The sequence below is a fragment of the Diadema antillarum genome, unplaced genomic scaffold (assembly GCF_040938485.1).
Source record: "Diadema antillarum isolate AM-2024a unplaced genomic scaffold, OU_Dant_1.0 seq00000900_RagTag, whole genome shotgun sequence".
Classification (NCBI taxonomy): Eukaryota; Metazoa; Echinodermata; class Echinoidea; order Diadematoida; family Diadematidae; genus Diadema; species Diadema antillarum.
The window spans coordinates 1,325,063-1,382,542 of record NW_027271760.1 but is presented as its reverse complement, the minus strand read 5'-3'; the positions used below and the strand labels follow the sequence as shown (position 1 = coordinate 1,382,542).

The following is a 57,480-nucleotide window of genomic DNA, read 5'->3' as shown; positions in this document are numbered from 1 at the left end:
TACGATATTTATTTGTATTTCTGTATCTTTACCATTAGTGTCTTCTGTATGTTGTTCTATAACTTAATCATTACGTCATTTCAAGGCATTACTAAAGCATCATTCATTTTATATTTATTATGCGTGTATGCTGGATCTCGAGACGACAAACACGTAAGATGTCAAGAATATATGGAGTATAGGTCATTGGGAACAATCTTTCGCTCGTAGTATGCGTTTTTTAAATGTGTACATAAGTTATATGCTGCTTTATACGTAGATACAAAGGATACTGGACCTAGTTCAAACGCGGGACATGTATATTTTTGATAAATTAAAATAAATTGTGCTTTGTACATAAGTATTACAACACCTGAGTTACGTTCGATGTGATTTGGTTTCTTTTATATTTAAAGTCCAGGTCGGTAAATATATATATATATATATATATATATATATATATATATATATATATATATATATATATTGAAAGAAATTGGACTGAGGCGGGACGTTGCCAATTTCAGTCCAATTTCTTTCAATATATATGCAACCAACAATGCGGCACCGCGCACGTTCGGGACCCAGGGAACTATCTCTCACATTATATATATATATATATATATATATATATATATATATATATATATATATATATAGTTATTAAGGAAACTCCGTGAAAAGACGTTGTTTTGACGAATTTTCGCTCATAGGGCTTTGGGGCTTTGTCAAAATACCGTCTTTTCACGGAGTTTCCTTATGAACCAATATCTTCTTAGACTCGGAACAGAAACCTTTTGCTGTTTAATACAGTGTAATTATAAATATAAAGGTCAAACCTTCGCGGTCGCAAAGGAGTCTATGTATCTCTTTCATATTCCCTCCACTGTAACTACTCTACAACAAGGGAGAGGCTAAAGTACAGGGCCTATATAGGACAGTGCCAGTGGTGCATGTAGTAGTCTTGGCACAGACTCCTTTACGACTGACAAGGGTTTGTGCCTGCAAACTCGGGTCACCTCATGATATAAATGAAAGTCTGACAAATTACCTATCATGAGAATCGGGAACAGTCTACTGAGCACTTCACCAGGCACTGCGCCCTCTATAAAGGACATTTTCTTTTTTGATACTAGAAATAACTTGATTAGAAAAAAAGAGAGAAACCATTAACATGCACTCCAATAAAAATTGGATCAAAATCGCATGTGAAATAAGGAAGTTCCGACATTTTTTTTTTTTTTTTTTTTTTTTTTTTTTTGCAAAGCAGTTCTCAAACATGCAGTCGAAATGAATGGGCAAATGAGTGACCTGACGATGTCATTACCTTCACACAATTTTCTACTGATTGTGTACAAAAACAGATGAAAATTGCTTTTTACTGCTATGAAACTATAAATCATATTTTTCATTGCTCAATATCTTCATAATAATTATCAGTTAGATATACTAGGATTTGAAACTGGGGCATAATACATTTGTAATTGTATTTGCACATACAAAGAAAACCCCAAAACAAAAACTGGTAATTTCAAGATTTTATGTACAGCTGAAACTATATGGCAATTTGTAAAGCAACGACATCATCAACTCACTCATTTGCATATTCATATTAATTGTAAAAGAATTTATAAATTAGCAATTTCATGATTTCTGTCTCTAATTCTTATCGGACTTTCATCTAATCTTCACTGTTCTGTATGAAAAATTTTACTCTTTCTTTTCAGAGTAACTATTAATTAATTTGACCGGAATTATCCTCTGAGTCTTTAAATTTTTTTCACGGTCAAGCTTTATCAGACAACCCAACCCTGGCTTGTACACTGTGAAGAGTTGTAGGACATCCCCACCCCCTTCGCTTTTTGCTTAAAGCATATACACATTTAATAACAATACTAACCCTAAAAAGACTGGGCTATTTTGGTAGCTCGAAAGACTGGGGGGGGGGGGGGCTCAAGGCCCCCCCCCCCCCCCCAAGATCTCGGCCATGGATCGTGCGATCGCCGCGGAACTTTGCACAATGGTAGTGTGCGATGTTATCTACAAGATTGTGTTTTTAAATTTTAGAAAATAGTCTTCTTTGATTTTATTTTGATTAATTATGATAATTTATGCGAGAAATCACAATCTTTCATCCAAATCAGTAAATAAAGCTCCAAAAGTGCTCATTTTAGGTATAATTATTCTTTGTGGCATTCTTAGCAAATGTACTTGAAAAAAAATTCGGTATCAAAATTAATTTCTTATTTATTTTGTTTCATGAATTTCTTATGTATTTCATTGTTTTTTCGACCTTTTGTTTTTGTTGTGTTTTGTAACAAAATGTGTGACAGACACTTTTTGAAGCATAATACTCCTAAAACAAACCAGTTTTAGCAATTGAGAGTAAAAATAAGCATATTTATATGAACCATGTGAAAAAACTCAATTTGCATTGACTTTGTACACAAAATCACATTTTTAAGCCATTTTTGGCCTCACGTGCATGTACAAAAAGTCATGTAACTTTAGAACCGTACCCCGAGGCGTCACAAATTTGGTGTCAAAATGTGCGGGAAACTCAAAAGAAAAAAGTCATGGGGCATCGCAGCGAGAGCATTTGCGTGTTGCAGAGTAATCGTGCGAAATGTCGAGGGGGGGCCTCCGAGGCCCCCCCCCCCCGTGCAGTTAGGGTTAAGAAAAAGAAATCAAAATCTACCTCTGGTGCTAGTTTTTTCTGCTTCTTTTTGCAGTTCAACATAGTTTTGTTCTACATTCATGTCTTTTATTTTAAATATCAAATGTGTATTGCGAGTGGTGAGAAACAATCTGGCAACTGCAATGTTTACAAAATCTCTCCAGATAAAGACTAGCAAGGATATTATGATTTCCTGGGCAATAAGATGAGTGAAACAATCTGACTACTCTACACACACATACACATAAACACGCACACACACAAACACACACACATCGATAGACTACTAGTACATGCAAAATGAAAACCCACAAGTGACTTGGTTCTGATTTCATCTTTCAGCTATATTTTAGAGCATGACTTTGCCACGTCTCATGCAATTAGTGAAGGCCACATGATGAAAACAAAAGAACATGATTGGTTCTTCTTCTTTTCGTCTCTCTCTTCCTTTTCTTTGTTTTGCTTCCCTGGCGACAGTGGCTTGCAGCTCGCTACAGCTACTGCACATAAAATACGCTTCACTATAAAAAATGAACAAAAAAAAATAAAGGCGCAATGTTAAAAAGAAACTGAAGTCAGACAGAAGGGATTCACACAACACTAAGTCTGATCTAAGGCATTGCCTACACTCGTAACTCCAGGATCTATGACTGAGCTAAACCAATCTAGCACACCATTCTTTAATGTTGTACAACTGTGATATCTAACACAGTTAGTACACTTTCTACCGCAAACTTTTGTTTCCCAACCACCAACACGATCATCATTTCATGTACCTTCAGACTTTTTTTGACATCCCCTCCTCCTTTCCTGAGGTATAATCTAGTCAAGCAAATAATAATGATTAGTAGGCACGTTTGAAGACCAGAAACATAGAATATCTTGTCCAGAAGAAAATCTGTTTCCTTCAGAATTCCCTGCTTGGTTCAAAGATTCTCAGACTTGTGTCAAAGCTCTGTACAGGACAGGGGAAATTTTCTCTCGGAATTCATAACAAGTTTGGACCTCAAAGGATTTCATCTCTTGCTGTGTGACAGTACACTGAATGCAGCCAGCACAGAACATAGAAAGTATACAAACACAAAGAGAGGTGGTGTCCAAAGTATACATCAGTTTGGTCTTCACATCCAACAATAATTATACACAAGCATTCAAATGAACCCCTCAACTAGAGTGTGTCACTGGGGGTGCGTTCGAGCGCTCTAAAGCGAACCAAAGCGAACTGAACCAAAGCGTACCGTACCGAACTGTGCCAGATTTGGAGCGTTCGAGCGCTCTGTGGAGAAAGCATACCTCACGAGTTATATTTAGAAAAGGTAACGCTTGTTTGCAGCAAGAATGTCATCCACCTGGTGCTTGAACTACTTACAGCTATCCTGAACAAAGAGAATGATGTCTTTGCATTGTGACGTATGCGCATGATACACGCATGCTTTACAGCGAACTTTTGGTATGCCTTTGGAGCACATCGGGAAGTGGTCCACTTTTGGCTCGGTACAGTACGGTACGGTACACTTTAGGAGCGTTCGAGCGCTCCTCTGGCGCGGGTACGGTACGGTACGGTACAGTTCGCTTTAGGAGAGCGCTGGAACACACCCACTGCTGCATCAAACTGGGCAGGAGGAAGGGTTTCGTTTTGTGACGCTTCTTTTACCAGGTTTTACCCTTTTTCTTTTTCCCAATAAATAATTTTCAATAAGTTGGAGAGATATCAGGAGTGACGTGCACAAATTGGGAGCGCTTGGCTTGTAGTCATCCCAAAGAAATCCATGAAAGGATAAAATTGACATATTTGAAGACTGGGCCTCATACTCCACAAGTTTCCTGCAATAAATGCATAGAACATCATGACTGTGGAGTGCAGAAGTTCATCGTAATCAAAGTAAGATTGGGTTGAATACCAGGCGTATGTGAGTATTATGTCTGAGAAATTCTCATCTCTCATAGAGCACTATTGAGATCAGTCCTTGCAGTGATTGATACAGCACTGCCATCTCTTTTCAATTCATTAAAAAAAGCAGTTGAAATATTTGTTGGCCAACGTCATCACTTGGGGAAACAAAAACAATTGTGAATGGTTGTGTATTCACAAATACATCACCATCAGATAATTTATATTTGACAATGGCCAAGATTAACATCGCATCTGCTCAGCAAAAAGGCATGAATTATGCATCTCTTTTTGCATACCACACAGTCAAAACTCCTGATTTGGCTATAAGGAAGGAAATGAACCACTTTTACTTAGATCCCTCATGCTTGCAACAAAGCCCACAACAAAACAAAACACATCAACAAAATAATTTATGACAAAAATAAACACAGACTAATGAGAATTGTCCACAAAAACCAGCTTGATAGGGTGTTCTTCTTGGAGCAAATTAAATAGCTAACTACTTCTATACATATTCTTGTCCCATACATCACTTTAGGGTGCCAAGTTAATAGTGACACATCAACTCTACAGATGAATAATTTCATTTCAATGTAAATCATACACATTACAAATCTATACACACTTGAAATATTCACTATGACTCTACTTTCATACCTACATACTTCTATGCATATGTACAAAACCTATCGCACCAAACCAGTCAATGCGATAGAAAAAATATCTTTTTTTGTTTTGTTTGACTATAAGCAACAACAAGAAAAGCATAACTCACCCTTCCACCATAACACAATACCATACAGTTAATCTGTACACAAGTTTTCTGAGACACATTAGTTTGACGGCTGTACAATCTGACCACTTAAAATCATCAGATATCAATATCAAGCAATTATGAGAAAATGCAAAGATACACCATGTCACAGCTAACGAGGGTGATGCATTGTTGGATGTTTATATACAAAATGCAAAATTACACGATATCTACAGATGACTTATGATCATTCACAACCCTAACTGAATTCACATTGAAGAGTTCATGTGGTCCCAATACTAGTGTTCCCAAAAGTTATTTACAAATATCATACTTACAATTTTAAGGGAACACCAGCACTGGCCCACAGGGCCAAGAAAACAATCAGTCTATATCCCATTGTCCCATATACTGAAAATCTTGTCATCATGACGTAGCTTCCTAGCTAACTCGAAGAGGCCGAGTGTTCCCGTATTGCTTCCTTGTTTATGCGGAGCTCACTACTGGACACAAAAGAGTGATGATGGAAAAAGGTTGTATGTACAAAAAGATTTCACTCTACACAACAAACACAAGAATATGTATATACATAAGCATATTATTTACAGGTAACTTATGAACTAAATAAACCGACATGGCCCTCACTACTTCACAAATAGAGAGCAGTCATTTGAAAATATCCTCTTTTTTTCCCCCAAAGAATCTGTACAAATGCTTCAGATATTAATTGATAGTCCAGAGCATATTTACATTACGTTTTTTTTTTCTTTCTAGTAGAAGAAAATAACCCAGATTTGACTAAGGTGTGATATCTGGACTGACACAAGACTATGGCTCAATGTCTAGATCTCACAGAAAAAAACACCCCAAGAACAAAAGCAAAACAAAAAAATCATTAAGAATATGCACTTTCATGAACATTTTCAATCAGCTTGTAAATTGATTCATAGCAAACATAATCTTTCTTGGTTTCATGTGTGTATTTTTTGAAACATGAGACATATTTAACAATGTGCAAGCAGCAACACTCCTTATAATGGACAATATATTTACAATGCTCTCACACAGATTCTTTTATTACTTTTTTTTTAAGGTCTATGAAATGTACCCTGAGAGTTTTGTACATGATTCAATGTTTTCAAAAGATTTATCAAATATTTGTGTAACAATCAAAATAAAAAATCCAAATAAATGCTCATGTAAGTTCTAAAAATTGGCAACTGCATCAACCTTTTCTTTTTGCCCGCTAATCTATTACAGTATATGCAAAGGTAACCAACACTCTCACATCATTGAATGTGGCAGCCCCACTTATTACATATCTGTGGGGAGGGAGGTTCTATGCACAAAATGGGCTTGACATTGTTTTCATCATCCGCTCAAATCATGAAATTTGACATTGTGCTCAATTTATGGTCACAGTGAGATACTCTTGACTGAACGATAAAACTCCTTGCTTCCATGTGGCTGGAAGACACCTTGAGCAAACACGCAGCAGGAAATCTGGGTATGACACTCAATCCTTCTCCCCCAGAGTTATGGGGAGCTGGAGTCACACTGTGAGCTACAAATTTCTGGTGCCAGCTGATGCCGTAAGTGGGAAACCTGGCAAAATTTTTGATGGGACCAGTTTGGTGGAGACTGCTACCTTTGTAAGCAAAGAAGTACAATTTCACTGCAACCACATGGACAGGAATGTCAAAGGATAATGCAAGATTTCACTGTTTGGTCGATCAGACGTGGATGCGCCCTTTTCTTGATATCAATTAAACAAATTACCCGACCTCCTTTTTTTCCTTCTTTTTTTTTTTTTGTCTTGTAACCAATAATTTGATTCTTATTTACACAATGTACAGAGAGGTACTTGAAAAAAAAAATGTACAGTACTTAAATACAAGTTTGCTGAAAACATCCTTGTGACTAAATGTGCTTAAACCACCAGCAAAATTTGTGCCCACAGAAGTGACTAAATAGTATTCACAAAATAATATCACTCATATGTACTAGTATATACTATATTACAAATGGAGAATATATATATATTGGACTAGAAATACCTATTGTTGAAACGGTAGCTCATATATTCGACACAAACACTACAAAATCTACACGCTATCCTAATGTTTTTGTTTCTTTGTGGGTTTTTTTCCTTTTTTTGGCACATTTTTCTTTTTATGAACATACAAAGAGAGTAATAGATTTGCAGTAAAATTTCTGCTTCAGTGTAATACTAACACAATCAGGAATATATGAATAGCCACAATAACAAATGTACTTCTTAACTGAGCAATATCATGCAACACATTGTAGAGATACCAAACTTGTTGGTGGTGCATGTGATATACCAAATATGGAAAACTACACAACACAACTCAATATATTCCAAGCTTTGACACATCACTATAATCAACACTGTCAACATTTCCGACAGACACAAAGACCACTATCTTGTCACTGTTTCACTGAAAACATGTGAGAAACACTTCGAAAACCATTCCTCTCATATGACACTAGAACACAGGGACTTGGAAATAGAAACACAGCAAAACAAGTCAGACCGGAACACAGCTGGACCAGTATGTACAAATTTCTACATGATTTGATGATGTGGAACCGTTGAATTCAATCATAGGAACCGCTGCTGCATGAGCCAGGAGATTTAATCCTCATGTCAGCAAGAGGAAGCTGCAGGGTGGGTCATTAATACATCTACAAGAATCACACAACAATTTACTGAAAACATCCCTCCTTAACATTCAGTTCTGCGCACCGTAATAGCCAAACTCTAAAGAAAATATGGAATGCCAGATTTTTACTCTGTATGCAAAATGACAATAAAAAATGTATGTACAATCGAATGTACTTCGTGTATTTTTTTCTTCTATTTTTCTCATCCAAGAATGGACTATAGCTAAAAAAAAAAAAAAAAAATCAAATCAACCACACATTGTTTTTGGAATGCTAAACCAGAAAAAAACTCCGCATTGGTTTTACTTTCACAGGCAGGATCTTGCAATTCAGAAACATATTGCAGCGGATAGTGCATTTTGTCTGGAGGTAATTTTGTGCTGTTAATGTTCAGTTTTCATTTTCATGTTAGTCTACTGCTTTTGATGATGTTTGTGTGTGCAGTTGAGAGGGGGGTGGGGGAGTAGCCAAGAATACTGTTATTGATTCTGGTCTTGCAGAGCAGCAATGGTGAATAACGTCAGCTCACTGAAAGCCTCTTGACTCATAAATATGTGTCTATGCTTTTGTAGGAGTTTTCTTTCCTCTTTTATTTGAGTACATGTTTGTGGAGTCTGCAAGGTGTTGCCTGTACGGCATATGATGGCATGCTGTGGTCTAACTTGCACAACTGATGTATGGTCAGCCCTGTAAAAATCCTCCAATGTATGATGTGGAATACTTTGCTGATATCAAAGTAAAAGGAAGAGTATGCCATCTGTACACAAGAGCACTGACAAAGCTGAGGTTGACAACCCTGTGACCAAAAGAAATTTGGGGTTATATACGACGACTGATAACTAATTCTTGGTTTGCTATCTCATGTGACTTTTTTCTCTTGTGGGCTCTTCAGAAAATGGAGTAAAATCCGTCCTTGGTCTGCCTGTTGCCAAGGTCCTTGATGAGGCTCAAGGGATCTGGAGATGCAGTCTTGGTTCTCTCATCCTTAGGTCGTGTCTTGGACTTGGGCTGGGCCCTGAGTGCGCTGGCATAGGACATGCAAGGTTTGCCCTCTTCCTTGAAGTTGGTAGGGCTCGTGCTGGAGATACCAAACAGGTTGCCAGTGCTGCCCTGGCTGTAAGGGGAAGATGGACTTGGAAGGCTCTCTTGGCTGGATAAGCTTGGGGTGGTGGGGCTGAAGTTCTGCATACCTGGTGACTGCCGATAGTTGTTGTAGTTTTCCTGGTGTTGGGGAGAAGGCGTGCTTGCATAGCTGTTGGATGCTGCCGGCCATCTCTGATGGCCTACAGAAGAGCGCATGCCAAGTGGACTGGCTGGGCCATCGTCCTTGCTGACTGGTCGGAAGGTATGATCTTGGGATGCCCCAGCATGATGACCGTAGCTCACTTGGCTTGTAGGAGGGGCAAGGTGGTTTGGGTCTCCCCTTGGTGATGAGACTGGACTGGTTCCATTGAATGGAAAGCTGCTCTTCTGTGGCTTGCCTAAGAAGGTGGAGTTGCAATTGCCAAATGGACTTGGTAGCTCAAGAGGACTAGCTTCAGGACTGCCATCTAGGAAGTTGGCAGGAGTACGCGGACTCAAGTCACTAATCTGCGGAGAAAAGTCCATCTTATGTGCAGCCTCATGATCACGGTATGGCGGCATGTGGGAGTCAACTAACACATCAGGTGGCATCGAGTCAAGTGGACTGTACGGTGTCCTCCGAGTCTGCTCTTCGTAATGGTAGGCTGGTCTCTGATCGATGATTGCAGGGTCCCTCATCCTAGGCTGATGCCCTGGGAAATCCAGGGTATCCCTTGGGCTGCGAGGTCCTTTTGCAATAGGCCAGGGGTCTCTATCCTTTGGGGCACTCTCAGTTGCATTCCAGTGGTTCACACTCTTGTTAAAAACATGCTGTTGTGAACTAGTGGCTACTGGCTCAGCTACCTCAGTGTGCGACGAGTGCCTTTGTGGCCCTTGCTGATGCTGCATGGGCACTTTGCTCTGTGGGAGGATGTCACTCCTGGGACGCATGGGACCTATTTTTGGTGACTGAGATCTCTTGACACTGGCTAAGAAGTTGTCTGCATAATGTTGTCCTCTGGTCCTCAGCAGATAATTGTACTCCTCGTTGATCTGCATTTCCTCTATTTTGGCGACAACTTCTTGTCTCTCATGGCCGCCACTCCCCCTGCTGGCTGCCTGCTGTCCCACCATGGGGCTCCCTGTGCGCTGGTCTCTTGCAGGCGACGCTGGCATCTGCTGCGTAGATGCTGTTTGCTGAGGAACACCTCCTGGTGCCGGTCCATCCTTGGCAGTATTTCCCTGAGTCTTGTCCTGATTGGCCTGATGTGCTGGTGATCCTGAAGGCATGTGGGTGGGCTTCATGCCTGGTGGGATCCCAAAGCCACCATGATGCATGTACTGATAAGGCACTGCAGGGTCAATGATGGGATAGTGAGGGTGGAACGTGGGAAAGTAGGCATTGGGGTGCATCATCCTAAGAGGGAAAGGCATTGGCATTATGGGGACGTACACGAGGCGCTGTCCTGTGTAGGGATCTATTCCTGGCACGGGACTCGCAGACCTCACCAAACTTGCACCTGCAATCGGGCTCGGAACCGTGCGTACTCCACCAAAGAAGGGCACCTGGCCACCAGGAACCTGAGGAGTTGGGGTGTTACTTGGAGACAGCATGCTGCGATGGAGACTCTGGTTTATGGCAGCCACACCATGAGGTGGTGTACCCTGTATGAAGGGTGCCCCCATCATCTGGTTGCGAAGTGCTCGAGGGATGAACTCTTTTGCCAGTGGGTTGAGGACATAGGTCTTCTTCATCTCCACATTGGAAAGCTGGGCCTGGATGGAGGCAAAGGTACAGCCATGGAGGCTGCCATTTTCACTGCATGCTGAGATGAACTTCTCCCAAAGTTTTCTGTATTTACAAAACAAAAGAATCCAAAACAAACATTACTATCAACAACATTTCTCATCTCAATATTCTTTGTACAAAATATACAATAAAGGAGAAGTAATCCTTCTAAGAAACATGTATATCATGATACTTCACTGGATGTTTCTCAGCATGTCCCCATGCAGCCGTATGGGTAAACTGATTCATAGCAGGTTTATAATAATGATAACATAATAATAAATAGTCTTTTATAACACATTTCTAATCAAACTGATCAATGTGCCACACATGGTAAAACTGTCTAGATGACGAGGTAAAGAAGAACATGGGTACTTTTTGAAATTCTTTTTGAAAACTGTCACTGAGGTTGATGAGCCAAATTCCTCTGGCAAGGTATTACATACTTTGCTATCATCTCAGTGGGTACAAAGAATGTCAGTGTACCTTTCATAAGGATAATACCCTTACATCTCACTCAGACCCAGTCCAAATTAAACATCTGCAAGAAATATGTCTTTGATTGTTCCATGACATTTGCTCCTGCGGCAATTACTCCCATGAAGTATCTGCACACTAAAGCAAACATAAACATAAACTCTACCCACAAACATAACCCTAACCTTATCCTAATCCAAACATCAAAGTACACCTACCCCTAGGTCCTTGGAGAAAATAAGACCAGAGCAATTGTCGCAGGAGCATATGTCGTGTCACTGTCCTTGATAATAGATAACAGATGTATTCCATGCAGTAAATTCTTTGATCCTTTGGGTGTTTTTGGTATAGCTTATATTCTATATCAAACAATTTCTTATATATCAATGGTAAACACTACGGAACAACATAATTTTGACCTATATAGCCCAATCAATAGAAGTGAATGGGAGGGGGACATTCACTATTTTCCCTACCATGTAAATCATCATCTACATAGAGTGTCTTTTGGCATTGTTTTAGAGGAGGTGTGCCTCAGGCTGCATGGTGGTTTGACCTGTGATACACTGTGGAGAACTAACCTGCACTTGCCGATGGAACAGACTGAGATGGGATCGCCAACGACAGCTACCAGAGACTGAGCCCTGGTGATGGCAGTGTTCAGAAGCTTGTCATTAGACAGGAACCCATAGTCCGGCTCATCCTCGCTGGAGGACTGTGGAGGAGGTTCCTTGGACTTGCCTGATGACTTCTTGGGAGACCTGACGATCTGTTTACAGGTGTGATGGGTTCGGACTGTGCTGATGAAGAGTGCCCGGAACTGCTTACCTGTGGAAGGATTACCAATTCGAAGTTCATATCATTCCTTACTCAGTTTATATGATTGTTGGACTGCAGTCATTAAGATGGTTATCATCACTACTTAGTATCATGATCTCCTGATCATACCCTTAGTCCCATTCATAAGGCATCAGGTTGCCTCATCATTGCTTTTCCCTGTAGTTCTTCTGTCTGTTATCAAACCCAGATCTACCTATTTCATGTTCTCATTTACACAATCCTTTCATCTGATCTATTTGTGGCCTTTTCATCCTCTTCTCCTTCTTTCCTGTACTTCATGGTCTATCTAACCAACCTGCTCCCATCAACTTGTTTCACATAACAAGTCATCAAAGCCTGTTACTCTTATCTTTTCCCTTGTATCAATCGCACCAACTGCAATTAATAGGCGCAGCCAGACTGGCAAAAGATCAAGAAGTTTACAATTACGATCTTTAAGATCTCGAAGTTCTGCCAGTGTAACTGCAAACTTCCTGTGAAAATTCCCGCCAAACTTCTCCCGAAACTTCCAACTCTAACTGGGGATATTTCTCCCACCCCTGCCGAACTTCTTGATCTTTACCAGTGTGCCTGCAAGAAACCGAAACTTCGCAATCTTTGTCAGTTGACCAGTCAACCACCTGTTTGCAAGCGGTACCTCTGATGTATAGGTGTGCATTGTTACATCAAAATCATCAGCCATCATATCGTGCGCTATTTCTTCTTTCGTGCACACGTGCACCAGTGGCCCAAACTTCTCAATCCACAGATCAAGAACTTGCCAGTGTGACCAGACATCAAAAGATTGTGAAGACTTCGCGATCTTAAACTTCTCAATCTTTTGCCAGTCTGACGCACCTATTGAGTATCCTGACAGTATACCTCTGCCATTTTCATTATCTCACCTTGGACATTCATGACTCTCTCCACAGAGACAGTGAAGAGCTTCCTCTTGCGTAGCTCGTGCCTGATACGGAAGACCTGGTCTGCGTACGGCGTGACAACACCAATGCTATTCTCATCGCAGGTTCCCCATTCTCCGGGCCACCCTTTCTGAAGTTCCTCTACACGGTCACAAAGCTCAAACACCTGTTGGAGGCATGACAGAAAGAAAAGAGAAGAAAACAAAACAAACATTGTCAAACTGCACATCACTGTGTTGCTTTGAAATTTCAGGCATTACTCTATCCACTCCATTCTTGGAGCAGTAAGTACACAGCAACCACAAATAGCCAACTGTTATCTTAGTTCATGGAATCAACGCATTGAACCAAAAACCACAACACCTTAGCTTTTCATCCAGATACAGCAGCAAGACATGTTATTTTTTGAAGGAAGGAGAAGAAGGAAAGCTGCTGAACATTCCATATCCAGCGTACAATCCATGTAGTAGTGTCAACTTGAATTCCGACAGAAGGCCAATATTAATGCTGCAGTATTGTTTCTACAATGACTTTGATGACTAGTTTTGGAGTCTGGCAAAAATACCCATTACCCAAGGAGAAATCTGAATGTCAAAAATATCTAAAAGTTTGGTAACATGGAAGAGACAGGTAGAAGAAGGGTTTGAGAGGGTTGGCTCGAGAAAGAAGGATGCTCCAATTTGGGGGAGATGGTGACAAGGTGAGAGAGCTATTGACATGAGAGCTGTGAGGTAATTCCAGCCTGGATAAAAACTGGTAAGATGATGGTGATTACCTCGGAATTGTTGTAGAAGGAAATGCTGTTCTTCTCCTGCACATCCTCTCCTCTGGCCGTGAAGAAGGTCAGAGGATGCCACTTGGGGTGGCTCGGCTGCTTGCCCGAGGCCAGGAGCTTGCCCTCGTAGAAGAGGTCAGAGGTGAAGTCAACGATGGCATCGTGAGAGCGGTAGTTGGCGCAGAGGAGGATCTTGCAGGAGTGGCTGACGGGGTAGTGGTCATAGAGACGCTCCAGCAGGGATATGTGGAGTCTCCGCTCCCTCACAAATGGGCTGTGCACCTGGGGACTTATCTGGGGCATCCCAAATGAAAAGACATGCAAGACGTTGTATTCATCCATACACAAGGCACAAGTCATGAAATGTACGAGGTGTTGCTAGCGTGAGGCAACAATGAGATATGTCTGCAAAGAGTTCTGTGAGGCTTTCAGGAAGTTAAAATTTGTAACATTTCATTATAAGAACTGACAATAAAGAAGTTGAGCCAATATACATGTATATGAAACCGGAATTTAAAGCACGACACTTGGGTGCAAAACCCAATAGAGCATGTAAGCTGTAAGGATTCATATATTTAAATTAGGATGACTGGATAAGATATTACCTGATGTAGTGTCCAGAATGGAATTTACGATCTGCAACAACACATTACAGTGCCTACACTGAACTTCTGGGCATGTCAAAAACCTATATGGCTGCACTGCAGAGTAATTCAATCATCCGAGCTTGATCTTCACAGTGCAAAACTTGAAGCTATGATAAGTCTGACAACTAGGAATCTAGAAATGAGCAAGAACAACAAAGCGTTCATAACTTTCAAGTGATTCATACTGAGAACAGAAGTTAAAATAGGGAATAGAACACAAGAGAGACAGACGTAGAGAAGGCATTCCTGCACACACCTGCATGTAGTCACCCGCCAGCACAATCCTGGTGTTCTTGTTGGCCAGGGCTAGAGGCATGACAGTCTCGCACTCCATGGCCTGGGCAGCTTCATCCAGCAGGATGTGGGTGAAATAGCCAGACTCAAGCTTCAGATGGGTCAAGAAGCGGGACGTGCTCAGCGTCGCCACGATAACCCGGTACTTCTCAACCTCCTCCCGGGAGGGCATCACAAAGCGGTCCTCGCTTTCAGACAGGGAGCAGTAGAGGCGCACTACAGGGTGCACGGTCTGCACCCATCGATCCTTGAAGTAGATGCGAAGGGGGCGGGCAGCAGTGTTGCCCGACTCTACGAAGGAGTGAAAGTAGTCCCGGATGTACAGGTCAGCAGCACTGTGGAGGACGTATGGACAAGAGATGGTGTCAACGTAAGAAGTAATTCGCAATTCTAGAAGTCTGCTTTATGGTAAATATATCCTTCATGTGAAATCAAACAATTCTCATCATGCCAAGATTGCATCTCCACACACAAAATATTTCTGCTCGTGATATAGCATGGTTTCAAAGTTTACCACATACACAAGTAGCACAAGGTCCTGTTTGTTTGTTAGATCTTACTAAACTTAAGGCTGAATCTTCACAGTGATTTTGAAATTTATTGCCTATTCAGTCCACAAACCCCAAGAAGCCTTGGTTTTGAATGATAGAATGAGTGTTGTACAAACCTGTTTGAGTGTGTGCATATGAGAATCCTAGTGTTGGGCTGTTGAAGGATAAGCCTTGTGGCATGGGCCAGGGTGTAGGTCTTGCCAGTCCCGTACGGTCCCACCAGGAAGATGGGAGGCAGCTGGTGGTTGAGAGGGGTTGTCATGGCAACAATAGCCTCTCGCTGTTTGCTGTTCATCTGCATGTCCAGCTTGTCGCTCCATTGTCTAATGAGATGTTGACAAGAAAACATGAGAGAGCTGCTTGTTTGGGACTATTTTCACAACAGAGAACCATAACAAAAATATATTTCTTTTGAGCGATAGAACCCTAAGATTATGATTTTTGCAGCATGTATTCATTGACTTCACCACACAAATTCATGACACCAATGCCCTGTTGCATAAAAAGATGCCATCAAACATAAGTTAGGTATCAACCAATTGGAACTGAGTATTCACAGACTTATGTTAGATCTCAACTTTTTAAGCAACAGGGCCCTGGAAATCAAATGATGACTGCATTACATACATTCCTATGACATTGTAATCTCTACTTTACACAATGAGCTTGCCATAAACAACTCTTTGAACTACTAGGTAGTACAGGCAACTCCTGGTATAACGAGGGTCTCGGGCCGGCAGTTTTTTTGTTTTTTTGTTATACTAAAATTTCTTAATGCCTAACAAATATGTATATGAAGATATATAGATGAGAATATTGGGACCTGAATTTTACTTCATTGTATCTGAAATTTTGTTATAACCATGTTTGTTATAATGGGAATGCATGGTATTACTACTAACACGAGCAACATGTGTCACCATGCATGCTGTAATAACTACCAATAAAACAAAGGTTGTACAAAGTAGCAGTTAGACTGCATGGCCCGAATTCATGAAGGTGGGACAATCTTTGTCCATGGTTAAACCATGGACAAAGATAGATTGTAGTCAACGAAATGACTGATTTCGTAACGAAATAGGCCATGCAACACTTGGCGCCCCATGCAAAACTACGGTCTTTGTCCATGGTTCAAACCATGGATAAAAATTGTATCACCTTTGTGAATTTGGGCCCATGAATTTATCTTAATGAAAAAGTAAACAATAGCATACATGGGCACACACACACACACACACACACACACAAACATTTGAGACCACACATACGTGATAAGGAGGGAACACATTCAGTTGAACATGACGAGTGTGCTTGATTTTTCTACTCTTCCTACTCACTTGTTTGGTGTCCAGGGTATCTTGGTGTTATTCTGAACGTCAGGAAACAGAATACTCATGTCTGGTACCTTGTCGACCGCATAGTGCATTTCGCATAGAGGGAGCCTGGGCAAAACAAATAAACAAGCAAACAAACACCTCACATGAATGTGAAACAATTTTGAGGGAGGGAATGGTTCTTTTCACAAAATAAACTTGGGCTTTCAAACAACAAACACACCTTGACCACACACAAAAATGTGATGATATATGGTAAAATAAACAAGGTACTTGAGGAAAATACAAAAAAAAAGTACTTTGGATCACACAACAGTTGTAGTAGAGTCATTCATACGATGTCCATGTTCAGAGAGATAAAATAACTACCCACCTGTTCAGCTGGAACTGGATCTCCACCCTGATCTGGGAGTTGTCCTTGAGGTTCAGATCCTCCACACACTGTTTGCTGAGAGTCAGGTAGATGGAGTCCTTGCTCTTCTCAGTGATGGGTGCTTCATACACCTTGGCTGGCATCCCTCCCTCCTTGGTGGGAGCCAGCAGTACTGAGTTGCAGCTGTTGAGGACCAGTCTACCACCGGGTGTGTCCCCCGTCAGGTCATCTGTCAGGCGCATGAGGGCAAAGAGCTGGCCGTCCTGGGCATAGCGCACACCGCTGTTCCGGGATGGCACCAGCATGAAAGTGGAGGCCATCTGGAGGACCGTGCGGATGTTGAACCTGGAAAACAAAGAGTGTGTAATGTTCATTATGCTAACTCAATGTGCTACTTAAACACTCTGTGTTCAAGGCATCATGCATGTACATCAGCACTATTGTCTATAAACAAAGACAATTTCTGAGTTGGCAGCACGTGGCAACAAAAACACTGATACATAAAAGTCAACAAGCCTAGCTGATACTAATAAGAGATAAGCAACATGCAATTAAATCAGCACATCTCAGTGTTGACTTCTGCCTGGATTTCATCATGCTTGGTTGAAGGGTGGCAAAGAAGATGATATGACAACATCTTTATTCAGTCATTTTTACTCAACACTGACACAACTTTAACATAATCATTATCCTAATAATTTCAATCATTATCCTAATTGTTTCGACCATCCCCATACAGCTTTACACACAGAGACAACTTTTAACACAATCATTATCCTAATAATTTCAATCAGTATCCTAGTACTTTCAACCATCCCCACAGAGCTTCACACACTGACACAACTTTAAAACAATCATTATCTTAACTAGACTTGGAATTTGTCAACACTGACAAATTAGGTGATCCGATTTTTTTTTGGATCAATGATTCGAGTCCTGATAGTGCAAAGTCTCAGCTACAACATACTAACATCTGAGAGAAATTCACCGAAGCATAAGTAAGATAGTGCTCGATAAAGAGAGTCATGTCAATTTTCACATCTAGAAAAACTCCCTCCCATAGAGATAACACGTAATAGCGAAGATTGAGAAAGAAGTACATATGACCTTTGTCCCCACTTTGCCACACAAGATGGCATCTGAGCAATTAGTGGTTATTTTGTGAAATGATTCTTGTAACATGGTCTTTACGTGTGCAAAATATGAGAAAGATAGGACATATATTTACCAAGATACAGGATGAAACATCTATGACCTTTGACCCTAATTTACATACCCAAGATGGCGTCTGATCAAGTAGTTGTTATTTTGTGAAATAATGTTCGTGACATGAACTAAACATATGCAAAATATGGTGGTGATAGGGTATGTTTTTCTTGAGTTATTGCAAAGAAAGTTGCAGAAAGAAAGAAATATTTCCATACATCGAAGATAAGCTTTAATTTCAACCAAGTTTTTTCACGTGATCCCGACAACGTATGAAAAAACAAAGGGCACACTTACGATAGCCCTACGTCTCAGCTACAACATATCAAAATCTTAGAGAAATTCACCGAAGCATAAGTGAGCTAGTGCTCGATAAAGATAGTCATGTCAATTTTCATTTCCATAAAAATTGCACTCCCATAGAGATTACACGTAAACTGGTCAAATTTGACAAGGTTACCTTCAATCCATTTTTACGAGGTGATGTCGTCATCTAATCAAAATTGTGTAATTACATTCATGAAAGAACATTTCATAAGCTACAACATATTGAAATTTGGGTGAAAATTGGCAAAGGATAAGTGAGATACGCTCGAGTAAACTTGAAATTTGATGACGTCATTTTGAAAATTTACTTTTTTTACTTTATTAAGAAATTTGATATCTTTTAATCATTTTGTCAGCATAGGCAGCCCATGAAATGACATGTACAACTCATCAGCTTTCAGAATATGTAAAGAAAATGGGGGGTCATCGTCCATCCTGACGAGTAAAATCCGATCTAAAATTGGCGGTTTTTTGGCATAGTTGCACTGTGTATCCCCATTGACGCACGCGCGGAATTTTGAATTTGACGGGCCCGTATGACGTCATATTGAATCGGATCAACTTGAAACTTGGTAGAAATATTCCTTGACATTTCGGACATCCGATCGGTCTGAAAAAATTGAAAATTTATGTTTCATATTAGTTGTGTGTGCGAATATGTGCGCGCGCGTACGCGTCCGTCCAATTTTTTCAATTTTTCAAAAAATGCTCCAAATGGTCTGAAACGTGTGCAAAAAAAATTTGAGCTCGATTTGAGCATACAAATATTTCAACGCGCGCGTACGCGCACGTTTTAAGAGGAAATATGAATTTTGAGAATATGAGTAAAATGCGCATAACTTGAAATGTATGTGACGTAAATTTCATTGAAAAATTCCATTCCATTAAAGAGATATGAATGAAAATGTGTTTTCATATAATGACGTCATAGTGACGTCACGGTCGACTGATCACTATGATTTTACTTGATCTGTCGTCTTTGGGACATGATACATATATGGTATAAGTTTGACATTGAAAGGCAATGCACTTTCTGAGCTAACCTCTGCACAAATTTTGCCCAGAAATAAAGAAGAATAAAAAGATGAAGAACAAAGAATCAGTACAGATACAGAAGGTGATCCGAGAGGATACTCGGATCACCTAATAATTTCAACCATTCCTATAGTGTTTTACACATAAAATATTTGCACATGACCTGCACTCACTTGCTCATGTCTCTGAACCTGGCCGTCTCCTCAATGTACAGCAGATCATGCATCCTTTCCTTGTAGTTGTTCTTGGTCAGTGTCCTGTCCAGCACAGAGCGCTTGAACAGCTCCTGCGTAGAGCGTGGCGGCATGTAGAACGACTTGAGGCCTCGGTCCTCCTCTGTTCCAAACGACAGCGATGGACTGAATTCCACGATGGAGACATTGGTGCCATCCCATCTCTCGGAGACGCACATCAACGTCTCCCGCACCTCCTCCAGTTCCTTCTGGTCTGTGGGTGAGACCGAGTCCACCGATATGCGGCGCATCAGAGCCGGCTCCGTGCCAAAGTCAAACACCACCGACTGGCGAAAGGTGCCAAAGATCTGCGAGGTGAACCTGACCTTGATGCGATAGATGCGCTCCTTGGACTTGGCGCTGTTGAAAGGGTTGATGTTGTTGTTGGTGCCCATCTTGCTGCTCCACTCCTGGCAGCTGTCTGGGAGTTCCTGGGAGGCCTGCCGTTTGGAGTCTCCCATCAGGAGGCTGGCGATGCAGAAGTGAGGCCGGTGTACGTCGAAGAGGAGACCAACATTTTGTAGCTGCTTTGAAGGCTGAGATAGCGAAATGGAAAAAGCAGAGATTCAAACTAAACATCATGTACAACATAGCTTTGTCCGGCTAATCAGAGACTGCATCAATTGGCACTGTTTCTTACTCAAGTACTCCAATCAGTTCTTTCCCCATAAGACTCCCGAAGACATTTCATTATCAAGCTGCTTTACATGTTTTCAAGAATGCTAAAGAATCACAATACTTCCCAGACATGATTTCATCGCTTCTCATATAAAATTCAGGAATATATTTTGCTTCTCTGGATTGAAGTATGTAATAAACATGGAACAAAAATTGATACACTAAAACAATAATACTCATAAAAATATGAAAATGAATGACTTCAGAGATCATGGCAAATCACTTGATCTTCCACCTATTGAAACAGGAATGTAAAGTACTGGATACATCTTTGCTTGTCAACAGTAACTATTATCTAATGTTTTCACTTTTTTTCCAGAATTTCATGCAGCCATTACAATGATCATTTACTTTCCTTTTGTGGTGTATGATTTCATACGTTCCAAGACAATACTTTGACACAGTTGTCCATTATAACACAAGATTATCATAACTCAACAAAGCAAGTTTCAGTTGAGTCTTCATATCTTATACAAAGTGTATAATGTCAGATATTTTGCTTTCCTACAGAAAGCCTCACTATTGGTACTATTCTGAGATACACAGTCAGCGTATATTATGGCATATATTTAGCGAGTCATTTTTCACAAATCAGAACTTCCCAATGATTTTGTGAGTATCAAACTCACGACCGTGGAGTACAATAATGAACAGAGAAATGTGTGCATGCATGTCGCGTTCATGTCGGGATCACAGTTGATACATTTTTTGTGTTGTCAAATTCTCGAATAGCACCCAACTTGCGAAATTCATGAAAATAAGAACCCTGTGAAATATTTGTATGCCATATACAGGACAAATGGATCCCATCAATCAGGAAGAGGGTAGTTCACCTTGCAATGCAGAGTGAAAATCCACGAATGAGTCGAATTCTTGCTGGACACGGTCACATTGGCGTCAGAGTTGACGCTGACTTTGACTTCATCCAGGGCCTCAGTAAGCTGAAAGAAAACAAAGAGAAATTACATAAGTTTTTTTTTCTCTACCTCATGTTTGCTTGTTGTTGGTTGTTGTTGTGTGTTTGTTTGTTTGTTTGTTTGTTTGTTTGTTTGTTTTTTTTTTTTTTTTGGGGGGGGGGGATAAACACTGCTATAGAGAACAACAGTCTACCAAAACAGTAGTTGTTGGAGTGCCAATTACTTATTTTCTTTTATACAATTCACTTTTACTCCATGTTGCTTAAAATTACCCCCACATACTGCCATGTCACATGAGACATGTGTGCCTTCTGGCTTACACAAAACTAATTCTTTCTACAAATATTGTAGTCAGGGCACTGCCTTGAATTTCTCTCAAATATCTATCATCAAGACAGAATTCATCCCACACTGATTTGCGACAGGTGTAAACAGCATTTGAGTATTCCAGGGGATGTCAAGGCACATTCTTCTTTGTAGAAAAACAGTATTTTCACCTTTTCTGAAATAGCCGTGTGGAGCAATACATTTTCGGAAAAACATTATGTTTTATGTAACATGTAACATAAAAAAAATGAACAACAGCAAACTAATTGTACATTGTAAAAAAGCACTGAGAGAGCGCAGACCTTTGCAAAGCAGTTCACTTCCACCCATACACACATGCTGAATATCACCAACTTTCCCCGATAAGGAGCCTTGTGTTTACCTCTCATCACCTTCCTGCCACGCGGCACCTCGAGCAGAGAATGCACTTTAGTGCACATATGCAAATCTCAAATACGCGCAGCTTGAACTCCAAAGTTCACTGATCCTATTTGGCAAAGACAAAAAATCTTTCAAAATTTCATACAAATTCCAAAACCACTTCCAAAATTTGATCATCTGTTCCTTGTGTCATTTTAAACTTTTCATATAAGTTTCATTCAAATCCATTCACAACTTTTTGAGATATTTGGCAAACATATACACAAACAAACAAACAGTAACAAAAGCATAACCTTCCTGGTGGAGGTAAAAATACAGTCCACTCCCATTATATCCAAGTCCTTGGGACCAGCCGTTTACTTTCGTTATATTGAAATTTCATTATAACCAAACAAATAAACAATACAAACATAGAGGGGATAATGATAGGGCCTGAATTTTTACTTTCTTGTAACCGGAATTTTGCTATAACCATGTTCGTTATAATGGGAGTGCACTGTACAGCAAAAACGTAACAGTTGGCATCTGTGCAGAACGCTACTAACCACACTGAGTGGTGTGGGGGAGTTCATCCATCGCTCAAAGAGCTGCTCAACAAAGCTCATCCCATTCAGCTGCTTGTCTCGGGCCCGCTGGTACTTCATCTGTCTATACCTGTAGCGCTCCTTCCACTCGGCCAGCTCGTCTTCACTGTGGGCGTATGTACATTGCTGACCAAATCGGCATTTGAGACGGCTGTGCGGACACGAAGCACATGACACACACGAGTAATAGTACATGTTTGCATTCTCGGTTCATCTTTGTAACATATCCAAATTATGATCAAATATAGAATATGGACTATGACGAATTAGCATAAAGAATTAATAGTTTACTATTTGGATGTTGTGAATAATAATTTTAAGTCCTCAATATTCAAAGCATAATATTCATGCAGAATATGCTCTTTTGAAGACACTGAAATACGGATCACATTCTTTCCAAAACAAAGAAGTTTGACAAAGGTGAGAGCAGAGTCACATGTGTATCTAAAGGTCAGTTTTAAGGCTGCCAAGGGATGCAATATCAGCTGATTCAATGACGTTTACCAGTGCAAGATTTGAACTTCCTTTCCTCACCATTATTTTGATTGTTTAAATTGACCATCTAAATTTCTTCAAAACAGGAACAAATAATGTATCTATCAGCATTCAGCTCCATCCACAGTACATCAGATACAATACAAAATAAATACTCTCCAGGTAACTATTATTTCTAATTGTTCTCATTTATATATATATTCCTATATTTATTTCCTACATGAACCCATTGTATGATGTCCAACTAATAGTTGAAGCTTGCTCACAAATTTTTCAAGAATAATTTTGAATCGCATTTAACAAAGTTTTATTACAGCAATTTTGTAAGCCCTCTGAGCCTTATGAGAAGAAAGCACTATAAATTATTTTCATTTTATTTTATTTCAGTGGATTTGACTAGATTGGACTGGAGTGGATTGGGTTCTGTTATATTGTATTGTATTGTATTGTATTGTATTGTATTGTATGGTATGGTATGGTATCGTATTGTATTGTGTTGTATCATATTGTATTGTATTGTATCACACTGTATTGTCACTATCTAGGGAGAGAGAGGTTCACTCACTCAGCACACAGGAGGTACTCATCGGCCACCGCACCCCTGGGAGGGGGTCGGTACTTCCAGTCTCGCCCCTCATCAGACGAGATGATGGCACAGTGGCTCTCACTCATGCTGTGGAGGTGATAGTCTACCTGGGTTGAACATTGCACTTGGCAGTAGGAGCAGAAATTTTCTTGGTCTGCACAGAGGAAATCATTGGAAACAAGATTCTTACATTCCATGTTTATTTTTCAGAGGTTTGTTCATTTTCTCTCTGTTTAGCATAGTTTTATTATTCTCTCATGACCTGAGACAAACATTGTCAAACATATGCCTGTATTAAATTAATGCAGGTGACAGTAAAGCCTGTCGCACACTATACGACTCATATCTATACAACTGACAGACTTTGGATCCAAAATAAATCACAACAGTCTCACAATGAACACGCTTGTTTATTTCAGATCCAAAGTCTGTCAGTCGTAGTTTTAAGTCGTACAGTGTGCGGCGGGCTTTAGTAAACCTTTTAACTGTATCTGTCTGACAAACATATAATCTCAACATATTTGTCCTTGGAAACCCTCAGAGCTTATAAGAGACTATGTCAACATAGCTGCACTTTGCATGCATACAGTGACACAATGTCTTGTAACTCACAACACATTGGAGAGGAAGCAAAAAAACTTTGGTGCAAACCTATCCTCCTGTTGCCAAATCTTGGCAAACAAGTTATCATCACACACATGATACACCTCTCCTACATTTTCTCATTAAAGCCATAGTTGTGTGGATGTACAGTATATCCCCCCCCCCCCCCCCCCAAAAAAAAAAAAAAAAAAAAATTACAATTGCATTTCACATTGATAACTTCCAATATGATTTAACCATCTACAGTGTAAATGCTACTTCACGGTCTTAAAATATAACATCTTAGCTATACTACGCAGAAAACCCCATTCGGTTTGGTTGAGTGGTCACAGAGATATGTGGATCATTGTAATGTAAGTCATGGGTCTGATTCTTCCAAGTTTAATAGGCACTTGGATGCTCTTGGAACTGCATAATGTGTGAACACAATGGACAGAACTTAGAGGGAAGGGATCCCCGACATGCTCTACAAACTCTTCATTTCTCTTTGACCACTGAAGCAAAATCGGACGAGGTTTTCTGTAAGATGTGGGTAATAACTTTAGTACAGTTTCACACCCTGAAATTGTATTTGGATTGATCCACTATTTTTAGAGTTATCATTGCGGAGGGTCCCGTTGTAATTTTTTGTGGACATACGGTATAATGTGCAATCACACTTCAGAACTTACTCTCATGTTTGTTCTCAGGTTCCTTTTTGTGCTTCCCATCCGATGCAGGTTTCTTCTTGTTCCCCCTATTATGGTGAGTGGATGAGGAGGAGCTGGAACCAGTCCTATTGGCACCTTGGCCTCTTCCACTCGAGTAAGAGGGGTGAGGAGAAGCTTCCGTTCCATTCTTGTCTCTGGCTGATGTATTTCTACTCGTTGATGGAGTCTGCTCACGAAAGAAACAAAAAAGACACAACAATAATGGTTAAGGTTAGGCTCATTACTCACGTAAACTTCAAGAAAATGTTCATACCCTCCACAAAGAGAATGGTGTGTATAAAGTCAATGAAATGTAACTCCAGTATCTGCTCAAACACTAAAACACCCTTGCTGGCATCGTCTCTATAACTACAATGGCAAATTAACTGCAGATGCTCATTTCAAATATTACACACTGACTAATACACTTCATCGATGTGCATCATCAAATCAAACACACAAGAAAACAATTATGCAGGGCTCATTTCTGAGTGCAACCAAAGAAGTGAATACATAAATACCCCCAACTTCCATGAAAATGATGCAAATATTACCAAGACTATACTTTGCTATCTCTGTCAACTTCACATCAATTTTTCATAAAAGTGGTGTCACTATTATGCACACATTTATCAACAAAGACAAGAGATTAATTCATTCTTTCACAAATTATAGAGGAAATAGTTGAGTGCCAAACTGTGTTGTATAGACCGATTCAATTTCGATGACCTATTCACCTACCGCCGCTAGCGGCGCTATAACGGTCGCCATAACTGGGGGCCAACGGGGGCTTCCAGCGAGCTAGCTACCCAGCGAGTTGCACTTGCAGCTCAGCAGCCTAGCGTACCCATCGCACATAGTTAGCCGGGCCCCGGGCGCGGCCCCTGCGCCGCAGCCGGCGACCGCCGCGCTAATATTCTGATTGTTTACTCACTGTGGGAAAAGTCATTCAGCGGCTTTTAATGCCTTTCTTTTGGACAAATTGAGTGATTCAGACATATTGATCTACTATGAAAGCCTCAAAGGAAGGATCAGGAAAACACATTGTGCAGTTGTTGGGTGCACAAATAACAGAAAATATGGAAATGGAAGCTGCACGGCAGTGTGTGAAATTCAGACACTGCTGACGCATGATAGATTAAGGCAAAATTAAAGACAATTGAGTGAAATACAAAGGTATAAAAATGCACAGATTTCGAAACAAACTATGTCTACTAGATTCTCTATTTAATTAGGTTATCACTGCATATTCGTAAAATATGTTGTTCATCTTAGAAGACAAGTTTAGATCAAAGAATTTGATAATTCACTGATTTTTTTTTTTAATCCTTGGTGTCCTACTTGCCAAAGTTAGAATACACTTCCTGGCTAGACTTTATTATTATGACAAACATTAATTTTTACAGCCTACACTACAGCTAAATTAATGTTTCAAGATAGTCTTATATTGTTTTCACTTCTTCAATGTTCAGTACTGAATTGACCATAGGCCTATTCAATTTTGGCCTGGAACTCTGAATTTGACTTTTGATAAAGTGATACTTATAAATATTAAACCATGGATGGTGGCAAACATCCGTTTCATAATCATACTAAGAAAGTGTGATTTAAAAATCACTTTTGTAGATTATAATATTAGGCATTAGCGTGATGTTATGCAAGATTACTTAGACCTAAAACAGTAGAAGTTTTGGTTGTAGACATCAGGCGACGTAGTTGTAACTTAAGTTTAGGCATATACGGCTAGATTTATATTCCGTTTGGTTTACTTAGTTAGGCTTGCCTGAAGTTATCGACAACCGAAAATGATATAGGATGTAGAATTCTACAAGTCAATAGGTCTAGATCTAGTCTGGACTCTTGCCTAGATTTCTAGACAAGATCTAACGTTGGACAGATTCTACCCTGCCGGCCCGACACTCCCGAGTAAAAGGCAAAAGCCTGCCCTAAAAAGGTTAAGTTAACTGATAGCTTGCAATTTATTGCGCCATATCTAGCTCAAGATTCTTATTCATTATTTGTATTTAATTATATCAATTAACTTGTCAACAGCCTAGGCTTATTATCAAGACGTCTGCCTGCGCCTAGCAATAATTCTCCCCAGCGGTTTTTATTCTCTTAACAAATGTGAATATACGGGGCTTACACGCGAGTACCCAAGTCATCGCCAAAGAAATAGAGTCTACAAACATTTACGGATCGTACCGATATTTACCTTGAAATTCAAGTTTTGGCTACAGCCGTATGTCATCTACCCATTCGCTCATAGTCGGTATAAGTTGTTTAATTTTATTTATTTTTAATTAGCTAGCGAAAAAAAAAAATGTAGACTCTAGTTGTCACAAAGCCAGATGCGTCGATCGCTGCCAGCGCCAGAGATAGCCAGCTGGCCGGCTGGCGCCGGGTGGTAAAAGAACTGGCTGCCGCTGGCACCCTTGCCACGCACGCACGGCGCTTGCCGACCCGGCCTGTTTGGCCCCCAGTTATGGCGTCGCCTTAAGAGGGCGCATTTCCATGAACAGTCGCTTGAATCGTCTATAGCAAACAAAATGTCATCACTCCTCCTGTATGATCTCACCTCAGTCTTGTCTTCAGCTAGTCGTTTCAGTCGATTCAGTTCCTTGGAGGCTTGTCCATTCTACAGTATGGGGACAGAAAGGTACATTAAGTTGTCTGCAAAATTATTCATATCCTTGAACATTTTAAGGGTTGTTTTTGTTTTTGTTTTGATTTGTTTTTTGTTGTTCATTTTTTTTACAAGTGAATGGTGGAATGATCACACTTTGGTATGGCTTTGATGTATTTAGTGGTCATCTTCAAAGCAAAGTAAATTTGGGTTTGACTTCATTTGCATAACAATAGAAACATTGAGATTTCGAGATTTTTTGGCCATCCTCATTTGATTATTTTGTTGGAATGTCATATACTGATCTTTGTAACTGCCGATTCTCTTACCTATTACATGTTGAAACTCTATATAATAAGCTATCCTTAAACATTTTTATTATCTCTACCCCAAACTTTTATGTGAGGGAAGGATCATAAAAGTATACTTATTGATAAAAAACAAATATTTAGGTAGCATGGATCATAGTAAACTGTTAAATGCTGGTACTTCTGTTAAGGCGAGGCACACGAAAATAAACTTCACTTGATTCCCTTGATGTTTGATGTTTGTGGTGAAGGTTTGTCCTTTACGGACAGTGAGCCTACAGTGGAAATAATCTACCCTTATTCTATAATCTTTTTGTTTTCCCGCCATAGACATGAAACAATGGTACCAGGCTCGTCATTCTTTATTGTCAATGACATCCACTGAAAAGTACATAACAAGATGATGTAGCAACACAGAGAAAACTGTTCTTTTTAGAGTTCTCCGGTGCAATAAAGGGCCAAACAACACAAACAAACCCATCAACCAAACGCAATTCTGAACTTTCATGACCAATAACTCCTATTCCACTTCTGCTTTTTGTCCTTAAATATGGGGAGAGCAAAACATAGCTACACTGGCAAATGTTTTGCAATATTTAAAAGACTCCATAGGGAGTGTTTCACATTCCCAGTATTTCAATATATTAAAGGTCCAGTTTAGCTTTGGGAGCAGTGATTTAAAAAATGTTCAAGATATCACATTTGATGCATATGTGTAGGCCAGTTGTTTCACAAAACATCCTACCAAATAAGAATTTTGCTATGAAACCTAAAATCTAAGGAGATATCACAATTTTCTCAATAAACCGTAACTGTAGACGGTGTAGTCTAGAATAATTTTTATTATAACCATTGTTCACATTTTGTATATTCAACAATACTTCACATTGATTATACTAATTCAAATTTTTACATTGGTTGTTTCTATCCCTAACTCACATTTTAGAACTATTTTGAAGCACTAATGCTGGGTTTTTATTTCATCTGCAAATTGTAACTTATGCCTTTAACAGTAATTTCACTCAAAGAATTACGAAAACTGTAAAGGCCTCTCTGTCTTACTGACATACAACTGCTGTGCCTGCAGTCCACCCTGTATAATGTGTATGTATGTATGTACACATTGTATGTGTGTACAAATATATCATACACACATGCTTTTAAACTTTATGGGACCTAGTGAATTTCCCAAGGGGATTTCCCCAGGCTTTTCATCAGTATCTTTATGACTACAAACTATAAAAAAAAAGGCAAATGGTGCAAAACACATTGGTCATAGTCTATGCTGGAAAACAATGTGCTAGTAAAAGAACTCTCACCTTTGGTTCTGCAGAGGTCCATTGTTTTGCTGTTTCTAAGGCTTCCTGTATCCTGTTGAGCTTGGTGAGTGCTTGGGTCTTGCGCATTAATAATTTACCTAGGCTATTTCTGCTGGGGGACAGGGATAATAACTTACTGATGTCTTCCAGGGCCTTTTCATTTTTATCCTGTATGGTGCAAAACAAACAGAAAGATTACATAACACAACCTCATATATCATTAGAGTTTGCATACACTGTATATGAGTTTTGACTACACACTACTGTTTTCAATAGGCGTTTTCACATCAACCCGATGTTTCGAAATAGCGCGCTACTGTAAAACGAGGAATTTTCGCGTGCACTTTAATTTCGCGAATTACGCGAGCTCCAAGATTTGCGAAATTAAAATGCACACGAAAGTCCTTGTTTACACTATATGCATTGAACGCCAGTGGCACTTCGCGAAAATTTCATGCCACGAAACAGGCTGTCGGTTCCAATTCGCGAAAAATTCGTGCCGCGAATATATCATGTTTTACAGGATTTGATAATGTGAATACAAATTAGCGCGCTAATTTTATCGCTCTGATCGAGAACATTTCTCGAGTCCAACTCGGAAAAATTCTGAAATAGCGGGATAATTTGCGAACTAGCGCGCTATTTGATAATGTGAAATCGCCCTCAAGAAATTATCGCGATGCATCCCATCATGCCTTGCGTGTGTGACCATTCTCTACTGGTATACCCGACACTGTTTGTGCATGCTCAGCCGTCGAATTAGCTCGAAAAAATTTTGGGCTAATTCTCTTCGGGCTGATGTGAATAGGAAATGAAATAGCGCGCTAATTTGCGATCGAGAAAAATATCTCGAGCTTGGATTTTTATCGGGCTGATGTGAAAACGCCTAAAAGGATCTGCTTCCATAACATCCAGTATAGTTTAAGACTGTGTCAGATTTTGATGTCATTCTCTGCATTCTTTGCATGACTTCCCTTTCCTACACATAAGAAGTTAATAATCTGTTCACGGCTGAGAGACATCAATTGATTTTTTTTTTCATTTCCATGATAATCAAAGAGATACTCTTCCACTTCTTCAAGAGGCCTGAGATCTAGCAAACCGGCACATATGTTTCTTATTGAGTTTCTTTCTTTCTTTTTGCTGAGTTTGCTCATGAGCAGGTCATAAGGACACTGAAATATGACGATGGTAGTTTATTTGAATATTAAATCTTATCATTGTATTTCAAAGTCCTTTTGACCTAATGCTTCACAGTTCAATGCAGCAACTCAAAGCTAGTAAAGGAGCAAAATGGCAAGCTCTTGGGTCCTGTAAATTGGCTAAAATCTTATTGGAAGATGAATAGAGAAATTTTTGAAAAATTGCAAAATCACATTTTATCTAAATATGTAAAAAATCGAACACTATATATAATACAGGCCAAATCATTTTTTTTTTTTTTTTTTTGGGGGGGGGGGGGGGGTATGTAACATACATAACACACATAACATACATAATTTATGTGGTTCATTTTTTTTTTCAATCTAATTTTTGATGAAGACAAAACATTCTAGTAGGTAGCTTTGTTGACTGAATTTCATGTGGTTGTGTAAGACGAGTCTTTGGGGGTTTCTGGAGTACACCATGTAGCTGCTCACTTCCACACCTGAGCAGATTAGACCACTTCATGTTTGTATGTGTATCACTACCAAATGAGTAAGTTTATTTAATTACAACTGTAGATGACTCTCACAAACTACGTCATACTAAAACACAAAAGGGCTTTTTACACTTGTAAAATTTTGCTTAGCCCCGGACCAACGGTGGGGCTAAGGGGGGGCCTTAGCCCCACCGTTGGTACGGGACTATCCTTAGCCCACTTTCTGTTTACACTCGTTTTTGCCAAAGTGGGCTAGCCCCACCGATAGTACGGTACTATCTGGCCCTGCAAAATAGCAGGGGTTAGCACCGCAATTGCGGTGCTAGCACCGCAATTGCGGTGCCAAGCAAGTGAGTGTAAACAGAACGAAAAAATAATCCTGGGCTAAGCGACGGAGACGAAGTCCGACCCTCACTGACCAATCAGAAACGAGGTAATCAAGTGCTGCCGGTGCGTGCGTGTACGTGTACAGTACACAGCGTGATTATGAATATTCATGTGGTTTGGAAAGTCCGGGGCTAAGAAATACGAGTGTAAAAAGGTAAGTTTTCTCCTTAGCCCCGGACAAGAGATAGTACAGGACTAATTGGCGAGTGTAAAGAGCTGAAAAAATTGGTATGGGACTAACGATAGTCCTGGGTAAGAGAAAGTCCGGGGTTAAGAAATACAAGTGTAAAAAGCCCTAAAGAGTACTGGATGCTATTACACAATAATTTCCAACAGGGCATTGATGAATTACTGGTTTGACCAAGGAGGTACTAGGCAAGCACCTCCTTGGTTTGACTCCAGCACACACTTTGCTAATAAATCACGTCATGAATGAGCTTGTGCCACTGATCACACTACCATACCACAAATATATGGATTGTGCCTCAGCGTTTCAACGTTTGATGTACATTTGAACATGTAGTTCTTGTCTTTAGGACTCTCACTTACAACATATGCATACACCTTTACATAGGTCAGATAACCAAATAAACTACAGTGAGGCTTCTGAAAGATGTTTGTAGCCAATATCCTTAAAAGGTAGCCACAAAATCATATTACTTAGGGTCACACGCTGCTCCTAAATTTTATGTTTAAGTCAAAAACTTAACTCTCGATGATTAGCTTGTAGTTTAGCACCGTGTGGACGCACTCGAAAGTTAGCAATCTTAAAGTTTAGTCGATGATTAGAACCACGAGATATCTTAGGGTTTATGCTCTCTCTATGAGCCACGGGAGGTCCCCACTCATAGTTTCGCTCCGTGTGGACACAATTTAATCAATGAGCTTGTAAGTTAGCGTGAACTTTGCGTCTCGTTCGCTGCGTTACTAGTATTTTGGATAAGGTCATCTAGCAAAGACTCTGCACTTCCATTGTAATCATCGAGTGGGGCTCATTCGTACAGATGTAAGTTGTAACTTTAAGTTTAGGTGTGTGCGTGAACCCGCATCGTGAATTCATGAGTGGAGCTAATCATCGACACTTAAGTTTTCAACCTAAACTTCAAGTTTGGTAACTGCATGTGAACGTACATGTAACTATTGTCTACTGTAGATGTACTGCACCTGGGTCTGATTCAAAAATAGTGTTCACTTGGACTAACTTTTCATATTGACACCGTTTGTATTTCATGTTATATATCATATGAAAGCTGAGAATCTGCAGTTTTCAGAAAAGTAATGTCTAATATGTCTGATATATTGATATCAGACTTTTCTGTAAATTACCAGTAAACCAGGAAAAGCGCCTTCTTTGAGGGACTGGACAAAATTTACTTTTTCAAGTAATTTGCACAAAAACTACAAAAGTACGGGAAATATCAATTCTTATCATAGAGTACCCTTCCTAGGAGCAATTCATATCTGGTATTTATTTTTCTCATTATAGTTAAATTTTGGGTCAAAATCTTCATTTTTTCTTGAAAAAAAACATGTTTTTCAGTACTTTGACACAAAATTATTATCTTTTTTCTGTATGATAAACTTGAGTTTGGTCACCCATATTCCATAATGTATCAATGAATTACTGGGCCTGTATTTCCATGACACTAAATTAGATGATTCTCTATTCATAAGAAAATTATAATCTTCAACATAAATTCCGTTCCTGTCGCATGATGGGACAGAGTTCAGCTTTTGAAAAAATTACCTAAAAAATGAAATCTATTAGATCTACATTGTACATTGTAGATGTTTCTCTATTTGTGCAAGTAATGTATGGAACATTGACAAACAAACACCACATGACATGGTCTGTATTGCTCATTAACCTTGATATAATTCTCCTCTGAATTTTCTTCACAAAAACCAGTGATTTTTTCAGTCCGTCCCATCGCGCTAATAAAATGTTGCCATGGAAACAAAACAGATGTCGATCTTGTCTATATTGCAGTATGATGCCTTCTTGTAAGCTTGACACATTTGTAATGTTATATGGCTGCTAACACTTCAACTTTTTTTTTGTTTTAAACAAAAAACACATTCAAATTCTGTCCCGTCATGCTCCCTTGATATTTGGATCAGACCCACCTCTAGTCTGCTTTAAATTTACGGTTGGCTAATCATCAACATCATTCAATCCAAAAATATATACACCTTGTATTTATATGTGTATAGGATCCCATAACACTGCACTCGTGCTGAACAATGGTCACAGAACAGCTCCAATATTTATGAAGATAACTTAGTTCCAAGCCAGTGATACAATATCATACCATAATGGTACTAGTTATCTATTACATCAGTGACAGTAAGGCCTATAGATTTATTATTCCAGTATACTAACACATAAATTTGTAGTTTGCATTCTATGGCTATCTTTCCCAAGAACCTAGTAAAAGCATTAGTTATCAAATTCAACTGTCTACAGTAAATACATGTCAAGACTTCCAACCATCTGCACGCATAAGTTGTTGCTATGTCAGGCTAGGTTTGGACGAGCTTTCTGATTGTCAAGAAAACCTTTATTACAGAAAAGGTACAGGGTATGCACACATATTTAGACCATTGGTCAATTGCAGGAAAAACAATTTGCTGTGTCATGGAGTATACTAGATCATAATATGCTGAGCAATCCCAGGGTATTTTCTGTACATGTACATTCTCCTGATAACAGGGGGCATCATGGCTTTGGCATTTCAATGCCTCACTCCACGCCAATCACACTGACAGAACTAGTACATAGGTCACATTCTTTTTTTTCAATATTTCTCACACCATTACTCTTACACAAATTAGACATCGTACCAATCAATGGGCAATTAAAGCTGTCAAAATATCTAGCATGGCATTACACTATATCATGTTGTAAATTTTACAATGTTTTCATTTTTGTGACTTTGATGAGTCAATTTGTATTGCCAATTAGATATTGCCTAGCTGGTAAAACACATGATCCCAGGTTTGTAAGCAATATAACTTTTCTTTAGAAAATGGATGGTACACTGCACTTACAATGTATTTCTCATTCAGCTAATATTGTTCTCGATCAAGAACTCAACTTCTCACAAAATTGTATAACAAACCCCAATCACTGAAAGGTCTGAGAAATATATGGCATACAGTACTTACGTGTACGTGTACATACATGTATGCTCACAAGATGTTACGAGATATTCCTTGCACAAGGCATCTGATCCCACAATTTACAAAGAACTTCAATATCAAACACAGCACATTGTCTTTTTACTGAATTAACCTCCTTTTCATTTGACTTCCCTAGTCACAATCACATCCACACTGTGAGTTGTACATTGCACATTGGGTTGTTGATATACAGTACACTGTAGCTTTAACAATACTCATGTTCACATCAAATGAATTTTTCTGGAGCCTCTTGAAAACAATTTTTAACAAAAATGAACAAGATAAAAAGTATCAAAGTATACCTTGACGACTAAAACTAGAAGATGGGTGGACACTTGGTGGCAATATTTAACGAGATTCCAGATTGCAACTTTATGAAACATACTGTAAATACAAAGATTTGAATACATTTTTGTTTTCTTTTCATAATGCTACATATGTACTGTAAACAACTTCCATCTAGATGCGTATACACATACATGTAGGTCAATCACATGGTTTCAAAGATCATTAATTTTAAGTCAACAACATTCAGGGATGATATTGAGGTTTGTTGAAAAAGTCGGAAATCAAAATGTTCAGGTGATTTTGATACATGAAAAAAAGCATAATGTGTAGAGACTTGAGAAAAAAAAATCTGAAATCAGATTTAAATCTACACAATATCATGCCTTAACATTATGATGTACAGCCATACAAAACAATTCTGCGAGATTAGTTCAAAACAAAACAATAACATTGAAATGACTGCACAAGTCATTTCACATTATTTACAGTTTATTGCTGCATCTAAGGAGGTAATGCAAAGGTTACAACCTATCCAAGGACAGGAAAGCAGCATGTTTTCTAGAATTGTTGTCAAAAATCATTACTGATCATCAATTCAATATGCATTTGACAATGAAAATGTTTGTTTGTTTCTTTTTAAGCATACAGATGTATTTGAAGAACCCAAAGTGGAAATATAATTTCCTCCGCAATTTAAAAAAGATGTCATGAATAAATCTTCAGAGTGATCGAAACAAATCACTATTTTCCCTACAGAACTGTCTGGTTTGTGTACATCAACAATGATTAATTATACATTGCATGTATACCACACATTATGTACAGTATGCATGTATGTACAAGTGTGTGATAATTGCAAATAAAACATGAACGACTACGACAGCTTAGAAAGCGATGATTAAAGTTGTGTGTTGTTATTTCATTATCAGTATGCTTAAGAAATTAGTTCAAGCCAGGTGCACTTAAACACATGTCACATATGCCAAATGGTCACATGAATGGATTATTAGTAAAATTATTACAAAAGACAGACAAGGAAATACACCCTACATGTACTGGAATATTAATAGCCTTCACCAAATATTACATTATACGTAGCAGCTATTGGGTTACGGTACATCTGCCTATGGAGCAAACTTGCAGTTCTGCAGTCTTGCAGTTTTGCAGTTGAGTTAAATTCTGGCCTTGGCTTAAACCACACCATTAAAGGCATAATTTACCACTGCAGATGAAACCCAGCATTAGTGCTTCAAAATAGTTCTAAAATGTGAGTTAGAGATGGAAACAACCAATGTAATAATTTGAACCAGTATAATCAATGCTAAGTATTGTTAATATATATACAAAATGTGAACGATAATTATAATAAGAATGTTTTCACACTAAACTGTCTACAGTTATGGTTTAATGAGAAAAATGATCTCCCTCATATCTTAGGCTTGATTTCAAAAATGTTATATGGTAGGATGTTTTGTGATACAACTGACCTATTACATATATGCTTCAAATGTGATATCTTGAACATTTTTTTTTAAATCACTGCTCCAAAAGGTAAACAGGACCTTTAACGTCCCATGTATTGCATAAAACATGTAGTGAATGGTCATTATGAATGCAACAGAACAGGATTTTGCACTTGGAAAAAAAATGCTCTACTACAATGTTGTATTCAACTTCACCTTGTTGCATTGCATTAACTTGAATAGAGATTTGTCTTACATAGGACCAACGCATTGTCCATGTGTTTTTCAAAGATGAGGCGATGAGAATTAAATGCCCAGCAGCGGAACTGCTGCTGCAGGAATACTGAAACTAGGAACTACGGACTACTTTATGAGTCGACCTGTACTTTGACATACATTGTATGGCTTGAATATAGAGAAACTTTAAGGGCGATGATTGACATCAGTCTCAATGAAGAGCAGATTGCAGAATTTTTGATTTGAGAATACAAGAGCACATTATAGATGAGTAACACGTCTTTCTGTCTATCATATTTAGGGTAATGTGTGTTCTTCAGTCACACTAATGCATACAAGATGTCCTAAACTAATCAGCCTCTTCAACTCTTCAAAGTACTATGAGGATTGAGGTATAATGATGGCATGAATTGGGTCTTCTTTTTCATCCACACACTGCTGCTTTAATAGAACATGGCTCACAGGGCACCACTTCATGAAGCTCTTCACAATTATCTGCCATAATTTTTGCCATAGTTGCAGTTTCTATGGCAGCAGCCACATAGCAACAAATTGAGGTGAATATCTGAGCCTCTTTCATGGTAAATTACACTATACATCTTGTATGTATTTTAATTGCCACTACAGCAACATTCAATCCTTGCAAAGCCCTTTCTGAAAACAGACATGCTGGATTGGTAGTCCTGAATTGAGGTGGCTAGGATACTGCTGCAAAATCCCTAACCATATCTCATGTAGAAACTGTTATTTTTGCAAGGGTTTGATTTGCTCGAAGCACTGTTTGGCCGTGAATTTAACAACAATGCGAAAATATCACAAATGGACAGGCATCAGCACTTACAATAGCCTTGGTGTTACAATCACGAAAATAACATCTTGCAAAAATGTCACTGACATCCCCATTCGAGAAAATATTTCAACATGAAAATACCAGCCTATAAAGTATTACTACGATAGATCCTCACCAACTCTTGATCCTGTCTGCACAGGTAAGAAGTTAATGCTTACTAGATCTGTAGCAATGTGGTCCTGATGACTGAAAGTCCTGATTAAAATGGTTTGATTTATTTGGTCTTATTATTTCATCTAACAATTTCTTCTGTTTTACCAACACATGAAGCACATACAAACTGTACAATGAATTCACACCTTTTCTGTTGTCATTTTAACTTTTGCTTCCAAAATGATATATCTACTCCATGATAAAACCAAAATATGTCTGAGAGACAATAGGATTGGTGCATAAAAGAGAAAGAAACACAATAAACTTACCAACTTCAGAAAACAGGTTGCACGTTTATTTAGGCAGGAGAAATAGATATCGCGGTGCTGTGGTTGGTGCTGGTTTTGCGATGTGTTGCTGTGGTTGTGGCTACCATGTTTTGGGCTTGACTGGGGCTGTGAGCCAACACCATTGGTCTGAGAAGATGAGGGAGAAGACGAGGAAGTGGAGGAGGAGGAGGAGGAAGAGGAAGAAGGTAGAGAGGAGGCGTTGGTGGAGGAGGACAGCAGCTGCAGAGCCTGGGTGAAAAGGTCTGCTGCCTGCTGGTATTGCTGCCGCGAAAATAAATCATTGGCCCGGTCATGGAGCTGTTTGTGCCTATTGTCCATGGTATGCCACCGGACCTGCATTGTACACATTGGAAAAACAGGATTGATCACACATTAGGCAACGCTGCACACTGGCCCTGGTCCAATGGTCTAGGACCAGTAAAAACCACTGTTGGACCAGTAACTTTTTCAGGAATGGAGTAGTTTAAAAATGGAAAAACTGGGTACCTACTGGTCTAACAGACAGGTCCAACCAGCAGAAAGAACAGGTTAGTATGCAGCCCTGCCATTAGCACTTTAAAATTGTGTAGGGTAACAGTTCAGAAGAGCATGTTGTGCTCACCTTTCAAATAAAACAAAGTGGATAAATAGCACAGCTTATGTCACAAGATATTAAATTTTACCATGTAATCTCACCATGTAACATATGCATCAACAATAGAAAAGCCAAATGAGAAGAGATGGATACCGGTACCATTGGTTTAACACAATTTATGACACTGATTTTGCAAAATTTTGCAAGATTTCTCACCTTGTATCATCCATTCACATATTCCCTAAGATAAAGTCCAAGTGCTTGGTGTGGAATTTACTATGAGTGTAACCTAAAAAATTTCATTTGTAAAGCAAGCCGCCCATAATTTGACTATAACTGCGTCTAAAATTTGACTAGAACTCTACATCATGCAAAGTGAAACCTACTGTATGCTTTTGCACGCGGTCAAATTTTGGTACGGGAGATGGAACCTTGGTCTTGGTGCGAGGTGTTTTTTTTTACATTTTTGTTTGACATGAATTAGAACAAAAGCCTAAGACGATTGAATAAAGTAAAGAATGAAGGTGTCTGTGGAGATCCAATGGGGAGATACTCAGATACACTGTAGGCTGCCAACCTCTGTTTATTTACCATGGCTCCATGCAAAAGCAAATATGCAAAGTGCACTGATGGGAAAGACTTGATCAAAACTCTACCCAATCAATTCTGAACTTTTGTCTCATTGTCATCTATCAACGCGTTTGAACCTAGTCCTAAATTTTCTTTGGCATAATCGTGGGCAATTGTGCACTTTACGGCCCTATATTATCGGTACCTCATTCGCCGTATGCCAGGGTGATATCCCATGAACCACCACGCACTGATCAGCTGGCGAGCTTCTCTTGCTGTATGGACCGCCGTTTGACAAGTGATGAGGTCACTAAAAGCCCGCCTCACTGCGCTTCTGCGGAGCTAGCTGACGCATCGAACACTGTGCGAACGTGATTTCGCGTTCCTTTGCTCCGCTGCAGGATCATCGAGCTGTATGGTAGCCCTACTACATATTGACCACCTTCTTTCAAACCGACCGCATATAATTCGCGCACTGAACACTTAGTACACACTTCTCTGCGCGCAAAGCACATAAAAATGGATTGGCTTTGAATGTAGATGAGGATGGTGTGGGAAAATGTGACAATTCACTGTTCATTAATGGTTTAATCAAGGACAAAATTTCAAATGAATATTTTCACCGAATCGTAATGACAGCACAATGCAATGTCTATGGAAGTTTCTAAAAGGCTTCTAAAAAGCTTCGTACAACACGGTGTTCAATACAACTCGATTTGCGTGCATTGTCAATGCAAAAACAGCGTTCGATCCTAATAACGCGATTTACCGCGGGGAACTGAAACAATGCCACGCAAGTTCGTTGGCGATATTTTTGCACTGAAACTTCGAATCGAAAAGGGAACAACGGCATCTGATAGAGCTGGATTTTCTCAATCATGTAGGTCAAGTTTTTTACGTGAATTTCATTGTTAAATATTCTTATCAAGCAAATAAACATTAGGCGGTCGATGAGTAGTAGGTCCAACCCTACATTATGACACATTGCATCGCAGAAATTGCCATGATCATAGCGCAAAGTGTGATAAAGTTGGCAGTAGCCTGTGATATAATAGATTCCATTTTTGAACATCCTACACGTAGCTCGCGCCAGCTCGCCACAACAGTTACAAGAATATTTTCATGCCTCTTCATCCATCCCGATCCAACCCCATCACAAATCGCACAAACCAACCACATGGGCGAGGCTTGTGTGTGTGTGTGTGTGTCCATGTAGTGGCTGCCCGTAAATCGGTAGCTGCGTCTGGTCAGGCTCGTTAAACGGTAACTGTGTCGACGAAATTAACACTAACAGACTGACGAATCGGGGTAAGATTTTGTTTTTTTTATCATCATTTCGCAGAATAATTTCACCAAGGCCACGAGTAGACGTATGTTCTCTGCAATAGGTTAATTTGCGATTTCCTGCTTAGGATATAACGCAAAATTCATTCATTTAAAATCACGATTGAAGCACGGAAGTTTACCACTCGTTGTGTTCCGTTGTGTGCCAATGCACAGCACCCTGTTTGTCTAGGGTCTGCTCGCACTCGATCACGTCGCGCCGCACGGGGAAGGGCGCTAGAGCAACCATGTGGCGTACCGTAAGAGCTTTTATCACTCACACGCACGTTGACACATTCACACACACTGCATGCATCCCAACGCGAAATCTCACACACATGTACACAGTACAGTGCCAGAAGACCCGCTGTCGACCTGCGGTGCCTGATAGGTACTCAAATTCGCTTGCACTGCTCGATTAGGGTAAAATCTCGCACCGATAATATAGACTACTAGGACCATAAAGTGCACAATTGCCTAATCGTGATGCATAGTCCCCACCGCTGCGTGACGGCACTAAATACAACCCTACCCAACCCTATTAGGCTATACCCTAACCCTAAACCTACGGTGCACGCCCCCTGCGTTCCCGGTGGGTATTATATCACCATTATACCTTTTCTTTAAAATTCAGTTTACTTTTAGTATTTGTTATTGGTGATAGACTAAATCGTACATGCAGAAGCCCATCCGCCCCTGCCCTGCCTGCCCTGTGTGCTTGACACTGCATGTTGGTGAATGGTATGATTTGGTTTAACCTAAATTTACACTCTTCTTAGGGGATGTATTAACGTTAGGCCTATATAGAAGGTAAAATCTCTTTTGATATGTGATATGCCAGTAGTATGTTTTCTGCCCTTTCACTTCTGTGCCAAAGGAAAGTCCAGTTGGCAGATTTACTTTTAACTGAATTACGAGGTCACAAACTCACAATGCGGCATCATGAACACAACAGCATCGATATCAACACCCGATCCCTGCAATTATTTACTTGTTTATAAACGTAGCCTATGCTGTATTCAGTCTGCACAGCTGATGCGCTGACGCGATTTCCTACTTTTTGTGTGCAGTAACACCGCCTATCAGTGCCGCAAAATTGCTCGTTTGGCTAAGTTGACTCACAGAGAATTACCATACGGTTAAAATATTTCCTGTTTTATAAACTGCTTTGAGGACGTAACACTCATCTGTCTGGTACTCACCTAAAATTGCACAAACCTTGTCAAGTGTCTCCTTCATCCTCCGCCATTTTGCCAACACAATAGGTTTGGCATGAGACGTTTACCGTTCTGTAGCTGTTCGCACTGTGTACAGCTCAAAGAGATTACTAGTATACCTATAGAGTAAGTAGTCGCCATACGCGTGCGTACAAATAGTGCGTCCAAAATTGAAGAGGGAGCGCACACTCAGCTCGTTGTTGTTGTTGTTGTTATTTGGATTTATTTGGCGTTTATCATTCCTTAAGGAATATTTACACCAAATCAATATTCATAAAATCACTTTAAAGTTTTCAAATTTTACCCTAAATTATTTTCGTTTTTTTTTTAAATAAATAATTCAAAATAATACACAAATATATCAAAATGAAATCTCCCTCACTGGCCTCGGTTCGAGCTGCCCAATCGACGATCGTATTTTCTGGCCAGCCCGGCTCGGTACCTTGAGCAGACTTCTCAGCAAGGAGGGGCCGTGATTGGCTGTCCGCCTGCCTAGGCCACTCCAATACACGAGAGGGGCTCGACCGATGCTCGTGATTAATCGGGAGTATTCAACGCGAATTTTATCACAAATTTACATTAATTAAAAAACAAAACAACGCTAAGATATAAAGCAAACATCTGGGCTGTGTGCAATGTGCAGAATGATTAAATCAAACATAATCATGTACTAGTACTTAATATCTAACAAAATTTTGTGTTTAGAGTGAATCTTCTTGTCCTCTGGACATACTGAACGAAAGCACGCATATGTTTTAAGTTAGTACTTCCTACAAACTGCAAAATATGGCGCACATCAGTGATACTAGTATCTATTTCTGCTAATAACATACTTCTTTCTATTATATACTTTGGACATTCACATAAAAAATGGGTGATTGTTTCAAACATTTGTGGACAGTTCGGACAAATTCCATTTTCATGCATATTCAATCTAAACAAATCATAATTTAAAGAAATATTTCCCATTCTCAATTTATGCATAATAGATTGTTCTTTCCAGTTGCCTACCGAACATTGAAAAGTTTTCTTAACTGTTTTTTGTATCAACTTCAGTGGAGATTCTGCTTCTTCCCATCGTTTCTGCCATTTTCCCATAAAATACTCTCTAAGCAAATGTTTACATTCTGCCATATTTAGACCATTTTCAATATCAATAACATTTCGACGTATAAAGCAGCTTTTGCCTCTCTGTCCGCAACCTCATTTCCATTAATTCCACAATGACTGGGTATCCATTCAAAATTTACATTTATTCCTCTATATTTCAATTCCGTACATCTTATAACAATTTCACTTACAAAACATTCCGGTTTATTTGAATTAATAGCCTGTAAAGCACTTAATGAATCACAAAAAATTACCACTCCAGCATACAGATTTGAGACTTGTTCTAACCAGATCAGAGACATAATAATGGCGATCAGTTCCGCTCTGTACACACACGTAGAGTCTTGTATGCGTTTTCCTTGTGCAGACTTCCAATGAGAAACATAAAAAGCTGCGGACACTTTGCAAGTTTTAGGGCACTTTGAGCCATCGGTGTATATATGAACATAATTTTGCCATTTCCTGTCTATCAATTCAAGAGCGATTTGCTGCTGATGTAGAACATGATCACACTTGGACAGCATCATGTCTGAACTTAACTCCGTGGACACTGCTGGCATCTGCCAGTGCCAAAACGGTAGTTGAAAAGGTTGTACTTTTTCCATATATTGGGGAAACAATAGGTCTTCACATTTCATGATTCTTTCACCAAATGGGGTGTGGGGATTTCCACTTTCGTAGAAATTAAATTGCCAGCATTTTTTGATATCCCGTATTAACCTGATCCATACTGAATTCTGAAAACCTCATAGACTTAATACACAGGCCACCAGGTTCCCGTGATATGGAACGGGTTAAGGGATGGTTTGGAACAGTGTCAATATGCTTACGGAATTGGGCAGTGAACATTTGTCTTCTTAGATCTAGTGGTAATTCACCTGATTCTACTTGCAGGGTTGTCAGGGAGGTGCCTATACTAGCTCCAAGGCAGATTTTTAGAGCTTGATACTGTACTGAATTGAGAATATTTTTTACATACGATGATGCTGAATCATATGCTTCACAAGCATAATCCATCAAAGAACGAATTATTGCTCTATATACAGACAATAAATCACTTGAGCCTCTAATCCATCTCACATGACTTAAACTCTTCAAAATATTGATTTTTCGTTTGCATCTGGATGCCACTTCTTGTATATGGGCTCTCCAATTTAACCTCTTATCGAAAATAACTCCTAAATATTTATGTTCATCCTTTGTCGTTAAAATTTCTCGCCCTATCTTGAGGGATAAAATAGCCTCCTTAGGCGTGTGAGAGAACAGCATAGGTGTGGTTTTTGTGTGAGAGATTTTAGGTCCCCATGATGAAAACCACCCATCCAAGGTGTTCAAATGTTGTTCTAGAGCGGTACTCATTATCTTAATGTCCTTTCCCGACTGCCAGACTACACAATCATCAGCATACAGCAGAGTGTGAATGTCGGTCCTGAGCGGAATGTCAGACATCATGACATTGAATAACAATGGGCTCAATGTGCTCCCTTGCGGAAGCCCATTCAGTAGTTTCATTGTTTGGGATAATTCATGTCCCACACGAACTTGAAAAGTACGATTCAATAGGAATGCTCTTAGAAATAAGTACATATTTCCACATACACCAAGTTTCGATAACTTTATAAGAAGAGTTTTATTCAAGACAGAATCAAATGCTTTCTCTAAGTCAATAAAAACTGCCAGGGTCTTGGCGTTCACTTTCAGATGTTTCTGAATTTCATTTTCCAGATGAACTATGTTATCCACACACGTTCGGTTTTTCCGAAAACCTTGTTGTACTGAGATCAAAATATTATGTTTTTCTATGTACATACTCAAACGTTCTTTCACCATCCCTTCCATGATTTTCATAAAACATGAGATGAGAGCTATCGGTCGATATGATGTTAGTTTATCTGACACTTTGTTTGGTTTTAGAATGGGTATCAATATGGAGTGCAGCAGGGACTCAGGTATGTGGCCTGTTACCCATATCTTGTTATATATTCGTAACAGTACTGATTTTGATGATTCAGGTAAATGCTGATATACATCGTATCCTACCCTGTCTTCTCCTGGGGTAGACCTTTTCCTGGATTTTAGATACATGTCCAACTCCGTCATATGAAAAGATTCATTTAGGACGGACAACATTGAAGTATTTTCAGAATATTTCACTTCTTCAAACTCTGCATTTATGTCATCAGATGTTTCTTCCTGTCCACAAGATCTATAATATTCTCCCAAATAATCTGCTTTCTTCCTATCTTCCACGATGGGAAGGCCATTCACCTTTAAAGTTGGGATGGTTGGTATACCTGTGGAAGGGGTTCCGTTGAGGTTTTTTACCGTTTTCCAGATCTGAGATACTAAAGTGAAACGAATAAGGCTGAGTTGAAAAGATAACCAATAATTTCTTTTTGCTTGTCTTATAGTTCTCTGAGCGTGAGACTTTTTCAAATGATAGTCTTCTTGCAATTTCTTAGTCCAATGTTTAGATAACTTATTTCTAATTCTGTTACGCTCCTTTATGATTGTGGAGCACTCTTTTGTCCACCATGGAACTGGTTTGCGTTTGCCCTTTGATTTGATTGGACTTACGTCTTCTAAGATTTGTGTCAAACATCGCATGAATTTACTATGCAAGTCTGATGTGGACATTTCAAAACTTCCGAAACACGTTTCATTTAATTTTTCCTCACACTGGCACTGGATCTAAGTCTACGTTCAAGTCATATCTTCTCATATCATACCTGGAATGATATGTTATTCTTCATTACACATTTTCATTTTCAGAATCACAATGTGGTTAATTGTTTAAATATTAGTTTCTACGATGATATCATATCATTTGAATCATTTGGTAGAGTCCAGACCTTTTTGTTGTTCGCAAAATAAGCAATGGGAACTTGGGTGTAGACTAGACAGTACTTGAGCATTATGACGTTTTTTTCGCGTAAATTCCCACTCACGCCATAAAATCAAACAACATCAGCACCATTATGACGCTTAAACATGACCATTGTGACGTCACAATAAAACAACGCAAGGTCACTGCGCCGAATATTCAAGTCGAGCGCAATAAACAGTGCGCTGCCACCTACTGTACAAGAGCCGTGCAATGGCGGCTTCCACAAAGCGAAATGGCAGCTCCCTCGCGCGGCTGCCTCCCCACTGGACTACGCCCTCTTGTGGTATAATCTCTTTGGTACAGCTAGCTAGCTGTACTTGAGCGAGTCCGTCCGTCCCCCGACCCCGTGGTCGTGTTACGCAGAGAGCTTAGAGGCGCTGGGCAGCTCTCGCACACACACAAAATAGCTAGTGTACAACAGTCGCGCCCTCCGCCTAGTCGGTCGCGCGGTTCGTTCTTGCACGGTACACGGAGTCTATCATATCGGAGCGAGCGGCGGCGCGGGGAAATTCAATCTGTGGAACATACGCGGTCACAGTACCAAAGCCAGAAGAGACATCTAACATTAGGTCCCGCGAGTTAGCTGCCGAGTTGTGGTTTGAAGGTCCTGAAAGTAAAGGTGATTATTACATAACAGACGAGTGTTGTTGGTAATTATGCTGATGCTATTGTACTCATTTTATGTTAGAGTTCAATTTGTAAACAGTTCAGAGAGCTCTTTACTGACTGACACTGTCTGTATAACTTACGCAAGTGAGCGCGAGCGTCGTGGACGTAGCATAGCCATAGGACCAGGGCAGTGGCAGTGCACATGCATGTGCCCCCCAGTGCGTGGCGAGATGTCATGTTTGTGGATTGAGAATCAACATGAACATGAAATTACATTAACTCTAACAGTTTAGAGCTTAATAGAGGATCTACTCACAGCTAGGCATTCATGTACATGTACAATAAGATCTCTACAATGCTGCGTGTCATGTCATGGGCTAGTAACAATCGAGTATTAACACATTACAATATAACGACATTAACAACACTCCACCTGTTCACGATGATGCTGTGTGTAAGTGAAGTGAGTAACTTACAAAACAGAACAATAGATGCTATATGAGAGCTGTCTACATGTTTAGACTGTAAACAAGAGCTTTCAAAGGGGGAGATTAAACAACTGTGTGGAGGTTTAGACACTGAGACTGAATGAAGCAGTATTAATTTCTGTTGAGGACTGGTCGCAAGTATGCTTGGGAAATGCTTGTTGAAGTTGTTGTAGCAACGACAGCTTGTCCTCAATAGGTTAATTCATATACAAAACGCGTATTATTAGAAATCTTGGTTGTTAGCTGAGTCATTACACAACAGTTGTTGCCAGAATAGGTTGTGGAAAAAAAGAAGAAGATATAGATGTTTAATGTGCTCAGGGATTTTAGTTTATGTGGGTCATTGTGTCATTGATTACGTATTTCCAACAAACATTTTCTGTCTTCTCCCCCTCCCTGCAGCATTTCTGAGAGAAGACTGATGAGATAGCTGTGGTTACCATGGCAAGTCCATCAGCTGAAGGACTCAGCAAGGAAGAGGTTTGTATCATAACACAAAATATTTCAAATATACAACATGTACCCTGTAAGATTTATAACTGTGACATTTTAAAGTGTTGGCTTTCTCTTCAACTGGAAGATGGTTGAATTGTCAAGTTTTAAGCAAAAGGCGCAGTACAGAATCTAGATCTGGTCATTAGAGTTCACACTTTTTCATAGTATTACTTTAGTTAGATAGAAAGTCTGCTTGTGATTGGCATTTCTGTCGAGGGTTACCTTGGCAAACACAAACAGGTGCAATCAGTTGATACACTATTTGCAGTCCTGTATTTAGACTGTGCAGCACTTTAATAGTAACGGGTTTGTAAGTTACATGACATTCAATTGCAGTGATTCAAACCTGTTTGCATACTTATACGGGAATGCGTAAATTTCACTAATAGGGAGTCAAGTCTTTGGAGTCATGAAGCTTGATTATCATAGGCTAGTAATGGTAATAAATTCTGATGGTAGGGTAGTTGAGAAATTTTGCAGGCTTAAAGCCATTTGTGTTAATACACAGTTACAGAAAAAGTAATTTCAGGGATACCATTTGGGAATTACCAAATGTTGTGCAGCTTCATTGAAGGCTTAGAGAGAGTGCAGAAAGCAGCAGCTCACTTGGTCACCTATGATTACAGAAGATCCACATCAGCTTCTGGGGGTTTTCTCCCAGCTGGGATGAGACAAACGCTTCTGCACATTCGTAGTGTCCATACATAAAGCACTATGTTCCATAGAATACATCATCAGCTAAGCAACATCCATCTTCCTCACTTCGTAACCCAAGCTCCATACATCAGCAGAAGAAATCATACATAATACTCAAGCTCACCATCCCCGAAGCAACAATTGATTCATACAAATTCTCCTTCTATCCCCAAATCATTTGCATCTGTAACCATGGCAGTTACTGCCCCAACAGTCGCTTGCTGTCCAGGAGGCTGCCATTCCTGTCATCAGAGGGTTGAACCTTCTGTGGGTTCCATGCTGCTGTAAATTTTAAAGAATTTTTAGTGTGCACATAACTGTTTTTATTGTAAATATGCTACAATATATTGAGTGTACTATCACCTACTGTCACAGCATATATCCCATCCCTGTCAGTTTGGAAAGAGCTGCTTCAGGGATTATCTTTTGAAGATTCAGATGCTGTGTAAATGGGCATGCTTTGGAAAGTTTGTTACGCACTAAGAGAAAACAACATACTACTGCAATACTGGTATGACAACAATGCCTGTGTTGACAAGGCACATAGATATGAGACCTATTTATAGTTTTACCACAATCTGAAAATGTGTAATGCAAAGCTATCAACCAATCTGCACCTGAGGGAAGGAGGGATCTGTTTTTAGAACTTTTCATTCTGTTGCATGGATGCTGATTTTTTTTTCTCCCATAAAAGATGCAGTACACTACAATGTAATGTGTACCGTGCTGCAAATGTTACCAATCAAAGTGTTGTCTAAGGACTATTGTGAAAGATCCAAATGAAAAATGCTGCTTGATAGTTTTCAAGATTTGTAGCAAAATCAGTCAATCCAGAGGAAAAATTGTTTTCAGATTATATGAATATAATCTAATGTTTGCTTTGTTCAATACCTTTTTTTTTTGCCACACAGATCAAGAAACGGCTGGCACAGATCAAGAAGGAATATGACCGTATGCAGAGAAAACTGGAGGTAAGCAGAGAAAGGTATTTCCACTGACATCAGTGTATTCCAAGAGTAATGAGTTGAATTACAAAACTGCACTGGAGTCTACATGGTGGGCACTCAGCCCAGGATGAGACATGTCTGTGTATTTTGCTAATAAACACTAAACAAAAAGTAAGTTCCCCCTAAAACAAACATCAATATTTTATGAATCAGGAACCTTTGAGGAAATCTGAATACAGGTTCATGTAGCTGTAGTTCTCGGCTACCTTTCATGTGAAATTCAGTGGATATCACTGGGTCACGCTTGAGTGAGCATGACTTAAAGTCAAAATGGTCACTTTTTGAAGTTCACAAGCCCAATTTTGCAACTTTGATTTGGTGATATCGGAACAAATTTGACATTTCCAGGATAAAAAGGCATGCAACTTATAATTTATGTGCTTCTTCTCGTACCATGTGACTTGTGCACAAAATTTCACGGTTGAGTGAACACGGGGTGAAAATGACCAAAATGGCCGATTTGACATTTTTCTCGTGGTAATTTCTATCAATTGAGATTAAATTCGGGTGTTGAACAGTTTTTACACACAATTGATGTAATTTCACGGTTGAATGAGCACATTAGAAACAAAGAAAAATAACAATTTAAATTGTGCAGTCAGAATTGCGATAATTTTGCGCACTGAAATCAACTGTATGATGCTTTTTTATATTGTGCTAATACCCAAACGCATATCAATGACCACTTGACATTTCAGTCACGCTTCAATAAGCACGTGAGGCTGGAAACCCTTTTTTTAAACCTATATAATGAAAAATTGGCAGTTTGGCTATAATCTTCATGGTAAGTTTAAGTGAAGAGGAAGAATTTATGCTTTTGAAAGCTAACAATGGCTTTTGCATGCAATTTGGTTTATTTTACGGTTGAATGACCACCTTATGAAACAATGATTTATCTTATCAAAACCATCCAGCAGGTGTTGCATTGATTTCTGCATTTAAAAACAACTGGAAAACATTTCATTATTGCGTTTAGGACCGATATAAATGTCTCAGTGATCCTTGCCATTCCTTCAAAATATTACACGTCAAAGGGTACATGGTGCCGGAAACCCTCCTTATAATCCATGGCTACCTTTGATTAAATATTGAAGTATTCGTGGGGAAATTGGTCTGCCTTTAGTTTGATGAAATCCCCTTGTTGGAGCAGAGATGAGAAATAATGCAAATTAAATATTTGGGCCTTTGTTCTCGCTACTGAATACTAATTTTGGCATTAAGTTCTTGATCTTTGTAAAGTCATGAAGTCATGTATTAACTCAAAGGGAAAATAAATGCAATTAATCATTGACAGGGTACCAAATTTCACTTTTGTTCAACATCAATATCCTCCCGTGCTGCACATATGCATGGAGAGTCTGGAGACAGATATTGATTACAGTGAGAGAGATATATTGGCCTTTGTTGTTCATGTGATGTTGATATTGTGATGGTGATGATAGTTGCTTAAAATGTTGGTTGACTATTATGCGATCGTTATGGCAATATAACACAGATTGGGGAGCATCTCCACTCACTTTTTAGGCTCTATCCACTGACACTGCTGAACACTTCTTCAAAACCAACCAAATGTAAATCTTATGGGAATTTCAGCCACGAAAATGATTTTGACCTGCACACTTTGCTCGTCTTGAGTGCTCACTGAAGCATGTCACAATGTCATTTTTTATCAAAATGTTATTTTTTTCATTGAAATCAGAGTAATTTCCCAACATATCAACTAAAACATAAAAAAAATAAATGTTATTTATTACATAGGGTAAAAAAGGGTTTTCCAGCCCCACATGCTCATTGAAGCGTGACTGAAATGTCAGGTGATCATTGTATGCACGGTGGTATTAAACACAATACAAAAAGCATCAAAACAATTGATTTCAGTGCGCAAAATTATCGCAATTCTGACTACACAATTTAAATTTTTATTTTTCTTTGTTTTTAATGTGCTCATTCAACCGTGAAATTACGTGAATTGTGTGTAAAAACTGTTCAACACACGAATTCAATCTCAATTGATAGAAATTACTACGAGAAACATGTCAAATCGGCCATTTTGGTAATTTTCACCCCGTGTTCACTCAACCGTGAAATTTTGTGCACAAGTCACATGGTACAATAAGAAGCACATAAATTATACGTTGCATGCCTTTTTATCCTGGAAAATTGAAATTCGTTCCGATATCACCAAATCAAAGTTGCAAAATTGGGCTTGTGAACTTCAAAAAGTGACCATTTTGACTTTAAGTCATGCTCACTCAAGCGTGACCCAGTGATATCCACTGAATTTCACATGAAAGGTAGCCGAGAACTACAGCTACATGATCCTGTATTCAGATTTCCTCAGAGGTTCCCGACTCATAAATTACACAGGTTTGTTTTAGGGGGAACTTACTTTTTGTTTAGTGTTTAGTTCAGGATTCCTTGTAAATTCATGAGACCAATGAGATGCTATATCATATCAAATACCAGCACTAGAATCCAATGTTGATGAGTTTACAGAAATATGATTGGAGATTCCTTAGCGCACTAGTAGGGCTTGTCATTATTACTTTGCTCTTTACATTCTTTGTCTTTTTCTCTTTACTATCCTAACTGCAGAAATCTGATAAAGCAGCGCGGGCTAAGGCTCATGTCAAGAAAAAAATTGCAGAGCATGCACATCGACAGTCCCTTGGTGGCTCTCCAGAGTGTACTACCGTAGGACGAGGGCAGAAATCTCTGAGAGGGAATGAAAGATCCTCCTTTGGACGGCCTTGCTCTCGAAGTAGCCCTTCTTATGCAGGCTCCAGAGGGCAGACTGTATCAAAAGACCCAGGGTCTGGTTCTATCAAGGACAGGAATAAGAGGAGGAGTGTGTCATTTCAGCTAGAGAGTGAACTGGATGAACCAACTTTTGAGAAGCAGTTTGTGGCCGATGATGATATTCAGTTGATATCTGCCAGAGAATCTAAGAGGAATGAGAAAGATGCAGAGAGATACACTGCATCACCCATGTGTCAACTCAGAGAAGTAAAGGGCAGGGAGTCTATTTCAGGAAGAAATGAAAGTAAACATACTTCACAGAACCTAATCAATGTTAAAGATCCCACTGAATCAACAAGGGATTCACCAATATCTTTCAAATCCTGTACATCTCAGACCAAGGATGTTTCTGAACTTAGTGCAGGAGGTAGAGCTGGTAGTGATTGTTTGACACAGCATACAGTAAGGAGGAGTCAACCTGAATCAGTCCATTTGAAACCTTGTGGAAAGCTTTATAAACATTCCAGTCACATACAGTCTTCCTCTGCAGACATTAGAACGTCACCAGAACACACCCTGACACCACCAGATGACACCCAGGTAGATCTCTTTGCTAACTCTACCTCACAAGATGACTCTCCTCTGGTATTTGAAGTGTCTCAGGACCCAGAAGAAGGAAGTGAGAAGTTGGTGAGTGTGGACAGTGTTTTGCCTGACAAGCACATTGAGAATACATTAACTGCTCCTAAAATGTCATCTGTGGACCGAGTTTGCAGTGGATCTGTCCAGACAAGCAAGATAAGTGACACTCACAAGACATCAAGTTCATCCACTGTCAAAATTGCCCATGGGGTGCCATCCCCAAACTATGAACTGTCACCCGATAAGAGATCATGGACTCCTGTTGTAGACCTCAGCAAAGATGACATGGGAGGAGAATCTGCATATGAAGCAAAGTTCAGTGAAGACTCGTTGGACTGTGATGATGATGATCCTGATGTGATACCAGGGACATACTCAGAAGAAAGGAATGAAAACTGTATTGCAAGATCTAGTGCATTTCTGAAAGAAAAGCACACTAAATTCATCCATGGAGGTAGGGAGAAGCAAAGTCCCTTGAACGTTGGAGAGCTTGGTCAGCAGATAGCGTGTGGACAGGTCACATCAGTAGGTATCAGTGATGATGCCGTTCTAACAGAGAATAACAGAAGCACACACATGACAGTAGGATCAGACAATGCCTGTAAAGATGACAACTGTTTACCTGACATCGTGGAAGAGACCTCTGCATCTACTCCAAATGTCATTGAGAATGATGAAGTTGCGGTCAAAGCGGTGGATTCAGAGCCAATGGATAGCTTTGAGAATGAAAAGCAGAGTCGACTGGTGCAGCAGATGAACCCCCTGCAGGCCAGTAACCACTCTAAGGACAAGCCCAGGGAAGATAAAAATTCTGACTCTGAGTGTGGGAATGAGCAAAGGAAAGGTCGAAGGCGGCGACAGAAGAGCATTGACAACCTTACCATGGAGGATATTAGCCTCAAGGATTTTGTTCTCTCCCAGAACACCCAAGAGGGAAACCACACTTGGATTGATGGACTGATGTATCCTGCAGAGTACTATGTCAGGAAAACAAGGAGTATGTCCAGGAATTCTCCTAACCAGCATTCAGCCCCTGTCACAGGTAGAGAACTATCAAAGTGTTCAAAGGGAAAGCGAAAATCTGCTGCTGTCCATACACATGAAAACATGCAGGTGTGCAGTGATCCTGGATCACTCCAAACAGGCAATCACACCATCCACATCAATGAAGCAGTTGATGGAGGGTGTAGAGTGACCAACCCTGCAACACCAGCATTAAGTCTTGGTCCTCAGGGTCCTACCTCTTGTGCTAGCAGTCATCCTGACTCACCAATGTCTGTGGAAATTAAGGAGTGCCACTCTAACAGGAGGATGAAGGTGTCTCGCAAAGCAGCATCAAAGAAGAAAAAGAGAGTGCAGAAATCTGCAAAGAATGCAAATGAAGTACAGATGAACAAGCACGGCACAGATAGTGGTGTGCAAGATGAAAATCTTATCACAGAAAGTCTTCAGGATGGCTCTGAATTGCAAGACTGTTCAGTGAAAACATGTCATTCCAAGGACCCTCGTGGACGTTCATGTACCTCAAGCAAAGGAGGAGATTGCGGTATGCTCAGTACTGAGAACACTACCAGCTTAATTACGCATCATCATCCAGAAAAACGAGGCATCCAAAGACTTTCTGCACATGAAAACAGAGAAAATGTGATTGAGGACTGTGTGTCAGTGATCATCAAGAAACCATCTAACACCCAAGCTTCACGTAATCTCCTGGAAAGTCAGTATTCACAAAGTCAGCTTCCTGATAATTTTGCCCTCCCAGAAGTTTTTGGGAGTCCAGGACGACCTTCCCCTGGTTTCCTGGGTTGGTCGCCTGGCACACCAACATCATCTTCCTACAGATTGCCCAGAAGACTTCTTGGCAGCTCAACATCTCAGGAAAAGAGATCTAGTGTCAGCCAAGAAAGAAATGAATACTTGCCTCAGAGCTCTGCAGGACAGGACAAATTTGATCAAGAATGTAGAAAAGAAATTGCTGTGACAGACTCTAGTGTAAAGCAGAGAGATGATACTGTTGTTGATCCCTCAGTCACCGGTATTCAAATTAACTGTGAGCCCTGTTTAGAAAGGCAAGAGTGCACTTCTCATGCAGTGTTGCCAAGGAAGCTTTTATCTCCATCTGCCAACATAATGGAGAGGAATCTGGTCAAAGGCTCTCCTACTGCCTCTCCACTGGTTGTGGGAATGGAGGTAGAGTCCATTCCTCCTTGTAGAGATGCTGCTGAACCAATGCCAAGCGACACTCAGAGAACCGTGCCCTCCAGTGTCCATTCCAACATTCACCCAGAGTCTCCCAATGCTGGAGCAGCCACAGGAACTCCTCCCGAGGAGGCGGAGATGCCTCAGACCCAGTCCCAGTGTGTGGAATCCTGTAGGGAGTCATCCCAGAACCCTGACAGCCAGGAAGAGATGAGTTACACTGCTGATGGAAGCTTAGACATCAAGAAGAAGAATTGTCTCTGGTTCAAGGGTTGCCTAAAGGTGTGTTTTACTTAAAGGACAAGTTCACCTTTATAAACATAAGGATTGAGAGAATGTAACAATATTAGTAGAACACATCATTGAAAGTTTGAGGAAAATCAGACAATCCGTTCAAAAGTTATGAATTTTTTTAATTTTTGTGCAGCAACCGCTGGATGAGAAGACTACTGCAGTGTATGAATAACTTGCGTACAACAATATAAGGAAAATATAAAGAGAATTTCACAAAATTCCATCTTTTGAAAAAAGTACACATTCCCCTGACTCGTTACCGACAAATGTTATGGGTAATATTATTCCCCCTGCCTTTAGAAAGAGGCAAGTCAAGAGCTCTTTTATTATGTGAAAAAAGTGAAAATATGTTGAATTTTCTTTTACATTTTCTTTATACTGTTGTACGCATATGACTCACAAGCTGTAGTAGTCTCCTCATCCAACGGTTCCAACACAAAAATTTTAAAAATTCATAACTTTTGCATCGATTGTCCAATTTTCCTCAAACTTTCACTGATGTGTTCTACTAATATTGTTGCATTCTCTCAATCCTTATGTTTATGAAGGTGAACTTGTCCTTTAATTGACATTCTAGTCTCTACACCATCTAAGTAATTTGAATATGTTGATATTTACACTAAATGAAAGTTTATGGCATCATCTAGCTCGAATGAATAGATTAACATGTTGTGCACTTGACTGAGAAGACACCATACTTGTCTTTTAGATTTAGCACTTCATTCTTTGGATTTATTAAATCTGATTCTTTAACTTATTACCTCCATGTTCCAATCACTCTACTGATGTTGGCATAGGGCAGTAGAGAGACAGTTGCACTTCCACTGACTATATCTGCACAATTTACAGAATTTACAGTAAAACAGTCTCAGCAGGCATCAGATATTGCACTTCAAACTAACTTAAAAGTTGAATATTTATGTTGCTGTTGATATTCTTTGAAGTACTTCTGTAACTGATCACATCAATATGCTGGAAATAGTTGTGTTGTTGAAGTTTCGACATGATGAATGACTTTGTATTATTTATTGTAGTATTGTCTCTATGAAGATGATTTCCATTTGAAAAAAAAAAAGAAAGTTGTTTGCAACAGAAATTGTATTATTAATTGGAGTATTGTCCCTATGAAGATGATTTCCATTTGGAAAAAAAAGAAAGTTGTTCAGAAATTTTGAATAACATAGAAATTTCATTTCGTCCAATTCTCCTTTTCAGCACAAAGTGCCTTGTTCTGATGGAATTCTAGGGCTCATCACATCACATTATCTCACTGAAGAGGGAAATGAAAAGATTCTGCTAGTGTACTTCTGTGATGCAGTTTTCTTCTGGTCTCATGATCCTGAGCAAGAATGCCAGTACAACCTTCTCTCTGTCTGGAAATCAACCAAGGTGATTGTCAACCTCCATTTTTACCTCTGCCAAGGGAGGAGGTTACGTGATCATTGGCGTTGGTTTGTCTGTTTGCAAAATAACTCAAAAAGTTGTGTATGGATTAAAATGAAACTTGCATGAAAATTCAATTATTGACACAAGGAACACCTCATTCGATTTTTGGGCAAGGCGCTGTGCAATGATGTAACAGAAGGCTTCTATTTTGGGAATTATGATTGCATGCACCATGGTGGAAATGAGTTGCTGGCTGGGCGGAGGTCTGTGCTCTCCAAGTGCTTTTCTAGTATTTTGGGTGTGATACCTGCTACAGGGGAAACTCGGTATAACGAACACTGCTATAACGAGATATCGGTTATAGCGAGGAAATTTTCCCGGTCCCAAATTTCCTTCCACACAAGTCTATGTAAAATGCTACTCTTATAGCGAGATCGGCTATAACGAAATAACTGCTATAACGAGATAAATTTTGTGACTTCCAAACAAAGAAAAACATAGTCAATCAAACCTGCTATAGCGAGGTAAAGCAAAATGCCTTCCGTAAAGCTTTACTTCGCCTGTGCTATCATCTTCCGAGATTGTAAAGCTTGATGCGCCCAAAACTGTCTTGTACACACAGTCATAATCATTTTCTTCAGGGCACTCCAGCTAGCACTGCATGTTGAACGTGTAAGTGTGTGTGTGCGCGCACACTGATACATGCAGAAAATGTGGTGGGACGGCCTTATGTATACATGACATCATCATGACGTTTAGCAGGTGTGAGGCAATCTGATGCTGTGATTGGCCTTCTACGTAGGGAATTCCCCATCTTCACACACGCGCAGTCATAATGTACATACAGAATGTGTCACATACACACACAGCATTGTGCAGACCATATTCAAGCTTTCCACAAAACACACACCCATACGATAACCATATACCAATCCACAGACGATCTTGATACAATCGCAAGCTACATCTACAATTAATAAGAAACACATTCTTGATATTGGATTTCCTTGGCGAAAAACATCTTCTTACCCATAAAGGTGAGTAATTCCCTCACACACAATATCAAGTTATATTGTGATTGATTGAAATATGATGGGTAGTCCCACATGTGCAAATTAATGTCTTTATGTTATGCCTTCTTTTATGCCTACTGATATAACGAGATATCGGCTATAACGAGGAAAATGACTCGGTCCCGACCATCTCGTTATATCGAGTTTCCACTGTACAAGCTGAATTTGACTTTTTAAAGAACATTTCACAACAATAAGTTTATTCATGTCTGGCACACCCTGCCCCTTCTCTTTCTGCCCTTAACCTCCCTTCGCTTTGAAGGCTTCTGTGAGTTGTTTGTTGTCATGTTAGTGATTTTAATCTTCTTGATTTGATTATTTTGTCATT

General features: G+C 39.6%; 1 protein-coding gene across 1 annotated transcript; it reads right to left on the bottom strand.

The window, feature by feature from the left end:
* Positions 1–2,988: 2,988 nt before the first annotated feature.
* Positions 2,989–41,608, bottom strand: LOC139741048 (probable helicase with zinc finger domain). Its single transcript, XM_071651635.1, has 17 exons — positions 41,513–41,608; positions 37,823–38,176; positions 29,351–29,518; positions 27,676–27,735; positions 25,080–25,284; positions 23,785–23,959; positions 22,686–22,875; positions 21,349–21,456; positions 19,778–20,373; positions 17,037–17,381; positions 16,667–16,771; positions 15,446–15,652; positions 14,741–15,113; positions 13,838–14,131; positions 13,045–13,228; positions 11,902–12,148; positions 2,989–10,906 (listed from the first exon to the last, which is right to left on the bottom strand). The coding sequence occupies exons 2-17, from the start codon at positions 38,159–38,161 to the stop codon at positions 8,881–8,883; spliced, it is 5,622 nt and encodes a 1,873-aa protein (XP_071507736.1). The 5' UTR covers positions 38,162–38,176; positions 41,513–41,608; the 3' UTR covers positions 2,989–8,880.
* Positions 41,609–57,480: the final 15,872 nt, after the last annotated feature.

Excerpts from the sequence above, each read along its gene's own strand:
- LOC139741048 (XM_071651635.1), bottom strand. The coding sequence starts at position 38,161 with ATGGACAATAGGCACAAACAGCTCCATGACCGGGCCAATGATTTATTT. Across the intron at positions 13,229-13,837 it reads CCTTCTACAACAATTCCGAG|GTGTTTGAGCTTTGTGACCG; the intron begins GTAATCACCATC and ends TGCCTCCAACAG. Across the intron at positions 12,149-13,044 it reads GAGAGTCATGAATGTCCAAG|GTAAGCAGTTCCGGGCACTC; the intron begins GTGAGATAATGA and ends ATCCTTCCACAG.